The 53,764-nt window shown below is 38.7% G+C and overlaps 1 protein-coding gene across 2 annotated transcripts; it reads left to right on the forward strand.

Moving 5' to 3' along the window:
• The first annotated feature begins 6,814 nt into the window (after window positions 1-6,814).
• Window positions 6,815-53,427, forward strand: eng (endoglin). Of its 2 annotated transcripts, none has more exons than XM_082541572.1 (14): window positions 6,815-6,927; window positions 7,892-8,065; window positions 25,039-25,181; window positions 33,940-34,053; window positions 39,187-39,376; window positions 41,627-41,795; window positions 41,877-41,982; window positions 42,145-42,346; window positions 42,768-42,919; window positions 43,218-43,448; window positions 43,603-43,669; window positions 48,476-48,583; window positions 48,680-48,727; window positions 48,803-53,427. In XM_082541572.1, the coding sequence occupies exons 2-14, from the start codon at window positions 8,005-8,007 to the stop codon at window positions 48,922-48,924; spliced, it is 1,713 nt and encodes a 570-aa protein (XP_082397698.1). In that variant the 5' UTR covers window positions 6,815-6,927; window positions 7,892-8,004; the 3' UTR covers window positions 48,925-53,427. The 2 variants fall into 2 exon arrangements, with proteins under 2 accessions (XP_082397698.1, XP_082397699.1); XM_082541573.1 differs by having other exon boundaries at window positions 7,914-8,065.
• The last annotated feature ends 337 nt before the right edge of the window (window positions 53,428-53,764 follow it).

Here is a 53,764-nt window from a genome sequence, read left to right on the forward strand (position 1 = left end):
AGTGTTTGCTATCATTGGTATGATGAAAATTGAAATTTTTGACAATCAGATTGTATTACACAGGGGCTCAAACTCTGATGGCACTTTTATGCGTTCATATTTCCATCAATTTTAACAAGATCAACTAAACTACTGGCTGGAATGCAACCAGAAACCCACGATAAAGCCTCCACCGCATTCTGCAGAGGGTTGTTGACACTCACCGTATCTCTCTCCTGACCTTTAATTTATGGATGATGATTTGAGGCTTTGGTAAACAGTAGATGGATCAGCTAAAGGCCCAGGCCTTTAAGGGCATGACTTTTGGATGTCGATCATCAGTGTCCTTAAGATTTTTTAAGGACTACTGCACAGCAGATATGCCAAATCTTAAGTTAATAGGATTTGGGGAATCATCTTGTTGTTACACTTCAAGAATTATATATCTAGCTCTTTGAAAGCAAGAATATAACAAAATAAAGATTGGCTCCAGACTTTTTTTTTTTACACAACACCGTGTGATGTTGTGTAAAAAATTAATGTATAAAAGAAGAGACCATTCATTACATTTTTCATTTGCTATTGTGGCAAATATTTTAAAAAGGTAGCAGGCCTGCATTGCAGACAGGCCACATTTGCACCTAGACTCTTTTGCTATGGAAGAATTCTGATGAGTGTGCAGATTATAGTTTGGCATTCTCTGCACATGATTCTTCAAAAACATTCATATATAAAAATTTCATCTCTTGCCCACTGATGCCTTCTTGTTCCAGTAGCCCACTTCTCATCAGGGCATCCTGATTCCTCAACATCTGGACCTTGTTAATCCGGGTGACATCCAAGCTGACATGACTTCATATTTATTTTAAAACACACACACACACACACACACACACACACACACACACACACACACACACACACACACACACACACACACACATATATATTTAATGTGGGTGTAGGTTCAGCTCTTAACAAGCTGGAAATTCTCTTGCCTCCTCAAACCACAGGCTTGGTGTACATTACTTGGATTGGTTGGACCAAGAGACAGTTCTTCACTTTGACTGAGACTATCTTTAATGAGCTCGGGCTCAATGAAAGTTGTGGCATTTTTGTATATTTTTTTTTTATTGCATGAGCTGCATTTGCTGAACTGATGATGAATGTTCACTGTCAGTGGTTTTTAGTGTTGTGATGTGCATTTTCTTTTTCTGGTGTTGCCCCTTGCAGTTAAAGGCTGCTTTAGATTCTCTGGATTATTTAATGATATGTGTTATTTACAGTATGAAGATACATCACCTACTATGCAGTATGAATAGAAAATAACCCCCAAATTCTTTGCATTTATATGTTGAAAAGCATCATTTTTAAATTGTTCAAGTATTTGCTCACATAGCCTGTCACTGAGTGGTAAACTCTTTCTGTAATTATGAGTGAAAGACAGGTTTTCCAGTGTTTTCCATATCGCAGCTTTATCAAAGCGGCATAGGGAGTGTTGTTAATATAAAATTCAAAGTAACATATTACAGATGATACATTTGCAAGTTTGATCAGTAGATGTTTAATTGATTTAGTCTTGTTTTGGCTTCCTTTTAGGGGTCATCTCGCCTCTGTCAGTGCGCCCCAGGGCAGCTGTGGCTACAATGTAGCTTTCCATCACCAGTGTGTGAATGTGTGTGTGAATGGGTGGATGACTGAATGTAGTGTAAAGCGCTTTGGGGTCCTTAGGGACTAAGTAAAGCGCTATATAAATACAGGCCATTTAACATTTACCATTTTCATCTAAAGTTTCACTGTCCTCCTTCTGTCCTCTTCTCTCCCTTTTCTTTTCATTCTTTAGCTCCTTAAATGACTCCATCCACCTTCTCATCACGCTCTCTTCACACATTAGTACATTTGCGTCTCTGTCCTTAATTGCCCTAACTTGCTGCACATCCTTTCCAGCACACACTCTCTGCCTAGCCAATTGATGCAAGTCCTATAAGGCTTTGCCACCTCTCTCTTTAATATACAACTAGACTTTAAGTACTCCTTTACTACTTCTTCCCCTTTTTCTTTGCCAGCCTCTTCCTTCAAATACTTGCCTGTACTCCCTCTTTCCACCACCATGTGTCATTGCCTTCTTTCTTCCGTCCAGAGGATACACCAAATACCTTCTTTGTAGTTTTACTTAGTTCTTCACTCCTTTTTGAACTCAACAACATTTTTCCTCCCTCACCTTCCATTGCTTGGAAGTCTAATTCACTACTAAGTCAAAAATGATTTGCACATCTTTACACTCTTTTTTCACTAATAGATTTTATGCAATGTTCCAAGTCCAACACCTGCACAACGAACAACAAGCAGGGAAGATCTGAGCACTTATTTCTTCATAGCCTATGTAGGATTTGATTTTTTTTCTTCAGTGCCCCCCTGTGGAGGTTTTTTAAACAGTAAGTGAATGGCCTTGCATGCACAAATTTATTTGCTTTAAAACCTGGTTAAAAGGCAAGTTTCAAATGAAACAGTCCATGTGTGAGATTTCAGCCAAGGCAGAAAGGACGATCTGAAAAAAAGGTGCACATGATGTATAACTGCGTTCACTTATTTGCACAGCAGAATCTAACGTCAGCTAGAAATTCTAAGGAAAGGCTTGTTGGGCTTTGTTTATTCCAGACATCGGGTATCTCATGATCTCATGGGAGCCATTCCAGCTACCAGTAACTTATGTATACAGAGGTTGTTTTTTTTTGTTTTTTTTGGGGGGGGGGGGGGGGGGGGGGGGGGGGTTTGGAGGAGGAGGAGGAGGAGGGGAGGTCAACTTGCTTAGAAAATGACCTGCCTGCTTTCAGACTGTCACAGACTGTTACCAGGGCCTCTCATTTAACTCAAAGATAAACGCACTCTAACAAAAGCCTTGGATTACTTTTAAAGGTGAGATATGATTTTGCAAATGGGACTTTTCTATAATGAAGGTCTTGCCAATTAAACAGCATAGGGGATTGTGGGTGTAGGTTCAATTGCTTTGTAAAACGGACAGACTTCTGTTCATCTGGTATCAGTCTGTGAAATTACCAGTGGAAGGCCATGTGTCAGATCCCCCCTTGGAGTACGATAAGGAAATAAGTAAGCTGGCTCATAGTCCTCATTCTCCTTCTACTTTTCTGTGGACTGCATAGCACGGGCTGGCTGGCACCACCACAGAGACCCAGTGGCACCGTGCGGGAACCAACGTCAACTTGTGATGAAAGACGACGGCCGATTGTTTCCTGTTATTGAAAAAGGACGCATGGGTGGGGGTGGAGAGTTGGGGGCTGGCTCCAATAAAAAAGGAATGCCATTGAAGCAGAGGGCTACTGTCCTTTAGCTTCAGAGGGACTTAAATACCTGAAGCAAATGCAAAGTGTGATATACGCCTCAGTACGAGAGCACTGCAGTTGTTTGAGCATCAATGGACACAAGTAGCACGCAGTCGTCTCTGTTTCGTGTCACATCCCATGTGCACTTCTTTGTTCATTCCGCCTGAAGGAATGTGGGCATTTTACAGAGTCCATACACAAAATACTAACCAGACTTAGAGACATGTGCTGCCTTCATTAAACGTGTCCACTAAACTGTGTACACGGAGGTAAGTTCAGAGTGACTTAGGCAGTTAAGTATTTCTTTTACATTCCTATATTGCACATGTAAATCATTAGGGAGAGAGAAAATGAAAGAAAGCCACAAAACACTTGTGCAAGTGTTTGCTACTGGACTTTTGTGATTACTGTGAACGCTTTTGTTGCATTGTTGATTTGATACGATGATGACTCCTCCGAGTCTGTTCAGTGCAAAAAGGATGTTGTGTCTACTCTTCAGAACTCTCACTCTTTCTTTGTGAGGCTGATGTAGCCAAATATAAACACAGTTCAAAGAAAAATCAAACTTTTTTTCCCCCCAGTTTTGGTTTTTAAAGTAAGCAGCTCGTAAAAATGTCACACTATTTTGTTTTTATTAAAAAAAAATTACAAGGTGTTCCTACACATAATTGCAAATAACAAAATATTTTTGAAATGTTAAATAAGTAATTAATTTATGTATGTACAATTAAAAAAAATGAACATTTTTTAAATGTTTCCTTGAGTTTTTGAGCCGTATTTTTTAGTCTCAATTCTGCATTGCTCAATCTTCGTATTTGCAGGTTATGAATGTAAGAATAACTTTAATGATGTCTCATATCCACTTTGCTGGCATTGAAAAGCCAGCCATGAAAAAAAATTGCATATTAGTTCATGTAAAATGTGACAAAATGTGGTGTGGGAACAAATTTAGTGAATAAATCATGATTTAAATGAGATTATAAGTATCACTTAAGTCTCTGCTTTGCTGAAGGGAGCAGAGGGAAGCTGGTGTGGCCCAGTGATGAACTTCAAATTAATACATAAATACCATTTTTCTGTTAAATTGTGAATATGGTTTCTCTCCTTTTTAAAATGTTTTGGTCTTTTACTTCTGTCTCCTTGTGCCATCCTCCCCTGTAGCACTTCACTTGTGAATTTGCTCCTAACTGTTAGATATAAAAGGCACTCAACTGACAACAGATTACATTTTCCCCCTCATTGGTGAAAATGTATTCTGTATACTGAAACTTGACAACTGTCTTGTTGTAACTGCTTGCAGGTGACACTGACCTTGCTTACTATATAGCTGTCAAACTTAGTGTCTGACTTCTTGGATCCTAGTCCAAAACAATCCCATCTTAATACACTTTAAATAATCTATAGTGTCCATGTGCTACTTTACACCATCACCACCACAAACGGGAGTCATAAAATGCATGACCTTTGTGCGATATGGTAATTATTGGCATTTACTGCATTGTGGGGATATTAGTAGAAAATGGTGTACATAGGAAAAGCACCTTTAGTGACACCTGGTAAATAATTTTAACTAAAATGGACCTGCTAATATCTTTAAATTATGCATCGGTTTCCTAAGTATAGACCATTAAACACAGCACTGACCTTTACCTGATAATAGGTGTGTAATTTCCATAATAGCACTGTAATGACACCGATTATGCTTCCCCGAGGCATACAAAAACTTACTTCCATATTACACAATTCTGTGTCGGTCTGGGGACAATACTGTACATGAATAGGCATGTGACTGGAAATAGAAATGAACGTGCATAACTCAAAATGAGCAACAATTTAGTGTGCCGTCAGCTCTGGGCAGCTTGGACTTTGTATATATGTGCATAAGATGAGCGGACATCTGGACCTTCTTGTCTCACTGAAAGATGAGAAACCAAATGTGACAGTAATTGTTGAAACACCTTCTTGTTGATATATATTTGGTAACACCTGTGCTCTGTTGTGTGGCATATGTGCCATTTGGTCTTCTCCAAACACATCACATTTCCTTCGGGATTAATAAAGTATTCTGATTCTGATTTGGACAAGTGTGGAACAGAAAGACATCTAGCCGTATCTCTGGGAATACTGCTTTAATCTGTTTCACCACTGACTGCAGGCACTAGTATTCTGCTTAAGTCACAGCTCAGTAAATTTGCTCGCAGCAGCAGTTTTGTAATTACGGTAAATGCTTTTGTTGCACTGGTTTTCATGACACCGCTGAGCCTGATCAATCTTGCTTTTCATCACAACAAACCTAATATATTAAGAAAAGGTCTAACAACGCACTGGTGACCAGAATGAGTGGATGCTTCTAATATACACTCACCAGACACTCCATTAGGTACAGTTTGCTAATATTGGGCTGGGCCCACTTTTACATTAAGAACTGTCTTAATTCTCCGTGCTAATGATTCTGCAAAGTGTTGGAATGATTACTCTGAGATTTTGCTCTATATTTACATGACAACATCACAGAGTTGCTGCAGATTTAATGGCTGCACATCCATAATGTGAATCTCCCACAGTAATCCAAAAATGCTGTATTAGATTTTGTTTTTCATCGGACCAGGCAATGACTTTCTTCTACACAGTTCTGTTTTGTTGGGCCCATATGAGCCTTGGAATCATGTTCTTCTCTTGCTGTTGCCCATCCGCTTCAAGGTTTAACGTACTGTGTTGACTAAGAGACAATCTTCTACACACTTTAGTTGTAGTGAGTGCTTATTTAAGGTGTTATTGCCTTCCTATCAGCTCGACGAAGGCTAGCTTCTCTCCTCTGACCTCTGGCAAAAACAAGGGATTTTTGTCCAGGCAACTAGATATTTTCTCTTCATCAGACATTTCTCTGTAAAGCTGAGATGGTTGTACATCTAAAGTTCTCAGACAGGTATTGCCATATTCACAGTCTCTTAAATCCTCTTTCTTCCCCAGTCTGACACTCACTTGGAACTCCAGCGGGTTAACTTGACCACACTGGGCACACTTAACTGGGCTGGGTTGTTGCCATGTGTTTGTTAGACTAGATGTTTGCTTTAACTGGCAGGTGAGTGTAGATGATCGTTGTTTGTGCCAGATAAAACAGCTAAGGCTTGTGGAGCTGATTCCAGAAGGTTCATATCCTTTGCTATAAAACATGGCCTATGTTATTCATCCTTCTCCTGAAAGTCCAAGCCCATTTTTGGAAAGTACAGCTACTATGTGTCATAGGAGTTTTTCTTTTCTTTCAACAATATGATCATCATTCATCAACACATGTATAAGGCATGTTTTCCTTTCTTATCTAAGCATGCCCAGCACTAGATACGTTTTAAATACAATAATTTCGCCCCGTGCGTTGTCACAGTTGGTTTCAATAGTAAAGTCTTATTACTCAAAAACTCCACGGAATGACAATAGTATGACGGTGGGAGTGCTTATTAGACTGGGAGGGCTGCTGAAGTAAATTCGCTCCGCCCAGACAGCACAAAAAAGTTTGGAAAGTCCAGGCATCGTTACATTGCTCAAAGCACCACATCCCCACCCGTGGATTATAAACCTACTTTGTTCGAGATAGACACCTACATAAAAAGTAAGTTTTGCTGTTTATAACTTTCTCTACTTCATCTTTGTAACTCTCTGTGATCTGTGATTCATTTCCTGAAAGTTTGTTGGGAAATGTCTGTGTCTAGATTCTAAAGAAATCCAGCTTCATGTCCGTTTAAAAACAATTTAATGCGCATGTTTTGGTCAAATAACGCTGTGAAGATGCCAAATGTTAGAATTGCGAAAACACGGAATTATGGGAGGCAGAAATGGGAGGCGTGCGTGTGTTAAAGTCAAACTACTTTCTGTATTAACGCAGTGCCTGATAAAATCCGCGCTTATTACTTTACTAATATGCACATCTGTGGATTTCAAAAAGCACGTTAGTCCATGGGTAAGTCGTTTTCTCTCTTACGGCAAGATGTTGCGGGAAATAACGAATTAACGAGACATTTTGTTTTCCATTTGGAACTCCATAAACAGTTTACACAGGCTCTTCCTTTTACTCTATATGAATCATATAACAGGAGCAGTCTCCTTCTTATCTGATGCTGGCATTGTGGTATTATTTAAAGAAAACGGTGCCGTGGTGCTTCCTGAAACCGTCGGCCAGAAGCATAGTGACCACCAGATAACCTCTAGGTTCAGACCCTCATTGTGTGCCAGGAAGACGGGCAGAAACATGATGCGATGAGGAAGAAATGTAAGCAGCTGTCTCCACCAATAATAGCATTACAATAATCATGTTAATAATAAATAATAATCACCATAATCGTGGTTGCTCAAGAGCAGAGACCAAACTCGTGGCATAAGCTGTCCATTACACACATGTGGAGACTTGGTTTGACATCGCACGCTGACTCTCAGAGGGACATGCTGGAAATTGGCAGTTAGTCAGAGCCTTATCAGCCATCACGTCTCCTCCTCTCCTCACCATTTCCCCAGCTTCTTACTTTCTGACCTTTCCACCTTTTTAAGACTGGAATTGTTCTGCTCTTCCTCTGTCACAGTCTTTTGCTGCTCTGCCACCAGACAAGCACGCTTCAACCTCCGCCCGAGTGTCTTCACACCCCAGAGACTGAGATTCAGCTTTCTCCCAACACCTTAAACTTCAGCAGCAGAGATGGAGGATTGCGTGACACGGTTTGCCCTTTTTCTGTGCATCATCGCTACTACAGCCTTTGGTAAGTCTGCCTGCTGTTATTGAGCATTTTAGCAGTTCAGATCTGAAGTTAGTTTCCGTTCTTTCTTTTTTTCTTTCTTTCTGCAGCTTGATTTTATTAAATTGGGAAAAAGGAAAACATTATCATCCTAGTCAGCAGACACTAGCTTTAGAAAAAACCTCCAGGGACTGTTTCTGGCCTAAAGTTCAAGATCGTCTCCTGTCTCGTGCTCTGACAATAATGTATTTTTTTTTAGATGGAAATCAGTCTGAAGATGAAAAAATTACATGCAAAAAAGAACAAAACTCTTGAATTTTGGTTGAATTTTACAAATCAAATGAAGAATTATACTGGTAACAAGGGAGCAAGTGTTGTTCCAAGTCAGCCAAAGCATTTGTTTGTCTAGTTTTTCATTTTTTTTTTTTAGTGCTAAAAAATATTTTCTTTAAAGATTGTCCAGATTCAGGTAACAAGACGGCATGCGGATGCTACATAGATTTTATGTGATCTTCCTCTGTTGTCCGCTCTGCCATTCCCTGCCTTGGCTGCATGTGGCTGCTCATATCGAATTCAAACCTGTAATCCCTGCGAGGTAGCAAAAGGATCAGAAACCCCCCCTATCTCCATAGGCCTTAATCCAGCTTCGCTCTCTTACCTCCAGTGATGCTTCAGGGTGTTTGCGTCACACTTCCCCACAGCAGCATGGCATTTGAGGTGGCCACAGTTTAGGTGTTTTTTTAATAAGGTAAAAAAAATGTTATATATTTCATGTTAAAACATTAGCAGGTAAAAATGGATTAAAGTGCACATTTTTTTGTTACAGTCATCTCCCCCCCCCCCTCCAAATAAGAGATATGCTAATCTGAATATGAAAATGTTTCACTTTTAAAAACAAGAAATTATCAGTCTTTTATTATTAGCTTTAGGGAAACCTTTTATCCCAGTCTGGTTGTTCTGAATTGTCAAGTGTTAAAAGCTACGAGCCTCAATTTAATAGCTGACTGTAAATGTAAAACACACATTTCCTCACTCGAAATGTCATAAAAGAACGCATAACACGCCCTGGTGTTATTTAATAAAGCTTTAAAATTAACTGTCAGTTAAATGGTGCTTGCATTTTTCAGTGCCATATACTTACATATGCAAAAAACAAAAAAACAAAAACGAAAACCTAACAAAACACTTAAGTGCCAAATAACCTTTTCCACACTCCAGCCCCATAAACATACAGTAGAAAAAATAAAGTGACATTTTCAGCTTGCTCTTTAAATAAAGCAAAGTAGCCGAGGCAAGCATACATCACTGTTAAAGTTATGCGCCAGAAAAACAAGCCTATTCACTGAATTTGGCTTCAGTGCTGACCTGCTGTATGACAAATCACAATATTGCCACAAGTGATAAACACCCTCTCAGCAGGGGTGCTGGTGGCAGAAATACAGAGGTATTTTTTGGCCAACTGGCAGACCTATGGAGAGCTGACCTTATGTAGCATCCACCGCAGGGGATCAGTCTCGCTGTCTGCTGGTGTAGTCTGTGAGGAGCTGTTTTGCTCAGTCCTAATTGCCTCTGTGACACATAGTTCTGTATTTGCTATTATTTTTTTCTTTCTTGAATGAGGCTCTGCAAATTTTCCTTTTTTTCCCTCCTTTTCTTTGCATCTGCTGCAGCAGCTTTAGAAGAAGACCCAGAGGGAGCTGTGCCACTATTTTCAGGCGACAAAGCACTCTGATTCTCTGTACATCGTTTCTGCTTTAAGTTTATTTCTTTATTATGTAGCCCAGTACTGTCATATTATTTAGCCATTTTCTCTTATATAGTCTTCTGGGATTAATAATGCGTTCTTAAGTAAATCAAGCACAATCCTCAGGTGTGACATGCTGTACCCAGCGCCGTAAAATCATATTTCCAGACAGGTGATAGATACATAAATAGATATATGAGTATATATTCCGTACACATTTGGAAACATCCACTGTGATTCGATGTCTGCGTGTTTAATCGAATCCAAGTAAACTTCAAGTCACTGTTGGAGAAGACACGATGTGAAGGCAACTGAGAAGAAGAGGTAAACAGAAAAAAGTAAATCAAAAATAGCCCGCAGCCTGCCACAAATCCCATGAAGCCCTTACCCAACTGCAAGAAATGGCATATTGTGTTTTGCTTCAGGTCAGTCTTGCTTTAGCTTTATTTAAGCTTTCCATATGTTTGACCCCCTGTCAGCTCCTTGAAATCAGACTCATGAAATCCTCGTGTGACGTTTAAAGCAGGGTTTGAATTTCAAACAGTTGTTAAGCTCAAAGTTAAAGCAAGCCTTATACTTCATGTATAGATCTTATTGGTATATTACGCACTCTGAGCTACTACAGATGCACAATCTTGCAAAATGACCCAGTAAAACCCAGAGGATTATGTTTGTACCCTTAATTCTAAGAGTCATATACTTAACGTGTGCACCTAATTTCCTGAAATTGGAAACTTAATTGCTCCTTGGAGCTTCCCTTGGTCTTCTGTCATGTGTTCATTTACCTTTGGACAGATTATTAGCGTTAAAGCGTTAGCAGTAAAAAAAACTTGGAGGCTAGGGCTTTTTCCTTAATGTTCCTGCACGCTTATCAATTCACTGTTGGGTTGTCTGAGACCAAAGGACTGAAATATTCTTCCTATTACAATAGTACAGACAGTGTCTTTCATTAAAATGACACTATCTAACTAATCCGGCCAAATTTAGAGACTCTATAGATGATAATAAGGTGGATGCCTCGCAGCAGTCCCTGGGTAAATCAGTAAAACTGCAGTCATCTTGTTAAGCCCACCAGACTCCAGTTCCTTAGCTCTTACGCTGGCTTGCTGGCTTCCTTTCTTAAAAACCCAGACATGACTTTTGTACTTACCCTGCAATTTGACAAACACGGATAAATTTGGTTCGGAGGCCGTGTTTTCTTTAGCTCTGGATTATCTGTAAAGTCACCCTCTGCCTATGTCTTCCAGTGAAACGATCATCCGTTCTTTCATGTTACTGCATGATTATTAAAATTCTCTCTGTGTTGGGATCAGTCAGGCCTCTCTCTTTCTTGTTTGCAGCTCATCCATATTCTCTGGACGAGCTTCTGTCAGGCTCCAGTGAAACAGACAACATCACGCTGGTCTTAGTTTCACTACACTGTCTCCCTGTGAGGTCAATTGTGTTCAAAATGTTGCTGTTTGTTTTGAAGGTCTTACATGGTCCAAGCTACAGGTTTATCTCTGAGCGCCTCTGAAGCCGCGATGTGTCTGAATCCGTTTTAACTGTGGCATTTGCTTGTGTCAAGCTCATATAGACACTGTGATACGTCTAATAAACATGCAGTTTCCCCTCAGTTGTCTAACTCTCTTTAGGTTTTCCTTTTGACTCTTTTTTTGTGTAGTTTTTGACTCTTTCGAGTGTGAAGTGCAGCTACTGTGTCAGGTTTTCTTGCAATTGCATTGTTTTGAGGCATTATGTGAAGGTAACGCGCCACCTTCTCCGTGTGGATGTGTAAGTAGGATGACTTTTACTGATGTAAGCCAGTGCTTATGTTGTGTCAAGTTAAATTTGCACTGGCTCACTGTTCAAAAATAGTGTGACGGAGAGTTGAAACACTGAAGACCGAAGACGCCTTTGTTTCCCTGGCACCACAACTGGTGCCTCCCTGTCTTGTTAAGAAGTCTACTTTCGTAAACGCCCCCACTTTCTCTTATAACTCTCTCATTAATCTTAACTTTCTAAGCACAAACTGCGATAACCCTCATGATGTCATCGGGGTTAATTTGCCTGACTTGAAAAAAGCCCCTCCAGGATACAGAGGACATTATGCAACTAGCTTTCAGGCTGTTACAAATGAACGGATCTTTGTGTATACAATCAGCGGAGTGCCCCTGCTGGCCTTTTAGATCTAGACATTTTAGCATGTATGTAGTTTTGCTATCCAAGCGTCGCTGCAGATTGCGTCTGGCTAGCCGCTTATTATATGGGAGGTAGCTGCATGCCACCTCCTTTGAAGACAATTTTCAGATTATTATTTCCAGACCGAGCACAATAAGCGTTACCACTTGAGCCGACCGTGGCAGTTGGACGCATAAACAGTTATCTTTGCGTCTGACTGAAGTCTTTGTATTTAGTGATTTTTATCCACTGTGAGTCCGGCATTTCCTGGCAGGAAAATCGTGTTGAATATGCCCCCTGCTGCAACAGCTTTCCCAGTGGGAGACAGACATCGTGATGTTAACTGCCAGACCTCCTGCTGCACTTTTGCTTACCCCCGAGCCTCCCGCCACGGGCTAAAGGAAAAGTACAAAAGTGATTAGCGAACCACTGGAGAAGGACGACAAGCTGTCTGAAAATTAATCTTAAAGAGGGAAAGAGAGAGACAGGCGGACAGACAGAAACACAAACAGAGATAACAGAATTCATAAAGGCTGATTCATGGAGACAGTGAGGGAGTGGGGATCAAATTTATGTGACTGTCAAAGAGAAGATAAGTGGTTCAGAAGAAAGATTTTGGGGGGAGAAGTAAATAGTGGATTAAAAAAAAGAAAGATAAGAAAAATGCAAAACGGATAAACATTAAGAGATATAGAGGAGGGGAATTTCAAGTAGTGATAAGTGAAAATGCAAAACTATTAATTACACAAAATAATGACATCAAAGAGAAAGACGAGGGAAGAAAACTTCTGAAACCAAAAGAGGAATGTGTTCGTTTACAGAAAGGGGATGTCAGGGACTTAAAAAGATTATAAGAAATTGAAAGAGATGACTGAGACTTCTCAGAAAGCATGCTGAAGTAGAAAAAAAAGAAAAAAGAAAAAAACACGTCATGTTAAAAATGGCTTTGAGAGTCAAAACAGTCAACTTCCCCTGTTTTACTGCAGTGAGCCAGCTCTGCCTGCAGTCAGACTGGGTGGCAGGGAGACGCGACCGCTTGTCGCTGCCTGAGACTGATTTCAATCTCCTTCAGTGTTATGCCCCTCCCAAATAACAATCCATTTCTGACTGCCTCGCTTTTCCTCTGTTTGAATACAGAAAGCATTGTGGGGAAGCCTCACTAACACCATGTCCCGGCACTTGACTGGACGGCTTTGGCGTGCAGTGTGGCGTACACGCGATGGTATCTGTGCGATCTCAACAAGGGAGTCCACAGTTTTTTGTGTTATCTCCCCATTCTTACTTTGTCTTTGAGAAAACTAGTGTTAATTTCATCAAAGAAAAAGCAGGATGAAAAATATTGACAAGTAATTTTTTTCATGATCAAAGCGAAAAGGCTGCGTGTGAGGAAGCTGGATAAACTCAGTATGTTGAGATTAAAACTATAAAGATATGTTTTAGAGTTTTTTTTTTCTTAAAAAAAAAACGATTTAACAAATAAAAACGTAATTAAAGTATTCACGATGAACCAAAGAACACTTTACGGTTTGGAGTCTTTGGAATTAAATAGTGCAACTTTTCATTAGCAAACATATCCACTGACCCCCCCCCAAAAAAAAATCTCTTTTATTAGTGTTTCTGTCGATAAAAGATAAAAGCTATATGAGGTCTCGGTTTAAATTCTGCTCAGTGTTTCCCAGTGTATGGTTGAATATGGGTATTTAGAAGGCAGGATACAAACACGGACACATTTCCAGGTGGGATCGGATTTATAAAAGGAACATGCGATCCAGGTGTGTGTTCACGTGTTTTATAAATCTCACTTTTTTTGTGTGCGGCCATTATTGGCTTTCGTGCTGATGTACTTCTAGTATTGATCTTTAGCGCTCTTTTATAGATGAGACCTCTAATATGGACTGAACACAGCTGTGATTGGCTAAAGCTTTTTTACTTCCATCTCAGACCACCTGAATTACAATATGTTGCCCCCAAGGTTATTATGGATTTTTTTTTTTCATCAAATGATGCCCAAAACATGTTTCCTGTCCCAGGTTTAATCTGACACCGTTTATGAAACACAGGTGATGCAGTGTTAATGTTAATTTCAGAGAGGTTTTGTCTGTGCTTTCAAAAGATTTGGCTCTCTTTACCAGGCAAAGCCAGAAAGAGCTTTTTTTTAAAGTAAAGAAGTGAATCAATGATCTTCTGAATAGCAGCAGCTCATCATTAAAGAGAACAAGTAGCTGCGGCAATAATGCTACAGCAGGATGAGCAGGATGGACAGAGAAGAGCGGCTCTGCTTAAACAGAATTTGTAAATGATAATGTTTACTGAGAAAAGTATTTTTGGAACACTGCAGAGGAGATGGACATGGAATCTCAGCCTCCTGCATTAACCTCGCCACAGATGAGAATGACTCTTGTAGCCATGGTAACCTTACACAAAGATCCTTAGGAGATATAAAAATGAAAAATTGAGAAATTAGATAAAAAAGAAATCAATAAGGTCTTCAATTTTTATTGACAGAAATTATACAAAAACCTAATGAAAATCCATCCGCCTTTTTCTGTTGATCCAATTTATGGTTGCAGCAGGGGCGGGGCCTGGAGCCTGCACCAGCTATCATAGAGTGAGAGGCAGGGTACATCCTGGACAGGTTGCCAGCCTGTTGCAAGGCTAACACATAAAGACAACTATTTAGATCCATGGCCAAACCACTGCACCCATGTGCTGACCTCTAATAACAAAAATCAGTTGTCAAAAATTTGAATGATGTTATTTGAAATTCATATCAGGGCTAAATGTATCACTGGACAAGAAAAAACTGCACACTGTTTCAAAACACAAACAAACCAAAAATGTGAAACACGGTTCATGCTGCAGCTGTGCTGTATCTCGCCCTTATATTATATAAATGAAACCATCTTCTTCTTAATGGCTCTGCAAGTTTCCTTCACTACTGAAACCTGAGTGCAGCATCATCATATATATTTAAGATACCGGCACCTAGCCGTGTCCTGAACATCATTATTATGTGACTGCAAGGTCTCATGCCCTCTGGTCCAATGTTTTTCATTATGGAGCTGTATGAGCATTGAATGCCTCATTAGTGCTGGGCGAGATAAATGCCCAGTCAGCATGGCGACCACTTGTACCCATGTCAACATGCCTGCTGTCTGTGAAGATAAGGCATGGTGTTATGTATTCTTATCTTGTGGTCTGTCTGCCACAGTCACCCTTGGTCTGCACAAATGCAGGAAATGCACCTGCATAGTATTACTTGATTTAGTGCAGGGGTGCCCAATCCCGGTCCTCGAGAGCTACTATCCTGCAGCTTTTAGATGCATCCCTACTCCAACACAGCTGAATCAAATGGTTTGATCTCTTCAGCATGCCATCATGTTTGGCAAAGGCCTGATAACAAGCCATTCATTTGATTCAGGTGTGTGGGAACAAGGATGCATCTAAAAGCTGCAGGACGGTAGCTCTCGAGGACCGGGATTGGGCACCCCTGATTTAGTGGATGAACTACTGGCGGGTCATCTGACTCACCCTATGACTTCAAGTCAGAGGTGCCAACTCACAGTAGGGTTATGTGGTCTGTCCTTGCTTAGCAAAATCTTAGACGGGTATCTTTAATTAATGCTTTTGCAGGTCAGAGTTCAAAATTTCTTGACAGAACAGCTTGACAAAAATATGCTCAGTTGAAAAGCTTTCAAATATTTTGTGTCACGTTACAGCGCGAGTATAGAGCTGTTGCTCGGAAACCTTTTGGTTTGAATTAACTTTCAGCAAACATAAACTGTGGAATCTTTAGCTCACATGTATTTTAGATGTTAGCGTACAATTTACTTGTACACGGTGCTTTCCTAAACAGGAAATATGGGCTTTCTCAGTACACGATATACTGATTTCTAATGGTGCACAATGTGCAGTCGAGTGCTTTAAAATGGCAGGGCCTCTTGATTCAAGCACTGGGTGGGTAGTTTTCCTGTTGATTCAGGTGCCAAACCAGTCAATCTGTATTTAAAGAGCTGAAATTTCTCTGTGATGTCTGGCTGTGCGTGTGTTTTTTCCTAGCGTGTGTGTGTTTGATGTGATGAGAGAGCCCTCGCTGGATTTGGACGCTCGATATTTCATTTGCTTGTATTTCTGTGATATGTCAGAAAGCAGAATATGTGACTCGAAGAGAAAGCTTTGAGACATCTGACAGATTATTTTAATCTGCTCATGTAGTGTTACTACAACAAATCCAACAGTCAAACTTGGGGTACTTAATAATCTTTTTCCTGCTGCAGGGAATAAAGTTACACTTGTCAAATAACAAGTGCCGGAGTCCAGACACTTCCATTAGTTAAACAGTGAAATGAAATCACAAAACTTGAAGCTGTCTCATAGATCTCTTTTTGAGATGATTCAAAACCCTTTGAGGCCCACTGAAGTCGTTTGTGTGACCACATATATTTAAATATCTCTTCATGGAAATAAAAAGACACTATTCATTTTGTGTTTGCAGAATATCACTTCCAGTTTGAGAGCCTCTCCGGTCCCGTATAGTGCACTATGGTGGCTCTCAATCCATAGATCATGAATCGTACCCTTGACCCTCCCTCACTTAGAATATCTTAAGAAAATATCAGAGCCTTCATTAATATGCAGTCTTCATGTTGGAAAGTATTAATATTTACTGGCAAAACTCAGTCAAGAAAAACAGGCTAATCTCTATTGGTTCTACACGAAGCATATGTTGTGCAAAGCTACATCAATCTTGAATGATTAGGAGCAGCTACTGTGCAATGAATCTCTCAACGCTTCAGCCTGTTTTGGTTGCACGCAGTTAGCATGAAACTTGCTAAATTAGTCTGTCTATCCACCAATTAACACTTAGATGATTAATTGTGTTTTGCCAGTGCTCTTTTGGTGTAGAGGAGAGAAATCTAACGAAACAAGTGGATAGAAAAGAAACACTTTACCCGTTAACCATCTGGAGTATAATACATTACCGAGAGAAAATGCGAGCATCGACATAAAAATTATGCTTTTTACGTGTGTCACTGAGCTAATCAGCAGTAGTGGCTAAATATTAGCAACAGACAGGGTATAAGGTTGCGTGTGTGTGTGTGGTGAACATCGCCACTGGTTTACGACAATGATGAGACGATGGACGAATGGCTCCCAGAGGTGTAAACAGAGCTAGTGTGAAGACAGGCTGTCTCCAGACCCGCTATCACATCCGTAATTCCTGCCCCAGCAAATAGTGGAAGCAGGACTTCGAGGACTTGCTATCCAGCTAACAAGACTAATCAGCATTTTTTTTTCTTTTTTGGATAAAATATCAGACTTAGAAGAGGGAGGTGAGATGGTCAGGAAGCTTGTGTGTTGCACGGAGTGTGTACTGTGTAGTATGCAGGGGTGAGAGGCCAGGGGACAGTGCAGGCCCCTGCAGAGCACTGATAAGAGCTTGTTTACCTTCCTGTGGATGGTCAGGCCTCAATCTGCAGTCGCGGAAGCGCCAGGACAATAGGTGTGTGTGTGTGTGTGTGTGTGTGTGTGTGTGTGTGTGTGGAATCAAGAGAGAAACTTGAGCTAGCCTTGAAGCTCCCCTTTCCCTCTCTGACTAACTAGGGTAGGACTGCTGACCCTCCCTCCACATTCCCCGTCACGACTCTGTCGCCCGACCCTGGACACAAACAGTTTACTTGACCCCAAGGGACCATGGGAGACAGCTGGTCTTGATGTTGTTTGCTGTCAGGGTTTCCCCCTCCTGTTTTTTTTCTCCCTTTCCTCTCTCCTTCCTCTCTTTCTCTTTCTTTCTCGCTTTTAAACCATCCTACTGCAAGTTTTGCAAGCCTTCGTTTTGCATACACTCCAGGCAAGTAGCTCCATTTTTCCACAGAGACTCACAATGAGGGTGTGCGTGAAAGATCGGGCATGAAATCAAGCCTGCCTGCTTGCTTTCCTGAGGTGAATGAAAAGGCAGCAAGTTATTGAACAGCAAGTACTCAGTGCTTTGAATCAAAATCAGCATTTAGTTAGGGTGTGATGGAACTTTTTAAATTCAAGGACTCGCTGGTGGCTGTCAGCATTCTGCACGGTGGGGTTGCTTCAAGTTAACGAAACGCACAAACAGTCCTGGGCTTTTGAGATCTTTAAGAACGCCTTAAAACATCACGTAAAACTACCCAAATCGCGCATGTTTGTGGCGAATAATGCAACTAAATAATTATTTGTGTGTGCTGACTATGTGCAACATCAGTCTCTGCAAAACCCAAACTGTTTGAATATACCAAGCACGATTTCTCTGGGGTTCATTACATCAAGGGTGCTTTCCCATAAAAGAGATGTTGTATTTGCTGTTCACAGGCTTCTAGTCTTCTTTAATGTTATTGCTCCCATTACCGGAGTCAGCTTTAGTCCTTTTTATTTTTGCTGACCAATGACATGCTGACACCCTAGAATATATTCAAAATGAGAAGCTGACTGAAAAGTGAACTTTACTTTTTGCATATATGTGCTTCTCCTGGCAGTTATAGACAGTCTGGAGCCATAGTGAATAATTTCTAGGATTTGTGATGTGAGCAAGAGAGTTATACTGAAATGCACTGTGTGCACATAAGTAATGATTACCTAACATATTCTTATAAAAAAAAGGTCAAATACATTATAGAGAGGTGTTACGTTATAGTACTGGTAGTACCGAAAGCACAGAATTCCACATATCCCCATTCAGCCTATCAAATGCTAGCGCCAGTGCACAGGTGCCCGTATTATACTATTTCCTAGCATTTGTAATAACTTGATAACCTTGGGAACACTCAGCTTGTTCTTTTGTGGATTCACAAACACTTACTTGACGCTGGTAGCATATTGTGTGTTGACTAGACAGTATATGTTTTAAATTTTTGTAGAGAAGATTTGCTTCCCATGAACGTGTTACAACAAATTTTACACAAATGTAAAAGGAACAGATTTGAGTTTGAACACAGATCAAGTTAGGATATCAGCAATGTGTAGGGTACCTTTGATCTTAATAATGATAAATCACCTCCAAGTCTCCAAGCACAGCCTCTGGCCTCAGTTCAGCTACACTGCACTCTTCATAATTATGTGGCTCCCTCCTGGACAGTGATACTTCATTTGAGAGGTTCAGGTTGGCATCTCGTATTAATTACATTTTTCCAAAGTGTTTTAATTTAAATCTGGAAACAATGTGGAAGAACACTTTGGTGCACACGTGGATAATGTGTTTAGTGGGGTGTTGCTGGTCAGTCAAGCTGCAGTCTAAAAATATTAAAATTAGCATAATGTAATTAATACATAAAAAAATAAGATGTCACACATTTCTCATCCTGAGGTCTAGACCAGACAAATCTGTGCTCTGTTTTGCGAGGCTTACTTTCTGACTCAGTCAGGTGATACTTTCGTAAAATGCTAGCATTAGCATGATAACATTTTTACATAAAGAACCCGACCTGACCTCACTGCTAACTGAAACTAAGTGTAAAACAAGCGTGACAAAATAAAATGTAGCTTGCTGAGCTAAGCATAATAAAATATGGCCATTTATTGAATGAGCACTTGAGTACCAGTGTTGTTCACATTAATCAGATATTTTTATCCCTGTATTATCTCGTCTTGATATCTATGCAGTGTTTTACACTGCAGGGGTAGCCTGGGGATGGAATAGGGAACTATTTGTATATGTGTTTTATGGTGTGTATGTGTTTGTGGTGAGATGAGAAGGTGGGTTTTGTCAAAACATGTGCATTTGATATTGTTACCTGCTTAGGGATTAGCTAGTAGCTACAGCGCTGTGCAAAGGTCTTGAGCCACACTTCATTACTTTATATTTTTACAGGAACATGGGAAATAGGTGCAGCAATGTATTGAAACTTGTGCAGACTTAAATGGGAATACAGTATATATGGCAAAAACATAGTTAGTACAATCCTAATAAGCTTGGAAATCTATATTTTCTAAGACAGCTTTTATTTTTCAAGAAAATCTGAACTGAATAAAGTCAAGCTTTATTGCCATTTCTTCTGTCTTCAAGGGTACTTCTGCAGGCTTCTTGAAGGACACTCAGAGGTCTTCTTTGAATGTTGGCTGCCTTTTATTCTGTTCTCCGTCAAGATGATCCCACACTGCTTAAATAATGTTGAGGTCAGGGCTCTGGGGAGATCAGTGCACGACTGATACTGTTCCATTGTGTGCTGTTCTATTCAGGTATCATTTTGCTGCATTGCTAGTATGTTTTTCAGGCCATGATGAAAAATGCATACATTGTCAGTCGTGTGGTTTCCAGCTGGCATTGCATGGTCAATCTAGCGTCATTTTTCTGTGTTTGTAATTCAGTCAGTTTTAACAAGATGCCCAACACCACTGGCAGAATGAAGCGCCAAACAATGACAGCACCTTCACTGTGTTTCAGAGACACTCACTGTTGTACCTCTTTCCTGACCTCCTCCATACATATGGATGATGATTTGAACCAGAATTTTAAAATATCAATTCATCACTCTATAAGAACTGTTGCCACTGATTTTCAGTCCAGTTCTTGTGTAATTTGGCATTCATCAGCCTTTTCTGACCATTTCACTTCTTTAAGAATGGCTGCTTGACAGTCAGCCTTCCACTGACACCATTTCTGATGAGGCTCCAGTGAACAGTAAATGGATCAACTAAGGGCCCAGATGCAGGTCCTGTGTAAAGTTGTATTGTCTCTGTCAATTTTTGTAACTAAAGAAGTGTTTTTGCAACACGCTGATACTAACAAAGGGCCTAAAAATACAATTTAAAGTTGGTTCTTTGATAAGTTGTCTGTTATGTGTGACCACAACGCTGGTTCATCCCTCAAGATTGTCCCTTTTTGAAGTTTGAACAATTCATAGATGGGTGTTAAGTAAATGAGGGGTGGGTCAGGACTTTCACACAGTACTTCAAATCTGATAGACTGCACTCTACTCATTGAGTTCAATATTTGTATGCATAATTGCTAACAAATAAATAAATAAAGTAGAGCTATGAAGCAGAACATAGTTGATGTCAAGCTGATCCTCAGATTTCCTAAAATGGGCACAGTGTTGATGCTGGATTAATGGTCCCATGCACAATTGAACATGTGGAAAACGGATGTCTGTCATTTTCTGAGTCCGTCTCCCATCCTCTGGTAGAATGCCCTGAAGGTTAAGAAAGCAAGAGCAGATAGAACCTGGACACGCAAAGGGACCAGATGGACCCCCCCCTCAGACAAGTGTGTCATGCAGTATGGTTTTCATCAGTCACAGATATCGGCTTAATCCGCAAATATGAACCTTGTCCAAAGTCTCTTTTACAAACAGCAAATTGACAATTATTGATTTTGACTACAGACTTGGTTTTATTTTATAAGCTTTCGATCGGTTTGCTACGATTGGGTTTCATCGGTCTCCCGTTGAATAAAACTGTCTTCACGTCTGTTTTCATAAGAGATGGATTTCTAAGTAGCCTGTTTAGGTCTATAAAATAACAGACATGACATATACAACTACTGAAAAGGAAAGGAATAAAGATTAAAGAAGGCTTTAAGATCAAATCTTATTTCATGAATCGGGGGTATTTTCTGTCTTCAATTATGTTTTCTATTTATATCTACCCCTGATACCTAACATCTAAATAGAAAATCAGCAGCATCCATAAACACGTCTTCTCATGGAATGGAAAATGGAGGCGACTGATATAAGTAGATAAAGAGGACAGCGAATGAAATAGTTCTTCTATACCTCATTTACCAGCAGACCGCTTAGCGAGGCCATTGGCATTTCCGGGGGCAAGAGGGCAAAATGAATGTTCTTCATATCCGATGGTGACTCGTAAAAAAAGGAGGCTGGTGACACAAGCATGCACAAGCACGCAAACATACACGCACATTCTTGTGTGGTCAGTGTGATTTATACCCAGAGCTCTTGGGCAACAGTCATGGGCCGTTGACTCTATGACAGCAGAACAAGAGAGAAATAACTTTAGGGTTGTGGTTATTGAGCAACAAACATTAACACAGAAGAGCAGAATAACAGGAAGCCAGCCTTGACCTCTGGGGTGAGAGGCAGAGGGGAAAAAAAGAGAACGCAAAGTATGGATGGTTCCCCATCTGGATTTTCAGGAAAACTTTTAGTTTGATGCTGAGCAGACTGAGGAACAGCGAAGATGACGATTTACAAATGATACAGGCCTTCCAAGTCCCTCAATTTGTGCCAAATATGTTCCTAACTTCATGGAATAATAAGACGACTTGTTCCACAATCTAAGAGGGAAAAAAACACCACGTGGAACATAAAAAGATGCATCACCTCCACAGTGCACAAAAGTGATGCGATAACAATGATGTAACTGAGTTTAAATTAAAAGCAGCCTATTTTCATCAGGGATATCTTAGGTCACAGGTAATGTGAGGAGAAAAAAAACATGTGAATTTACCAATTGAATACCCCCCCCCCAAAAAAAAAGAAAAAACACAAAAAACCAGCCCATTGAAGGAGACAAAGAGCTGATTATGTAACATGCTCTTGCTCCCACTATCTTGCCGTTGTTTGTTGCATTCATCCATTTCTGTCCCATTTTTATCACAATCTCTGGCCACTCTCGCCCACCAGCAGTGATGACATTGCCTCAAACAAGGCCGCTGATTAGTGCCACTTCTAAATAAGGCACATCCGGTTAGCTTTCCAATCCTCGTAATGTATCCATTAACCCCTTCCACCCTATTCTCCTGTCTCTGTCTCGCTTGCCTCACTCCAGATCTCCTCTGTGATGAATTGTGGCCTGCTAGGTAAACAGACCAAATGCATCATAAAAGCCAGTGGAGCGCAGTGTTATGCAGCATTTGCTTAGTAAATTCGTCGCTTCTGTCATGATACCACGCTCGCTTACTTATGTGCTTCGGTGCCAGCTGCTTTGAGGGTGATTGAGGCATGAATAGTGGATGTTTCGGCATATGTTGCGTATATTCATCACACAATGGATATGCTTATCTTATTTTTGAGTGTAGATCAGTTCTGACTGATTTAATGAAAGCTCATTCCATGTGCAGGTGGGCTAAGGAAGACTCTGTAAGGAGTAAATCCAAACTAGTGACTGTGTCAGCCATGATGTGGCTGTGACTAGTGCCAGAAAACTTCTAGAATAACCCACTTAAACTCTGTCATCTATAGTCAGCGAACGGTGAGCGATGGGCAAGGAAAGCGATCTCTAATTGAGCTGGAAAAAGCCTCTGACCTTTTTTCTTGAGGAAAGAGGAAGTTTGTTGGAGAATATTTTGTCCCTGGCAACTTTATACAGGTTAGAATAAGCATGCGTGCACACATATTCATTCTAGTCTAGCACAATAGATCTCTGGCACACAGACACGCATACACAGTCCAGGTCAAATACCAGGCATTTATACCCACCCTCACCAGTGATCATACACCCTTGGCTGGATTAATTCAGCCTCCCAAGACTTGGATCCTCAGGTTAAACAGCAGTCTTCTAGCAGGGAGCAAAGTGAGCACGGTGATGAATGACTGCAGCCCCGTGTCCTGACACGTCTGATAAACGTGAACCAGCGGATCTGTTTTTAAACAATGTAGTCCTACCCACACATTTAACATCCATTCTCTGCGACCAGGGGAAAGCTTTCAAAATGATTAATAACAAATTTAGCCCTGTTCTGACAAGAAATCTGTAACATTGCTGGGTTTATCTTTCTTTTAAATAATAGCGTTTTGGCTTTCACACATGAAGGTTTTCTTTTGGCTTTTCTCCTGTTATGTCAAAATATGACAGGATTGTTACAGATGGATTCAAATTCTTGCAATAAGATATGAGACTAGAGAATACAGGGAGTTTCATATTAAGGTTGTGAGCAGTGTTGGTCAAGTTACTTGAAAAAAGTAATCAGTAACTAATTACTGATTACTTCCCCCAAAAAGTAATCCCGTTACTTTACTGATTACTTATTTTCAAAAGTAATTAATTACTTAGTTACTTAGTTACTTTTTAAAAACACGATTTACAACCTGAATAGGTGATAAAGCGATAGATCTTTCAGCCCAATTCTACTTTTTCTACATAATCCATCATACAAAATGTAATCAAATGGAAAAATCTCTTTTTAAAACTGGTTTTTATTAGTTTTAATCTTTTAACTTCATGCATCAAGCAAAATTTTTTTTGTGTTTACACTCACTCTTTCAAATAGATGCAAGTAAAACACAGCAGAAAATAAATAAAATCAAAGACTAGCGGTCCTTTTGCTCTATTTTGACCTGTAAAGCAGGAGTGGGGTAGGCGGAGGTTTACCCTGGTGCAGGTGTGCCGCGGTCAGTTGAAGAATCCGCGAGTTTCTCTGTGAATTTCCCGTTATGTCGTAGCGCACTCGGTGCTTGCTTGGAAGTTTAGGGGTTTTTTTTTCCGCTGTAACAAGAAGTTTTCTTCCCACGCACAATGGACGCTAATGTTTTTGTCACTTTTTATGGAATCAAACTTAAAGTAACCCATATGGAAAAGAAATAGTAAAAACTTATATGTGATTACTCATGAAAGTGGCCACTTTCATGAGTAAATCATATAAGGCTTACATGATTTACTCATGAAAGTGGCCACTTTCTCATTACTTTCATACATTGTTTTAGTAAGTATCCAAAACATACAAGTTTCATTATATAATTTTTCAAGGGATCTTATATCTGTTTTCACTCTTATATGCTTTTCATACAAGTTTCACACAAGACAGATACAAACTTTATAAGATTTATATATATCTTTTCCATATGGGAAGGTCAGTACTTCCACGCTTTAAACGCTGCACACTCATACTCTCTCCCCTCGATATATGATCCATTGTTGATCTGCACACAGCTGTTGTCACAAACGTCGCACTTGCTTATGTCACTGTCATGAGACATTCTCGCAAAAAAATCACGGTTTTAGTAACGCAGCGGTCCTACGGGAAGTAACGGTAATCTAATTACCGTTTTTGCAATAGTTACAAGTAACGCGTTGCTGCCCATCTCTGGTTGTAAGCAATAAATTATTTACTGCAACTTAAAAACATGCTGCTGTTCATATTTAACTATTCTTACTTCATTTCTTTCAGCCACAAGTCAGACATGCACCCCGGTGACTTCAAAAGGTGAGAAAGGCAGTCCGTGGATCGTGAATGAGATTGGCTGTTGGACCAGTTTTGTCGGAGAGGACAAGGCAGAGGTCCACATCTTTAAACTGAACTTTAATAACCCGGTAAGCATGTCAAAGTTATTTGAGTCTATCTAAGTTAGATATAATAATCTGTAAAAATTGTCATCAAGTTAAAAAAAATCCAGTTTGACTGAGAGTGTTGTACACCGAGCTCGTCTGAACTTTATTATTTTTATGGAAAGAAGTAATAACCTGAAAAGTAGTGGTAAAATTCAAATAAAACTTTAGGTAAACATCACAATGTAGAAAGTTCAAATGTTTCACAATTAAACTGCTGCCATCTGTCAAGCACGGTTTAGTTGTCATTTAATCCCAAATTCCCCTGTGCGACAGGGATACGTTATCGTCTGCTCATTCATCATACTTCTTAGCTGATGGAACAGTATGTCAGGTGCTGTCATGCTGAAAAGGAGAAAGCTCTGCACCTATGTTCACCTCACAGTTCACAGCATTCCTAAAATGAAATGTTTCATTCCACTGAACTATCATTACACTGAGTTTAATGATGCTCATTTACTTATTTATAGAGTTATCAGATGTTATGCAATGTGGGACAGTATTAAAGCTGAGTCAGTTTTAAAAACTGACCATACCCAGTAAAAAGAAGCATGCACTGTGATTATGCACATTTAACTTTAAATATATCATTTTTTTTTGCATGATATTTTCTATGACGTATGATTTCAGCTGTATTAGAGCTAACAGCTAAATTCAATCGTAGATAGAAACAAAACACCACAAGAACTTTTGCAATCAACAGTCCAAAATTCAAAATAAATACTTCAACTAAAACTTGCACAAAATCAAAACCCCTTTTATACAGTATGTGAGTAATCACCAGTTCAACCAATCTCCACAATATGCAGAACTACACTCATCAAAAGCACCAGCAAACACCCTCCTTTCCCTTTCTTGCGCCATCTCTAAACCTTGGTGTAACTGGCAAAATATCAGACAGCTTGTTGCAATTTTTGGCCTTGAAGTAAATGGAAGATTGTGTAACGGCAGAGCTTGTTTTAGGGACGAAGCCCTCATTGTTAGCAGTTGACCTTTAGTTTCTAATCAATAGGCTTCAGCAAGATTTACAAAGCTTATAATGATGGCAGTGCAGTTATTTCTCAGTACCTTGACAAAAATTAATTCTCAGAGTTCAGCACTTTACTGATTATGTCACAGTAATTATGCAGTTTTTACTTCTTGTCTATAACTTTTTGGGCTTTTCGATGTTGTGACGGGGGCTTTCAGAGACCAGCGCGAACGATGAATGTTCCTTATTCATTTCTAAAAATATCAATGCTACATTTGAGCATGTTCTTCTAACCAAGTGAAGCATCCAAAAAAACACCTCAGTGTTCGAACACATCGTTTGACACCGTCCCACACAGAGTGAGGTCATTAATTTCGCAAGAAATAAAACTGGCATAGGATGGAGCATATAATTTACACACTTGATATAGTTTGACAGATATGATTTTATTCAGTTTAATGTGTTCAAATTAATGAATAACAGTGTTAAAAGCACTGCATAGACCATTAAACACTCCTCTTCTTTATGTAAATTAATGACCTGTGAATAAAAAGAAAATACATAATGACTTAATTATGAAGGAAATATGTTAAAGTATTCCTTTTTAAAAAAAATGTAAAACAGTCTGTGTGCTTTACTGTATCAGACATTATGCTGTGGTGAGGTAAATAAGTGCAGCTTCAAAAGAGTTTTATTCCTTTTAAAGGCACATTTTCAGCTGGATGGGAAAGGATATATTTTAGTATTCAAATTAGAAAAAGAACAGGTGTAATTGTATGAATTAATGATGGCTGAGCTCCTTTAGAACTTGGGTAATGTGCATACGTGTTCACAGTGCCTTGCCTTAAAATGGATGGATGTTATTGTTTAGTTGTCAAACCTGCGGCTTTCCTTCTGTGACAACTCATAATGTCGTTGTAACGCAGAGATGTAAAGACCTTGTATTACCGCGGAAGCACTAGCTGGTAGTCGGGCCGTACGCGTGTCTTAGTGCAGTTGAACATAATCCACAAAGTCCGCTTGTAGTCGAAAAACAAACAGGCAAACGTTTATTTCCACAGTTTGAAATACAGTGATCCATTTCTGAGTAAACTAAGAGATGATTAGACCTTTATCCTATACACCTTGAGTTAGCAAAGATGCACTGCTACCTGTCTTATGTAAAGTCTTGATAAGGAACAGCTTTTGTAGGTTGGAAAATCTGTCATGTGATCTGGGATCTTACTGCTGATGTGTGTCAGGCATGAAAACAAAACTGTAGGCTAAAAAAGTCCTATGGGGGATCAATGTGTGGAACCTGGCATTTTATGAGAGACACTTAAGGCTAAAGATAATAGTGTATCTGGTATGTTTTTAAAAAAATGCACATTTTACCGTATTTGGTCATCATTGTGCGCAGACTTTCCCTGACTCTGAATAAATAAGCTTTTAAACATCTTCCCAGATTACAAAACATAAACACACTCCTTTCCCAACTTTATCAGCCTGATAACTAGCTAACCATTAACAGATGCCAGATGTGACAGAAACGCAGCTTTTTTCAACCCCTTTTAAAAGCCACATTGTTCAATTTTGGTCTGTGTTTAAAGAATTCATTTTCCAGCTAAACAAACATATGCAGTAATTGCTGATAGGGTATTGGGATGTTTTGATTTTCAAACTTTTTGCTTCAGGGAATGTCAGTGAAAAGTAATTCTAGAAAAGTTCTAATCTATATGTTGTTATTGTTCGGCCAGACTCCATTTTTCACTGTCCAACATTGTCGGTCAGCTCGCATTAGTCATTTCTTTATCAGTGTCCTTTGTTTGTTTGCTTGCTTCTGCTGTTTGTTTTCACTTAGACTATGTAGTATTTTTGCACAACTTCTGTTAAGCAAATGCTATTTATTGATCATCCCGTTTTATTTTTCACTGTATTGGTTTTTCGCCGTCATCTGGCAGAGATTATGAGAATGGAAAAGCAGATGTGTGCAGCCTCGCTAAGACATTGTCACAGGATGGTGAAATACAATCCCTGCCTGCCCATCCATCAGCTCCAGAATTAATAAAAGCCTCAAGGTCCTTTCCTTTAACCTCTCCCAGGAAAGCCATTGAGAATCCTGTCATCCTTTAGCAGAAACGTTTACCAGCAAGCTAAACTGATTCAATTTGATTTCCACTGGAAAATGTTATGATATACAAAGAATCATTAACACAAGCGTCCTTAAGAATGAAGCTTGGTTACCTCACATATGGTTTTGTGCCTTTCTTTGCTTCGAGTAATGCTGCTAACATTGTGCAAGCACATCATTGTCTTTGTCTCAAAGACACAGTTACTGCTGCAAATGTCGTCAGGTCTTTAGTCTCATTTAATGGACTGTAAATCAGAAGAAAATGCAGTTTGATGACAAAACAGATTTAAAGCATATTAGAAAGGAAATGGTTCTCGGTCTTTTTATTAGGCCCGAAGAGTAAAATTAGGCACATTATGTTCTGTGGGAGAGGAAGAAAAGTTAATTGCGAAAAGTTCTAAGTGTAGTTTGTGGAAAGAATGGCGCAAGCTCTCTGATTTAAAAAAAAGGTGAACTCTGTTTGAGACTGGTGAGAGTTCACAAAAGGAATTTGGTCTGCGATCTGTGTGATCCACTCAACACTCTGCATAATTGGCATATCCTGGTCTCTTGATGGGACCACGAGTGGACGTTTTATCATATCAAAAAGCCAGAAAAAAGTGGACATGTGACCTCTTAACACATACCCCTTATCTGCTTTTGGCTGTCTGTTTATATAAAAAAAACTGTTCTTGTAAACAAAAAGAAAGGGGAACATATTCATCTTATGCCAGACTGTCCAGTCAAAAGGGAGGTTTGCTCTTGGATCCTCTTTTCTTTGTCCTCCAAATTGTCTTATCACCTTCTTCCCCATTCCTTTATTTTCATACTGATTTACAACCTGCCAGGAACAGTTGACTGTCACAGTTTGACCCCACAGAGAATTATAGAGGGAGCATCAAGGGGGTACACAGTCAGAGAGAATTCACTGGGAGGAGCCGCTTGTACAGGACTCATTGATGTCACACAGAGGCTTGGATAGTCAGGCTCTTGGCACAAGGCCGAGACGAGACCAAGAGAGCCAATTCAAGCCAAGGGAGAGAGTCAAAAGAATAACTGGAAACTGCATCAGCAAAGGCCCTTCAAAAAATGCTCTGAAGAAAAGAAAAAAAACCTGAAAAGGAAAACAATTGTATCTTGAAAGCACAGGAACAAAAGCAGCAAAGGTGAGTGATCAGGGTCAGAGTTCAAAAGGAAAGAAAGAAAGTCACAAAAGGATGAAGGGAAGTTAGACAGAAAGCTCATTAGAAAGGGGTATTTAAGGAAAACACCGCCGAGAGTTATCTCTGTATGAAGCACAATGAAGTCAGGAGGAAATGCCGTTCATTCATTTGCTCTACGCACATGCAACACAACAAGTGAGGCACAAACTAAATGTTACAAAAGAACCTCAGACCTCTCCAAGGTTAGTCTGTCTTCAGGGCAATCTAGCTGTATTCTTTTTCTTTTTTTTTAAAATTTAATAATATATACCGTGCACAGAAGATGGAATCAAAAATGTGATTTCCTGTGGCTCACCTTGCCACATTCACACAGTATTGCACATGTTATGCATTTATAGAGACTGACACATGGAAATCATATACAGCAGTAGCTCATATTTTATGGCCACCTTCTGCACTGTTACAGACAACTAGCATTATACGGTATGCTAATATGTTAGCCAATTATTTTTCAACACCCTTTGCAGGATTTTTTTTCGGCCTGTGATTTGATCTTATAGCCCCTGTCTTATTCACTGATATCTGAGTTTCCTGTGGGCTATCACAGGAATTTTAAATTCCCCAACTTGTAGAACTGGGTCTATCTTTACATTCAAAGTGAGTGTGATGCTATTATGATGGGCAGAGCAGCATTTGAGTACTTGGATATCTAACAGCTTTAGACACTGTGTTCCAGGTTCTTGTGGTAAGTTATTATTTTCATGCCAAACCCTCTGCCTGTAGCGAACATGTTTCTTTTATAAGTAGTCCTAACCACTAGAGATGGCACGATACCACTTTTTTATGTCCGATACCGATACCGATATCATAAATTTGGATATCTGCCGATACCGATATGAATCCGATATAGTGTTTTTTAATCAACAAAACTGTTTTTTAAATATCTTGCTGCATTTTGTATAAGTTCATACTCAAGTTTAAAACAACAACTACACTAAAGCTATTCTGTTATACCTGTATGCAAAAAAAAATATTTCATAGTTCAGCAATACTGATCAATCTAATAAACTTAAACCTACACCATCCTCCCTATTCTGGTATTTTAAAGAGTACTTAGCATAAATATTAAGCAACCTAACTAATAGGGTTCCAACTCCCAGCAACAACAAAAATAAATAAATAAAAAATAGGGAACCACCCCTCACGCTCCACCTCATGATGCTTAATCGACGTAATCAACCTTAATTTGATGCAGTGTGAAAAAAAATGCACAGAAATCAATTATTTTTCAAGAAATATTAAATAGATTCAACATCTTTCTTCAACAAAATTGCAGACTGCACAGATGGTACCTTCCCAAAGGAAAAAGTACTATAGCTTACTAGGGTATATATATTAGACTTAATAGTTACTATATACAGTAATTGACTTCTATTCATTTTACATCAAATTAAAAGTTTGGGTGTCAGATAATTATTTATTAAAAGCTTGACATTTTAAATGAGAGTAAGAAAGAAAAGTATGTCTTTGTGCCCCCTTTTCCCTGTTAATGCCCTATCGGCCCCCCTGGCTAAACTTTGCTAGATCCGCCCCTGCACAGTTACCAGCGTCAGCTAAGTAGAAAAAGATCCTGGAGTAGAAAGTAATATTAAATACATTCTAACAACAGCTGATCAAGCTTAAACATGCTGCTGTTGTTCAGCCGCTGGTTTCCTCTTTCTGGTGCAAAGTGGGCCAAAAGCAAACTAGAGACACGGACTCCCGACAGAAAAGCCGATCAGCTGATCGTTAAGCAGTTTCACCATTGAAGTAGCAGCAGGAGAGGCAGTCGCTTGTTAAGCTTAACGCAGGAATGCTTTACAAACATTCAGAGATGGACTTACACACTTGCTTTACTTCTCTCGGGATAACTTTGTCGGAGATGAAATGCCGGGTTGCTAGCCAAATGCTATCCAGACCACTGACAGGTCCTGCATGCCACAGCCGCTCTATCACGTGATGCATACTGCTCCGACGTGCTAACGTTCTGAGGTGAGTTACGGCGTGTTGCAAGTTTTGTGAGGTGCTTTCGTGATATTTAATGGATCGGATTACATTTTTTATTTTTCTCTGATATCCGATCCAGTAATTTAGGTCAGTATCGGACCGATACCGATACGTAATATCGGATCGGTCCATCTCTACTAACCACTGATCTATTCAGATAAATTCCACTGTATCTTCACCTGGGACTGCAGTCACCCCTTTTAGACATTTTTCCTTTCAAACTGGGGACTGAAACCATTTATAAGATGCAGAAGTCATTAAGCACAAGCCTGCATGTACTAGACACCGGTTAAAGCTTGTGTCTCACTGTGTGTGTATATCAGTGATCCTTCTGTCCATAGCACTCAGCGTGCAAGGCTGTCTTTGAAATTCATCTGTGTTTGGTTTATAGGCAATTTGTCCATGGTCTCCTTAGACTTAATTTGCTCTGCTCTGTATGCGCCTGAAAATTTCCATAGCTTCAACCTGAGCTCATCACAATTCTCTTGGATCACACTCTGGCAACATCAGGTATCAAGTAAATGAATTTGATATGAGGGCGTCTTACTGTTTCCCCAGCAAGCTCATTGTCTCACTAACAGGTTCTGTCTGAAAACAATCTGCCTTCAAATACACACAATATAACAGAATAAAGCATTTGGTGTCAAGAAAAAGTTGTGAATGTTAACCTCCCATAAAAGCCTCACATTGGAGCAATACTTCCAAGTTTTTCCCCCCTTCTTCTTCTTCTTTTTTAAAGCTGTTGTTCATTTCTAATGCACTGAGTCATAAAATTGAGCTGATTACAAATCCATGACTCTTTCACTTTTCTAAACCTAATTATCTTGGGTCTCTTGCAGAAGTAAAAAGACCTGGGATTCATTGGAATTAAGTCTGTCGAAAAAATAAAAAGTCTTTAAACCCAGACTTATTATTCCACATTCCAAAGGTTTACTCACCACCACTTACATTCATAAATCTCTGCAGCACCAGCTTTGCCAAACGCATATGCGAAGCATAGTAATTAAGGCTGATTCATAGTGTGACTGGGGTGGTGATTAGCAAATCACATCACCATTATGTTACTGTGGTTAAAATATAGTTAATTGGATATTACATTATGTGTTGAATTATGTTAATGGTGTTTTATATGTAATATGCCTCATAACAACCACCAAGGTTAGCCATTGTTAAGGCAGCAGGTTGTGAATGAAACGAAGTAGATAAATTAATAATAAGACTGTACATAAGTAATTCTGACTACACCTTTAGGGATAGTTTTAATGCAACCAAGACACAGAGTATACATTACACAAATGGATCTAATTGCACATCTGGTAAATAATTAATTTTATAGCTTTACATGTTTTTTATGTCTCCTCCCTTGCATTGCATAGAAATGTAATAATAGAACCAAGCTACATTACCTCATAAATATCAGCGTCAGTGGTTGCACGTGTGTCTGGAGCGATCCACGTGTTGACATCTCATGGTTGCGAAAATAAGGAATAGTCACGTCCCCCCTGCTGAGATTTCCTCCAGCATGGAAATTAAATCAAAGTTGTGCGGTATTAAATTGGGGTTGGAACTATTTTTGTGTGCTGCAAGTAAAATATCTCCCTCCTCTGTCAACTTGAGGCCTATTAATTTAATGACAGATAGGGAAGGTTGCAAATTGGTGAGCAGCTCTACCCAAGACCTTCAAAGTTTGAGCAGTGTTGAATTGTGATTCAGTGCAAAATGACCATAATAATGTTGGTCTTTTTATTTGCTCTCTGAAGTTTCAGAACTTTTCATTCTTCATGTCACAGGTTAGAAAATGCTTAAATCGCATTTGTGATGTTTTTCATCTTAAGCCAGTGTAATAATGTTTGAATTTCAGGAAAATGCTACGTTTCAATTTTGCCTGTGCTAAAGGTTAATTCTTGTCATTTCATTACAGGATATTTTTCATTGTCTACATTAATTCATCCCCCCAAAAATGATGTAGCATAGCTGCTATGTATTCTGTTTTCCTTTCTTTTTTCATTCTGCTTTATGATAACACAATCAAAAATTATACAATGCGAGCCAGAAGCATTGCTTGAAGTGCTTCTCAAACATTTTAATGTTTTGATTTTATTTCTGTATTACGTGGCACATACACAACGTGGAAGGCTTTCCAGAAAACTTCTAATAGACAGTGCAGTAGTTCCCATATGGCTAAACATTGGGACTGAATATTTATAACACTTGATTGCTTTGTCTTTCGTATCAGTCCCAATCTTCCACCTGGAGATGTATACCACCTTCAGACATCATTTGCCTGCAACACTTTCTGAACCTGCAAACTATTTGGAAAGTTGTTAGCTTTCATATGTAAAGCAGACTTTCCACTGTAAAAATAGACGCTGCGTTTAAAACTTCAGTCTGAACTTATATGAGTAGATATAACAGCTGCATTGTGTGATTTTCTATTTTTATTCTTGTAATAATTTGTGTTTTTTTTCCTTTCAGGAAAATGTCATATTTCAAATTAACTTGACTGATGCAAAGCCAATGCACCTTATCCTCACATCTGCAGAAACAGCTTATGGTTTATGCTATCTCAACAGCGAGGTTCACTTGTATGTAAGTAATGCATCTTTGTTTTTCTGTACTACCGTGCGCACATGCAGTTTTTTGCTTTTCTTTTGAATGCACATTTGGGACTGAACCTGGAAATAAAATGCCACCTTTGGCCCACTTTTATTTAACCCTGATTACACATACTGCCTCAGCTGTAACATAAGGTTGTTAAAGAGTCACTAACTAATCATAAAAAAGATCAGGTTGTGGGGATGCCACTACAAGTAGTTAGTTTTATCCGTAATGCATGATTTTCACATGTCTCCAGATGTGCTTGTCTATCGCCAGCTGTTTTCACACACAGTCAAGCTGACACAGCTGTGCAGCTCTGTGAGTCTGTTTGGAGAGACAGTAAACTATGTTGACTTTGCAGTGTTGATTCCCCAGTGGCCCCTCTGTAGTGAAATGTTACAAAAGAGCAAGCAGTTTTGTATTTTGTCTTTTACCCTCCACACTATAAAATCGTAAGAGAACTTTTAGAGAGTATCGAGGAAGGCTGATGCTGATGGCACTGGCCATAAAATTAATGTTCCAATGAAACCGGAGATTCTGACTTTTATACACTGTTCTTAGATTATGTTTGTGGACTGAACCCAGGAAGAACTTGAAACTTTTATTCCATTGTGTGCTTAAGTGATAATGTCAGGGCAAAATGCTACAGTGGTAATTAAAAACACAAACCAGGATTTAAATAGCACTGAGATGGGCAAATAAATGAGATTGCCTCTAACTAGGCTATTATTTCTAAATATGTTATTGATGAAGCTCCTCATTGCTAAATGAAAAATGTTGCAGTATCTGTACATAAGGACCCTTATCCTCATGAGAAATTGTAATAACTGTGATTAAATCAATATTAAAACCATTAGGCATCTGATGCTGTTGAGGGCTATAGAAAGTATTTGGTTTTTAAAGTCACAGTGCAGCACTGTACAACTACACAATGATTGTAACACTTTGTGCTCCCAAAGGAAGGATGGAGGTGTTTTTCCTACCTTAGAGTAAACTGAATTTAGATTTGAAACATCCTCGGGAGATAGAATTACACTGAACATTTAATCGTCTTTATTTCTTTCCACAAACTTTGCCAATCTAGTTTAAAACATTTTTTCGCCTGGATTGTGTCACTGTTTTTGTCTTGAGAACAATTAACATTGGATTTTAAAAACAAACAAAAACAAGGAAGAAAGAAAAAAGCTAAATCTCACTGTCCTTTTCGTGAAGTTAGTGTTTTGTATTTGTCGGATTTAAGAAGCCATGATACGCTTGAAAAACAATGAAATGTTTGGAGGAATGTCACCAATTACTGATATGCTGACAGCAGTGTGATAGCACATCCTGTATCATGTCCTGTCGAGAGCCTAGACAACATTGCCTGTGACTGCAGGATGTTTTTGTGGGATGAGCCATATCACTGGGGGATAATAGCGCTTTACTGCAGATTGCATTGTAAGAGAATCAGCATCTGGTCAGCATCTGAGAAAGTACGTCACCAGCTTGACAGCTTGGCTCAGTGTCACAGCTCTTGTTGACCTCCCATAGCTGACCCGAAAACATGTGGCGACAGCAGCGTTTTATCTGTAACGTCTTGCAGCATTTTTTAACGATCTTACGTGACAGCTTGTTAGTTGAAAAAGCTTCTTTTTTTCTCTCTCCACCAGATTTCAAACAATTTGTAACAAACTTAACATAATTAAAATACTTATACAAACTGATAACATTTTATGGAGGAATGCCCAGCTTCTGACATGACACTATACAATTATTGCATGGAGTAACTGATGGGTAGTAGAAGAAGAAATTCCTGTAATCCTCAGCAAACAGAAAGGCTCATTTATTTCAAAAGGAAGGTTCCTTGATCATTACTGGAAGAATTCGCAATAACAAACTGATATTACTGATACTAATGTGAGTTAAATTCCGCTGTGGTCATTAAAATGATTGCCATTGTTATTTCCTTTTTTCTTTCCATCCTGCCTTTGAGGCCTTCCCTGTCTGTCGTGACTAACTTGCCTCCTTTTATTTCTGTCGTTTCCCTTCACGCTATTTTTGATCGCACGTCAATCAAATATTTATGTAGAAAGACTGATGACTCCCTCAGGCTTCCTCGGCTTTCACCAACCACCCCCCCCTTTCCTTGTGACGCAAAAGCTTATTTTGGTCAGATGCTATGTTATGCCAAACATCTGTTGAATGTGTTCACCTCTAGTTGAAGGACCAATTGGCATGGTAGTTGTAGTAATGTGCTGAACAGTTAAAGAAACACTGATGACCGCCCAAAACGCATAAGAGCTGTTAATTTTAGAGTGTTCATTTAAAACTTCAATGTAAAACTTCAGATACAGCTAACTGAAATATTCAGAGCAAGGCAAAAAGTTAATCTGAAATTGAAATTAGGGGTGGGCGGTATAAACGGTATACGGTAGAAATGATATAAATTTGGCCAAAGGTAGAGATTTTGACTACACCGCTCTACCGCGATAGCGCATATTGATGGTGTCATCAAGCTGTGCCTGTTTTGGTCGAAAACATTGCAGCGGCTGCAAACAACATCATCTGCAAATTATGCCGTGCCACAGTAATAGCAAAGAGATTAAGCACTTTTGGAATATGGGGAAAGCCAAAAACTGCGCTTCCTCCACATCTGTACCATTAATTCATTAATGCCGAATTCTCTCACAGATGCTCTATTACCATGTTGTTGCAGTATATTAATGACTAACCTCGTATTGTGGATGGATTATCTCAGTTGTTCTCCTGACTGAAGTTTGGTCCGTTTACAACACCCTTCCATGCAATTGCATTTGTCCCTAACCACCAGAAACCCTCACCTTAACTTTTATCGAGTGGAAAAAAGTTCGTCATTCAGCTTCACTGTGCTAATGTTATGCTAATATAGCTGTGTCACTAGCGATCACGTAGGACATCATTATATACCACCTAGTCCAACTTCAGTAACCCTACAAAAGTCACTGCTGTCTTCATTTATGTTGGAAGCGATAGCAGAGCTGTACATTAAAATTTTGTCAGAAATCTCTCAGTCAGAACATGCTATACCATGTTTAGGTAGAAACTAGTGAGCTAACTTCCTGCTAACTTTTAACTCTGTTGAATTTAATAAATTCTGTTTTCATGGATCCCTGGATGTTAAACTTAATTGTTACACCTGGTAAAGCAGCAACGCTGATCATTTTATTAAAGATGAAAGAATTTAGACAGTTTTTAACTCTCAGTGATGCCATAGTGTTCGTTTGACTTTGGGACCTGAAGCTGACGTTTTAGACCCAGATTACTCCGCGAGGCTCCTGACTACATTAGCCGTAATGCTCCAACAATCCATCAAGCAGTGCGCCTTCATAGCTTACCAAAGTCGTACTAAAACATTTTTTGACAGATTACTGCGCGCTGTGTGCTACGTAAAATTGGTTCGAGGTCAATAAGCACAACCAGAATTCATAGATAAGGGACACTGTCGATTTTTGAGAAAATTAAAGGATTTTAAGTGTGCCTTATATTGTGTAAAATACGTTATACAGAAGAAAATAATATATCGTGGTATATATCGTTACTGCACATGTATGGCGTTATTTTTGTGCCACTATTCTGAGCGCATGTAAAAAAAAGTTTTATAACCTTGATATGTAAAAATGTGCTCAATAAATAACAATTAAAAAAAGAAACCATGGGCTCCAGGTTTATTTTGGGCTCAATCTTTAATGAATTTCTATCTAGGCTGAGTTGTTCTTCTCTACTTGAGTGCTCCAAGAGCTAAAGAAGAAAAAAAGCACTGCACCTCTTCAGTGCATTCAGTGCCACACAATGAATGGAGAACAGCTAATTTTGAAGAAATAGGTTATACCAATCCAATGACATCACTGGCCAAATAAAAGAAAATGTTATTTCAATTAGGGCTGGGCGATATGGCCTAAAATCCATATCACAGTATAATGTGAATCATGTGTATGGCGTTATTTTTGTGCCACTATTCTGAGCGCAAGTAAAAACAATTTGAGCGCACGTAAAAAAAAGTTTGCAGGTGCAAGTGTTGCATTTTGAGGAGAAATTTATTTCGAGCAAAGAAAAGCTAAATTTGAGTGAACAAAATTCATTGCTGCGTGCAAAAATGTATTTCAGTGTTTGCTATTATCCACACACACACACAATAGCAGCCCCTGTCGCTCAGTTTTTACATTAGCGCTTGCTTGCAATGTGCTGCTTGCGCTCTCGAAATTTCTGCCCGTGCGCGTTCAACTCTTTCTGTGCACCGTTATATTTGTGCCACAAAGCCAGCCAATCACAGACTTGGATGCAAAAAAATCGGATTATAACCTATTTCTTCAAAATTAGCTGTTCTCCATTCATTGTGTGGCACTGAATGCACTGAAGAGGTGCAGTGCTTTTTTTCTTCTTCAGCTCTTGGAGCTCTCAAGTAGAGAAGAACAATTCAGCCTAGATAGAAATTCATTAAAGATTGAGCCCAAAATAAACCTGGAGCCCATGGTTTCTTTTTTTAATTGTTATTTATTGAGCACATTTTTACATATCAAGGTTATGAAAGCCTACTCTTAACAATCTTAGCAATCCCTATTCCTAAAGCCTTCCCCTACTTTCTTATTCATGCAAAACATAATATAAACTCCATTATTTCCCATTGGCCCAGACGAGGAAACAGCAGTGTCTAGTCGTTGGGATGGATGTATATATTTATACCTTGTATGGAGCCAGATTCCAGCCGACCGTGGTGACGCACAAAGCTAAAAAAGGTCCCATTTCCTGGCCCCACACAGGAAGCAAAGGAAAGACCTTGGCTCCAACAGGGTTGTGCAACTGGCCTCGTGGACACTTAACCATAATAAACATTTCTTTTTAACAGGGCCCTGCTAGGAGAATAGGGGGAAAGTTGGGTGTGGAGGGTAAGAAAAAGTATAATGAGATTGATGGCCAAATATGTTTGATCTAACTAATTCTAAGCAGACAAGAGGTAAATAAAAATACAGGCAAAGCTGACTCATACAGTTCTGTGTAATCATAGCAACGGGTAGTGGACATGCCTTTTAGGACCTGATTTTGCTCTGTGCTCTCTGAAAATTGCATTAAATGAAGGTAATGAATTTGTTTTTTGCCTTTTCTCTCCAGACAAACCAAAACTCCACAATTACACTACACAATGCCAAGGAACCAAGTTTTCAGAGAAATTTCCATTTGATACAAGGTTTACCCTCCGAAGAGGAGGAGCTGATCAAATGGGCAACAGAGACGTTTGGGGGTGTGACTTCATTCACTACTCTTAGTAATGTGGATCATATCACATCAACAGGAACACAAGGTGAGAGACATTTGTGTAAAGGTGATTTTGGGTTAATTTTTATTACAATCATCTTCTAAACCATCCATTTACTTGTAAGGCATGGAAATGTGCCATACACACATTATGAAATATATATATATATATATATATATATATATATATATATATATATATATATATATATGTCTCTAAAATTGTGTGGAAATGTGCCATACACACATTATGAATATATATATATATATATATATATATATATATATATATATATATATATATATATATATATATGTCTCTAAAATTGTGTTTTGAATGAACTTTGAAACTATGTGGGTTTTCTGTATTTAGGATATGCTATCTGCATCTGTGTTTGGTGTAAAACAGCATGTTTGGATGCTGAAGAGAACAAAGTAATTACAGTCAGCACATCATGCAGCTCCAGCTTACATAACTCAGGAGAGAGTCTGCATTATAGTAATCAAGGCTGGATGCGGTGCTGTTTCTGGTGCTCTATAGAGAGCATTCATCACTAACCTTCTTTTATCTGAAGTATGCATAAAAACACTTTCTGATGAAATAACTGCAAAAAGCAATGTGTGCACCAAAAAGCTGTTTTGAGTCGAACATTTTCATAGGCAAGTTTTCTATTACTGAATGTCATCTGTGCACTGATTTCCAATGCTTTTCATACACATTTGTAGGTGGACAAGCCAGAGGAATTAAAAGCAAAACAAACAGCTGCGACAGATTTTTTAAAAACATTTTATTTTGTTTTTTTTCTATAAAGCTGTATGCAACAAGCACAACATGTTAAAATCTTAAGTAGTCTGAGAAAATCTTGAGCTTGGCTAAAGTGTTGAGGACTAATCAACATATTTTTTTTAGTGCTGACAAGATGTCATTACATATGGCAGAACATTTGGAAAGAGAAGCAATTGAGAAGTGACCATTGATGCTGAAGATGGAAGCACAAAACAACACAGATTCAAAGTGAACATTCACGGATGACTAAAAGCTGGACATTAGGAATATTATGGGATGTTACTGCCATCAGCAGTAGCAGCAGGATGCTCAGTGCAAGCACAATTATTTCCTAGCAAAGCCTCCTTAAGGCAGTCTGAGCCAACACAGAGCTCTTAGATGGATTTAAAAAGAAGTGAACAGTGGTGGGGCTGAAATAGCGACGGCTGCTTGTGCTCCATTCCTATTATAATTTTGAGTATTTTTAAGGATTTATGTTTGAATCTGTCTTCATGATTCAATGTCCTTCTCTGTGATTTCCAACATGTAATGTGTTACAGTACGAGGGAGCTCAGCTTCCCTTTCAAGCAGTGCTTTCTCTCATTGAAAATGCCGTATTTAAATTGTAAGCAAAAGGATGTTTTCAGCCTGCTTAGTTTTAGCTAATGTTGTAACTGAGTCATGCTTCACAAGGGCATGATAATTACTCAAGCAGTGGAACATTTTACATTTCTATTTTGTTGTATCATTTGGCCTTGCCTGCATTGGGGTGTTAGGTGCATTTGCGTAGGCCTTGTTGTAGGTGTTTGAAAAGTCTGTGCAATGACACACAACAATATGTTGCTGAGACGCGGGCTCGCCGAGTAGCAAGAGTAGAAAATGTGTGCATGTCCTTCGGGATTCGTCAATGTCAAATTTGAAATGTGATTTCAAATTCATGTCATGCTATTGCTTTTGCAGAAGACAAGTGTTAAGCAATGATAATGAAGCTACTTTTGAATTATAGTTAGAAGAGCTACAGACAAGATTTTAAGTAATTAGAAGAAGACTGCTCCAATCCTCTGTGCAAATGGAGCAATGGCAGCCAGCTTGAATTTGACTTGGTCACAGATTGCAATAATTTGTAGCATTTAATAAAAGTGTGGGGAAAAGCAACCCTGTCCTATAGAATGAGCCATTTTTCCCCATGTGTTTTGGTTCCAAACACACATTAAGTATTCTTGGCACACACCGCTTGCCCATTAGTGTGATGATGCGGTGTCAGGAGCTGTGGGAAACGTGAAACGTATTTCAACCCACAATTCAGCCATAGTGTTCTAAAACTTTTGGAGCACTGTAGCAAGTTACACCTTTGAACCACCTGTGTGTATCTTCAAAACTGCTGCTGGAGTATGTTTAACAGCAGTAAATGATAGGTGTTAATGTTCCTCCCAAAGCAGGTTAGTCCTTGGTTAGAGATTAGCTCATCAGTGTCTTTCTTGAACCATTGGACGACCGATGATAGAAAGTAATTGTTTTATGGTTTTACAGGAACCAAGCCAGGCTCTCCAATCTGTACACTTGAAATTGAAGATCTCCTGGAGAAGCATTTCATGAAGATTCAATCAAATCCAATCACATTTTGCTTCCCACAGCAGCAGGCCTCAAGTCCTGAAACTGAGCTTCATATTATAAACATCGCAGAGAATTCCAGCATTCGGTAAACCTTAATATAAAATGCTTTTTTTTAGCTATATTTACTGGCAAAATCTTTCTTGTGACATTTCATTTTTTATTGCAGCAATGTATCCCTGCACGTGCGTGCAAAGAAGCAGACCCGCGTGTTCATGAGGGGTCCTCAGGGCACCATGTGGACCTTCATCAATCCACAACACACTTCATTTGCTGTAAGCATACATATTAAAGTCTCAAACTTCAAGAAGTATTTATGGCATGCACCATGTGTGAGATATTATTTATTAAGATCAAAAAGACTTCAGGTATTTAAGTTATCATGTCTACCTCTACATTGTTACTGATTTATCTTAACCTGTCCTCATTTTCTTCAGTCTAACAATGAAATAACGCTGAATCATGCCTCAGCCTCGCACAAAATACCCCCTGCGTTGACACTGACTAGTGATACTGCATCAGATGTGCAAAGGATGGCTTTGTACCATTTTAAAGTCCCTACTTTTGCCAGCTATACTGAATTGAAATTAAAAGAATCGAGGATTTCACTGGTTCTAAAGAAAAACGAGAGCCCAACAGGTAAGACAATAAAATGAAAGCATTCTTCTTGTTTTATGTTGGAAGCTTTAGCAAAAATAGAATAGACTGAGTATTGCAAAATACAATAACCTCCCCAAAAAATACATGTTACCAAACCCAGAGACTGTACTGTATCAGTAGGATAATGACAGCAATAACAAATTAAATATTAACATTCTTGCATTTGGTGTGTGTGTATATATATATATATATATATATATATATATATATATATATATATATATACATATATATATATATATATATATATTTTACTATGCTGTAATTTGAATGGTCATTTAAGTTCTCAGTAACAGAGCTACTCTTGTTTTTCAGAAAGAATCCAAGAACATCAACAGTGATACAGTTGTTTCATGCAAAAAAAATTTGTTGACCTATTTTAATTTAATTTCTCGCTCAGTTGCACCAAGCGTTCCGGCACCAGGCAATCCTGTTGCGACAAATTCCCCCACTCAAATCCCCATGGTGATAATGCTGTACACCTCTGCAGACTATCAGACGCCCATAGACTTTAACACCAAAATCCAGACCGACAAGAGAATTTTTGCAGAGGTAAAACTCTCTTTACCTTTTTAACTGCATTTATTCACTGCTTAAATAAGTGATAGGCAATGTTTTTGTCTTTGTGGTCTTTTTTTAATTATTACAGGGATGACACCCATCACACAGTTACTGCTTTTAGTTAACTGCAGTCCGCAAACTGAATTAAATAGGATTTTTTTCTATCTAAATATAAATATTTTACAATGCAACAAAAAGGCTTACTGTTTAACATATCAGATTGTCCTTCATCCTCTAATGCACATTGAACTTATCATCTTTGTTTTGAATTCTTTTCTGTTCTCTGCAGATTTCTGGAAACACTTTAGGGAGTCTAGTCTTGACTTGGAAGGTGACCAAATGTATTTTGCGATCCAAAGGCTCGTGCCTTGCAGAGAAAAACTTGCCCTTCTTTCCAGTGGACTGCCCCTCAAATTCTTGTCCTAACAGAGCTCGATTCGCCTTCTCCATAGAGCAGCTTCAGGAGCTTTCATCCACCACATGGGACATGGAATGTGATGTCAGCTTTTGTTATACTGAGGTAAGGATTTATCAACCACTTTTAATGTTTCACATCAACACAACACTTTACAGTTTTAATGTGTTTAACTCAGTCGCTCTGAATTCAGAAAATCTGCCTGTATGACAAACCTATGGACACTTTTGGGTGAGCTGTGTTTCTGCTTCTTCCCTAGCAATGTGCATATGGAGGAAAAGCCAGCAGGAATTTGGAATTTACCCAACCATGCCCAGAAACCCCAAGTGAGTTCAGTTTAAACTCCAACATGTGGATGAATTATTATTTTTTTATTTCATTAAATGAATAAAAAATAAAGTTGCAAAAAAAAGTCCCAATGTCCCCTTGAGTTTAAAATTAATTTTTGACAGATGAATGTTTTATATTTAACTCTCTAAGAATAAACTCTCCAAACTCTAAGCAGAAATACCAAAACTTTTAAATTACCTTTTATGCCTTCAGGACTTAATTGCTAGTCTGGTGCTTGGTCAGAGTGTTGTTGCTTGCTGCAATAATTTTCATTCCTATTATTGCTTTCAGTGCAAAACAAATGCTGCACAGGCTGTTGTCATAACAGTGGATATGCAGTGAGGCACGTAAGGGGTTGTGGGGCAGGCCCTCGTCCTTTAGGAAGGTCTGCAGACTGACCTTGTGGCCACAATCAAAAATAATGACCCTCGGGGGAGGGGGGTGAAGTCCTTTGTGTTTCCAAGGGGTTTGACTGCGCTGCTGTCCTAACATAGGCACTGAGCTTTGTGCTATTGTCAGATCAATCAACACAGTTGACTCAAACAAGAAAAGATGTCTTTCTTGAAAGAAAGTACCGTCACCACACGTTATGATTAATTTCTAGGAAATTTCAGATGAATCAATTTCTAAACAAGAAGACACAAGGAAGCAGAAGCTGATTAAATGGAAGGACACATGAAGTGTCTTTGTAAAACTTGTAATTTGTTTGTTCATGCCTTAAGCTGCCTTTATGCTTCCTGTCCTTTTAGAGAAGAAAGATAAAGGTTTTTATGTCAGTATTGCAGGGGAAGCTGCCTAAACTACTCATCCATGCTTCCCTGTGTCCTGGTTGTCCTCTTCCTTGATTCTCTCTGCATTTCTTTGACTTATATGGTTTAAAGAAATGTCTATTTTTTTTGGAGACCAGGGTAAATTGAGAGATTTAACTTGAAAGTAACACACTTGTTTGGTACGTCTGTTCACTTCATTAGCCAGTGTCAGACATACAAGGGTTATTGTATACTAGCTGCACTAGCAGACTGCAGTCTGCTGCAAGCCTTCACTGGGCAGGACTATGAACTCCATTCAGCAATCTTTCCTGTTTGGTAGTTTTCATACAGAGGGCTACTGGGAGTCTGAGCGCAGGCATGCTGTCTCTCTCCTCCTCTCCACCTGCGCTGAAGCTTCTGCTTCCTCCTCTTGTTTATTCAGCTTTGCTGTCAAAGTCTCACTTATACAAACTAGCACACCAATTGATAATAGAAAAAAACGTCTCCAGGGAAAACCTACTTAGGTTGCTGTGATGTTTTTCACTCATTTAGGAATGTCCTTCGCTGTGAAATCAACAAACTGGGTTGACTGCCTGGAATGCAGTCAGCCCAAATGCCCACAAGATGTCACTGTGTCAGTGCTCTGGTTCACATTATATGTGAAATGACACACATAAACACACACACACCCACTGAGAATTTCTGCATTAATTTAGAGTTAAATGTGTCTTGGCCTTATGACGACTTTATGCAGACACGATTCAGCTTCACACAGATATTAGTCAAATGACCATACTGTGTTAAGTAGGATTACGTTTTTGCAAAGCAAGCTCCTGCTTTCTGGTTATGTTCTGATGAGGTTTTATGTTTTGTGCATTAGTGCTTAGCATGTTCAACCCAGAGGCAGAAGGCAGCAGAAGGCAGGTGAGAAACTCATGGAAAGGTGATGATTAGTTTCCTCCTACTGCTCTGGATACTTGTGGGAAAATCTCTACAGGCAGCAGTAGAGGGGAAGGAGGGAAAGCCGGTATTTACGCAGTGGTTTTCTTGATAGATAACACATAACATACTGCCTCTGCTCTTGTGGGGACTTCTAACAGCTCACATGGTTTGGGACAAGGTTGTTTATTTGCAGCCTTGAAAAGCTTCACTACATTCCCAGATATTGATTTTGGTGCAAATTCTGTAAACAATTTGACAGTTAATTCAGGCCAGTCAGATGGATACTGAACAAATCAAAGTTTAGATCCAAGCAATAAGTTTTTAACATTGTTTGTCATTGGAAATTTTAATACATTTAAGAACATCTGTTTATTTTCCCATCTTCAAATGAGAGTTAGAGTTTACTGTGATGTTTGAGAGAAGGGAAGAACTGTCAGTGATCTGCTGTGCAGCCTTTTTGAAAAGATGTCTTTCTCAAGGCTGTTAATTTCTAGCTTTGCCAGCCCACTAAAACTAGAGAAAAAAATTGCTAGGCTGTTACAATATGTACAGTCTGGTTGATTTGTGGGTAATGATATTTTTTTGTCATTTTGCCTCTATAAACTACCACAGTGGATTTTAAATCAAACACTCAAGATATTTCCACCCTTGAGATGATCCATTAGGCTTTACTGCAGCCACCTTCAGTTGCTCCGTGTTTGTCGGTCTGCCTTCAGTTTGGTATTTAATAACTAAAGACCACGCTCTGCTGGGTTGAAGAATATTCCGTTTCTTTGCTCGGAGAAACTCTTGCTTTCACTTTGTGTTTTAGGTCATCATCCATTTGCACTGTGAAGTGCCATCTGATCAGTTTTGCGGGGCTTGAGTGAATCTGAGTACAATTCAGAATTTAGAACTGCTATCAGCAGACCCAGTTTCACTGACGGCTGTAGATGCAATAGCACGGCCTCCACAGTTTTTGACAGATGATGCGGTTCAGATCATGAGCTCTCTCTCTCGCCTTCTCCATAAATTTCTCTTCCCATCAGTTTTGTACAAGTTAATCTTAGCTTCATCTGTCCAACGAATCTCCCCCCCCCCCCCAGAACTCTGCAGGGTCTTTTTGATGTTTTCTGGCAAAGTCTAACCTTGAGTGCAACCAGTACTTTGCACCTTATTGTAAACCGTCTGTATTGTAATTCATTCATTTTTAATTCATTGGACAATTAACTGACAAGCAGGCCAGGTGAGACCAGAGAGTGAGCAAAAATGTACAGAATGGCTTTAATACGAGGTTAGCACTTTTTGCCTCACCACAAGAATGTCCCGAGCTGGACTTCACCATCTGGCTGGGGTCTTTCTGTGTGCCTTTTGCCTTCTGGTTGCAGGGATAGGCTTGTGCAACCCTGATAAGCATAAGAGAATGGATGGATTCACACAGTCAATGCAATACTTTTGTTAAACCCCTTTGAATTAAAGCAGAAAATCTTCTCTTCAATCACATTTAAATTTAATTGATTTTTTTTTAAGTTTAAAAATCCATTGTGGTAGTGTACAGAAAGATTTTCATTTTCCAAGTATGCTGGACGTCTGATGTGCCCCGGTACATATTCATTCAGAGCTGCTTTGAGGGAAAGTATTTTATTTTTATAACTACTGGTTCAAGGTTATAGGTTATCTAATATATTTTGTTAGCCAAAAAGTCTCTTGTGCAGTGGAAGCCAGCTCATGGCATGCTCAGAAAACTTTAGAAATTGCAAAGTTGGTTATTAATCAAAGTTCGTATGGCTACATTGGAACAGGACAAATTCAATTTTCTTTAAAAAAAATTCTGACTCACCCAAAACATTGGCTGTAGTTTTGGGAGGTGATAAACAGCACTGTATGTAAGCTCTATTGATTTCCAGAAGGTGTTTTAGTAGATGCATAGATAGTCTGCCAGCTTCAGGAGTGGATGGAAAGAATTATGGCAATTATCATTAAGTCCAATGTGGAGCGACTCTGGCGTGCATTAAGGTTAAGTAGCACTTAATTTTGAAACACAGAGGCTGTTTTGGATATAGATGGCACGATTATTATTGTTAATATAGTACTTTATGTTGAGGCATGAACTATTGGCAAGTCATGGAAAAATGTCCAGTGTATTGAATGTCTGTCAGATTATGGGTTTGAAATTTGATGGTTTCATAGAGATGTAAATTATAACTGTGTACTTTACAGAACTAGCCTCTCATTTCAGGGAGTTCATAAACTTTAACTAGTTTTTTTCTATTACAGAGGATATGGAATAGTAACTTTTAAGCATCACACATAAATGTACGAACAGCAGCTCACTAGAACATATAATAGAGATGCTCTCTAAGGACACACATGGGTTAGTTGGGGTGAATTCTTTATTGAACTAAGAAGATTACATTGTAGTCATCGTGATTCACAGTGCAGATTTAGGACAAACCCAAATTAAGAACATATTTTCAGATGGAAAATCAGTTAAAGTGGTCAAAAAATCTCTGTGTGCAGAGTTAAGTTCAGTTACATAAAAAATACCAAGTACACTGGTCTTCCTGAAAAGAAAACACTTGCTATGTGGCTATGTGATTTTGGTTTTGGTTAGAGTGAATAGATAGAATCTGTGTTTGTGTTGTAATAGAGATAATCTAATCTACATATTCTACTTGTGTGCATTATATAATGAACCTATTGCATGACTGATTTTATTTGGTATAGAGGAAACAATTCTGTCTGTGTACTACCAAACCTTTACAATGTGAAGATGCAATGTTATTAAAAGGACACACCATAGCTTGTAAGAAGAACATGTATTTTATGCCACCATATAAATTGTTGTATATCACATGCTTTTGATTGATTGTCCAGTGTAATCCTGCTGGAGCACAACAAATAGGACTTTTCAGTGGTTCTTTGGAGAAATTATTATATTTTATTATTATATTATATATTATATTCAAGCTGCATTACAATATAAAAGGAGGATTTTGGGTTTCCAAAATTTTTTTAAATCGTGTTCGATTGAACGTAATTGTAGTTGTAGCAGTTGTAGTAAATCTTTTTCTTTCTTTTTTTTTTTAAATTTAAGCTTGCATACATTGTTTTTGCATGTCTGCTTTTCAGCCCGACCATGCATTAACGGCCTGTCTGGAGTTCTGGGTATTGCCTTTGGAGGGTTCCTGATTGGGGTATTACTTGTTGGAGCGCTGTGGTTTATCAAAATCAAAACAGGTAAATTGATGAGTGAGGACAGAATGTTTGGACTCCAGAATAGATCTGAATTGACGTATGTCTGAATTTGAAATTGTCCAATTCTCCTTAATTCAGGGTACCCAACTGGACTGGAGATGAATTCAACTGTAGTCAATATTCCTGGTAAGGACTCTTATTTTTTAATAATTCTTTTTTATTTTTAGCAGGTTCTTATTGGCTTGTTTTTCCTTTCCACAGGATGTCCTTGCTCAGGAGCAAAGCGACAACCTGTTTCTACCAACCCATCCCCCTCTGAGAACAGCAGTGCCAATGCTAGCATTGGAAGCACCCAGAGCACACCTACCAGCAGCATGGCTTGAGAATGTGGTATTTTCACCCAGCAGGGCCACCATCCTCCTTCAAATTTACCTATACGGGTTTTGTGCTTCTTCTTCTTCTTCTTCTTTTTTTTTTAAATCGGTGCCTCAAAAGCATTTGTTACATTCCTACTTCTTTAGATTCTCCTTTAAAAAGCACAACACATATCTTTGGCATAACACCTCTGAAACGGATGTGATCTGGGAGCTTGTAATTGGCGGTGGGGAGGGCTAAGCGATGGTAACCAAAGTTTAATCAATGGCTTCTGACGTTCACCTCTGCTACTTCTCTGTAAAGTCAAGCTCTAAGACAGGAAGTTAAAGAGGGCAAAAGAAAAAAAATAAATTGGCTTGCAGCAACAGGAAAAACAAACCATATCCCCACAAGAGCTAACAGGAAATTCACTGCATTCCTTCCAATGAATATGTGCTTGTGTGATGGCAGCACAATAATAGTCAGACAGGAGACAAAACCAGTCAAAAGACATACTTTAAACAGATGAAAAGCTGTTGTGCGCTCACATCAAGCTACAAAAATATGAGGGGCTGTTTGCTAGGTCAGTCTAGTCAGCAGCATTTTGCGGACTGAAAAGATCAACGTGTTTGGATCTCAGACAAGTCAACAAAATGCTTATTTCAGTGGCTATTTTTCTTAAATAAAGTTTAAGGTTAATCATTAACAGCTACCTCTTATTATTTAGTCTAGACCTAAGTTTAAACTTAGATATCTGTAGTGAATTTCATTTTCTTTCTTTCTTTCTTTTTTTATAAATTCTGTGTCACTTTAGGTGAATCTTAAAATGACTGTTTCGGTCATATGTAGCCTATGAAACAAAGTTATGGTGCCATTTTCCTGCTATTAATAGATGAATCAAAGCTGCTGTACTAATGTGTTTTGGAAGATATATTTACTAATTGCTCAAGAAGTACAATCAAAGTTATCATTTATGGCTCACAGGTTGCAATTAATACTGAATCATTAAGACGTCAGTACCTTTAGTTGTCCAAAGTGTCACATGTAGAGACGTATGGCTGTATTCAGAACTGAATAGTATGGCTGTAATTAGGCGTTAGTTCTAAAACACTACAATATCCGTTCTAATGAGAGTCATCAATCACCACGTCTATCACCACGGCCTGACAATTTGCTGTACTTTTTTCACAACAACATTTTTAAATTACATTTTGGTGTTTTCAGGGTGGTGTAATCATCACCCAGTAGAATTAAGCGCACTGTTTATAGTGTTAACAGTATATTGTACTTACATTTGAATACTTGACATGAAGACCAGCTGACCTTCTTATATTCAGTGTCATTTGATTCAAAATGTAGGCAGTAATTTTCTGCACTATTTTTTGATTGGAGATGAGTGCACAGGGTGTGAAAGGGCTTTTGTCATTAAACTGATGCTGTGGATCACAAATGCATCAGAGATTTTGCATTAAAGAAAAAAAACAGCTATTGTTACCCATGCCATGACCTTGCTTTAGGTGGGAAGTACAGGCTCAATGAAAAGGTGATCATTTTTTAAAATAATAAATATAAGTGCTAATGTAATACATTAAATGTTTTGTTTTTTTAATGTGAAAAAAAAAAAAGAATCCAGTCTAAGGCAAATGTTTGCTTTAAATGAGATGGCTGTGCTCGAATGTGCCTACGTGTATGTAAATTTGCCCCTGAAAACAGCTCCCCCCACTTATCCTTTGACCTTTAACTTTTTAACTTTAACGGCCTACTTAAATCAGCTCTGAACACAGCCCATTGTGACTCTGCAGTTGCAATTGCAACTGTACTGTACGACCATATTCTGAATGTATGTTTATGTATCAAAATTTGAATTCAGCTCCATGCATACTATTATAAAAATTCAAATCTTTATTTTTTTTTTCATTTGTCACATGACCTGTGTGAAGATATGGAAGCTGTCATTTGCAAGAAATTAGTTTGTGGTTATCAATATTAACTTCTGCTTTCCACATTTAATAGGCTGCATCAGCCACTGCCTGGCTAATGTTAGACTTATGCTGCATATTTGCATGATGAGGATGTTAAGGGGGGGGGGGGGGGGGGGGGTGTCTACAACTGTAAAGTGACGGTTGATCCGTGAACCCACTTTTTTATTTGAATGTACAAATGTAAATGAGTTTAGTATTTTATTGCCACTCTTTTACCTCTAAAATATTGCCATCGCACATCAACTCTGGGGTAGGTAAGCAAATAAATACCGGTAATTTAGCATTTACAGTACATTGCATCAACACAAGTAGTAAAACTGTGATATGTCAAACTTTATGATGACAAACACTCTCTCACACACACATATATATGATGTATATATAAAAAGTACACCCTTACTGTTTACTCAGGAATTAAGAGCGGAAGTAGCAGCCAGATTGCTGCTAGTCAAATGCACTTGATTAACTGACCATCAGTAAGTGTGACCACCTCTGTAAAAGCAGTAGTTCTGGCGATTTGGTCAGCAATCAGCTTTGTTTTAAAATGCCACTGTTTTCCAGTAAATTCACAGCAAAGTGAGAGAGATCGCACAAAAACTAAACATCTGTAACTCTTCAGGCCTCACTTAGCATGTTACAATTCATGAAGATACAACTAGAAAAAGACTGAACTAAAATAGCATGTCACGAGAAAGCCTCTTTACTAAAAAGAACTGGGCGGGAGGTATAACGTTTGCTTTTCTTACATCTGAGCAAACCACAAGACTTTGGAAAAACTAAACTGATTATATCAGCAGAAATACCTCCTAATAACTGTCAAGCATGGTGGTGGAGGGGTTATGATTTGGGCTTGTTTTTTAATCACAGGACCTGTGCACCTTGCAGTCATTAGATCAAGCATGATCTCCTCTTTTTACCAAAGCATTTTATTTAGTTTAGAAGTTGGGTTATGTTATGCAGCAGTACAAGCTCATTAGCAAATCTACAGCAGTGCAGCTGAAAAGAGAAGATTACTACATGTTATAGTGCTAAGGGTTGTTCTTCAAGCTTTGAAACATGAAGTGTGCCTAGTTTTTCAGAGGATACACAGTATATATATATATATATATATATATATATATATATATATATATATATATATATATATATATATATATATATATATATATATATATATATATATCTGTGTGTGTGTGTGTAGACCTAGGAATTATTTAAATTCAAATGAGAAATGCTTATCCTCCTTCTCCTTCTGGTTTGCTATGAGAATTTGTTCACCTTTAATTATGATCTTAAAAATGTTCCAAACCACCAACATTGTAAAATGTCTTTTCTTTGTATGTGAGCAATGTAGCAGAACCACATTTTCTCTCTTACTCAGTGTGTCTGCATGTACATTTTCCAGTGCATGCCTGATTTTCTTTGTATATTTTTTGTAGACAAAGAGGGCCAGTACAAGCTGTCACTTGAGTATTTGTGCAATATAATGAGGTAAACCTGTATGTAATGTCTATATGTCATTTTTATCCTTTTTTTGTAAGTTTTGTATGATAATCTTACATTGAATGATTTTTTAACCTGTCTTGTTCTTTTATGTATTTAATTTACTGGGACAATTCATAATCATGGCACGTATAAAATGCACATTGATTCTGTATAGCAATTGTTTTTGAATCTCATATAGGTTTTTATTCTGTAATCACAGACAGTGCGTGTCACATCACGTCACAGTACATATGGTTTATTGGTTTTAGCCCTGTTACACTTTTGCCCTCACCCTAAGGGTCCCGTGCTGTCCAAAACCACAAGATATCTCTGCAAACTTGACATCCTGACATTGTGTTGTATTCATTGTACTATCTTCACTGGGTGTGAGGGGGAAGTGCATTCTGGATTCTGAAGACAGGATGTCTCACTAAACAGTAGCATCACAGTTAAATATTCAGCACTGACAGTTACCAGGATACATTCGCACCAAAAATAGTCAAAACGCAGCTATTATTACAAACTTTTTTTCATTAGATTTGTGGAAGCGTTTGCAGCATGAGACTTTTTTTCTATAATAACTATCCTGCACCTGCGTTAAACCAGCCCCAGTAACTGTCTAAGCACTGACAGTAGAATCAGACAGGTTGTCAGTTAATTCAGTGTTAACCCTGCAGATCCCTTCGTTACCTCTCACAAAAGCTCTCACTTCCACAGATGCTCTACACAGTTAATGAAATATGTGCGCATATACACAGTATGCGTGCTCTGTGTGTGTGCGCGGGTGTGTCGTTACAATAGGAACTACAGCTACATTTATGCGATTGGATTCTTACCTGTATTCCTACCAAACAGTCGGAAATTGTAACAATGTGTCAAAACGTCTGCTTTTATTTTATCAAGTATAAGATGCAGTGTTATTTTTGTTCTGGAGTTGGCAGCCTTTTACTGTTTAAAATGAGTCCATTTGTTGAGACAGTATTCAACTGATGCCGTGTACTTCTGTGTTGTCTCAGAGAATATATGTTTTGTCAAAATTATCTTAATAAACTCCATTTGAAAAAATTTCCCTGTGTTTTCTGCTGTGTTTCTTAGGCCTTTATGTTACGCTAGCTGGTAGACCTTGGAAACAGCAAACTCCCAGGACACGACAGATCTCCCAGGATAAGCAATATCAGAGAGCAGTAATATAGCACACTTTGTAGAGCGTTGATGTGGAATAAAGAACCAGATTTACCGCACCGTCTCAAATGTATTCATAGCACAAATGAAAAATGCAAAGGAACAACAAAGAGTACAGTGTTTTTTAGCCATATTTGCCCACCATAAAAATGAAGATTTATTTGACTGATTTTTTTTTCTGTGACAACTACTTTGGCATTCTCTTGCTTGCGGTCAAGTG

This window comes from Aulonocara stuartgranti (assembly GCF_965226115.1).
Source record: "Aulonocara stuartgranti genome assembly, chromosome: 7".
Taxonomy (NCBI): Eukaryota; Metazoa; Chordata; class Actinopteri; order Cichliformes; family Cichlidae; genus Aulonocara; species Aulonocara stuartgranti.

What these genes read in the sequence shown, in the direction of transcription:
- eng (XM_082541572.1), top strand. Translation starts at nt 8,005, where the DNA reads ATGGAGGATTGCGTGACACGGTTTGCCCTTTTTCTGTGCATCATCGCT. An exon ending in ACAAGAGAATTTTTGCAGAG is followed by an intron (nt 42,920 to 43,217) that starts GTAAAACTCTCT and finishes TGTTCTCTGCAG; the next exon opens with ATTTCTGGAAACACTTTAGG. An exon ending in TCAGCTTTTGTTATACTGAG is followed by an intron (nt 43,449 to 43,602) that starts GTAAGGATTTAT and finishes CTTCTTCCCTAG; the next exon opens with CAATGTGCATATGGAGGAAA.